This window comes from Haliotis rufescens, unplaced genomic scaffold (genome assembly GCF_023055435.1).
Source record: "Haliotis rufescens isolate VD_foot unplaced genomic scaffold, xgHalRufe1.0.p SCAF_71, whole genome shotgun sequence".
NCBI classification, from domain to species: Eukaryota; Metazoa; Mollusca; class Gastropoda; order Lepetellida; family Haliotidae; genus Haliotis; species Haliotis rufescens.
In genome coordinates, this window is record NW_025964363.1 from 1,259,776 (window position 1) to 1,321,207 (window position 61,432).

Here is a 61,432-nt window from a genome sequence, read left to right on the forward strand (position 1 = left end):
ATACGTGCTCATGTCTATTGAAGATAAAATAAATCAGCCATTTTCGCTCATTTATGCATACCTTTGTATTTATCATGTCAGAAGTTCCAGACTTGTAAGAAATAAGGCTTGTTGTCCTCCATTTCCACATGTCTGACAGCTTCCATAACACTATTTCACGGTCACCCTTTGCATTGAACATTTCCAGTGATTCAGTAAGGTTCTGCGTAGCGAAATTCTGGGAATTATGCATATGTCGTACTTACGGATGTGCACTGTTTATAATCCATACGAGTGCAAACATATCATATTAACAACTAAAGAAAATAGTCTGTACTTTATTAATAATCGCATTGGCACAGATTGTTAAACATCATGCAATTGCATCGAACTGGCCGTCAGAAGTTCTTTGTCATTGTTGCGAAATCTGAAAAGATAGTAACCTAGATAAAGTATGTATGTAATCCACCATATTCCTGCTTTGTGTGTATCAAAGGGACATAACTGCTTAGGCAAGTTTTGTTGGACATAACAGGTGCGCGTTTGATGCTATTTCTGTCTCATAACGTCACTTCCGATTGCGTCGACGCACACACATCCGCCTGCTCGCTTCATAGCGAGTATATACGGTTGATATTCTGAAACTACCGACGAAAAGTTGATTTTTTTTAGTTCAAATTTGATCTATAGTGTCCAAGATGATGGGCGATAGTCATTCGAGGCCCCTACAACCAAGGAAGAACCCAATTTCAGACGATTATAGGATAACAGGCAGTGTTTTGGGGCTAGGGATTAACGGAAAAGTGGTCGAGTGTTTCTCACGGGCGACTGGGGAAAAGTTTGCGTTGAAGGTAGGAAATCGACTCTGAAAATTTATGTCATTACCCCCACGTGATGTGGTAGTCATATGTCTGTCGTTGAATGTGTTTTATATAATTGTGATGTTTTTGATGAATGATCATGAGAAAGTATTTCACACTTTATGACGGAGTCATGGATGACATTCAAGGGAGACCCCTCCCACTTCTTGTCCGTTTCCCTGTCATTTCCTTGCGACATTGTTCAACAGTGTGGCCTTCTTTACATATTGAACCGCCGTCATTGAACTTCACACCAGGCTGTGTATTCCTCAAAGAGAAACATCAATGGAATGTGATTAAAATCCAAACATGTGGTTTGTTTCAAAATAATGATGAATAGATATTTCATGATCAACAGAAACACTCCATTTCAGGGTTACCCAGTTTAATCAAATTCATCCTTGAGGAACACAGTTTTATTATAACATTATAACTATTTATGTGTTATTTTATGACGATTTGGTCATTTAAGATTCTGATTAAGGTAAGAGCAGGTGCCATGTTGTTGACATATAGATCTACATTTTGTTGACTGTCATTATAAATCTTTGTCTACCATGTCTGCAGTGTTCAGCATTAAGAGTGAGGACAAGTCGTTCCTAGTTCCTGGTCATTATAAATGTTTGTCTACCATGTCTGCAGTGTTCAGCATTAAGAGTGAGGACAAGTCGTTCCTCGTTCCTGGTCATTATAAATGTTTGTCTACCATGTCTGCAGTGTTCAGCATTAAGAGTGAGGACAAGTCGTTCCTCGTTCCTTGTCATTATAAATGTTTGTGTACCATGTCTGCAGTGTTCAGCATTAAGAGTGAGGACAAGTCGTTCCTCGTTCCTTGTCATTATAAATGTTTGTCTACCATGTCTGCAGTGCTCAGCATTAAGAGTGAGGACAAGTCGTTCCTCGTTCCTTGTCATTATAAATGTTTGTCTACCATGTCTGCAGTGTTCAGCATTAAGAGTGAGGACAAGTCGTTCCTCGTTCCTTGTCATTATAAATCTTTGTCTACCATGTCTGCAGTGTTCAGCATTAAGAGTGAGGACAAGTCGTTCCTCGTTCCTTGTCATTATAAATGTTTGTGTACCATGTCTGCAGTGTTCAGCATTAAGAGTGAGGACAAGTCGTTCCTCGTTCCTTGTCATTATAAATCTTTGTCTACCATGTCTGCAGTGTTCAGCATTAAGAGTGAGGACAAGTCGTTCCTCGTTCCTGGTCATTATAAATGTTTGTCTACCATGTCTGCAGTGTTCAGCATTAAGAGTGAGGACAAGTCGTTCCTCGTTCCTGGTCATTATAAATGTTTCTCTACCATGTCTGCAGTGTTCAGCATTAAGAGTGAGGACAAGTCGTTCCTCGTTCCTTGTCATTATAAATCTTTGTCTACCATGTCTGCAGTGTTCAGCATTAAGAGTGAGGACAAGTCGTTCCTCGTTCCTTGTCATTATAAATGTTTGTGTACCATGTCTGCAGTGCTCAGCATTAAGAGTGAGGACAAGTCGTTCCTCGTTCCTTGTCATTATAAATCTTTGTCTACCATGTCTGCAGTGCTTAGCATTAAGAGTGAGGACAAGTCGTTCCTTGTTCCTTGTCATTATAAATGTTTGTGTACCATGTCTGCAGTGCTCAGCATTAAGAGTGAGGGCAAGTCGTTCCTTGTCATTGGCATTAAGACTAATATTGAAACATAATGATTCCAATGAGACACAGACTATAACCATGATAACCGACGTCAAGGAACCTACCACCTGATAATATCAAACGTTGATCATCCTGTTTACCCAAATCATTTTCTGTAATGAAGATTAAATGAATAGCAAAATAAAACCCTTAAACCGTGTAACATACTACAATGAAGTTATTAATATCCATAAAGTTTTTGTGTTCGTGAACAACCACCTCCCTAAATGATAGCCAAAGACTGCTTTTCAACCATCACATGATTTGTAAGTTCTGATTTTCATGCCTGGATTAGTTTGACAAAACAAAAAAATATTTGTTTGTTTCACTCTGCACTATTCTATATATCTGATGAAAGTCTGTAAATAATCGAATCTGGACCAGACAATCCAGTGATTGACATCATGAGCATCGATCTATGCAATTGGGATACAATGACATGCATCAACCAAGTCAGCGAGCCTGACCACCGATCCTGTTAGTCACCTCTTAAAACAAGTATAGTCGCCTTTTACGGCAAGAATGGGTTGCTATAGAACTATTCTGTGCCAGGATATTCATGGGTCACTGGATCAATGAAGCTGAAACATCACATACTTGTTCAAGACCCCAATATTTGTTAAAGAGTTTTGAATCCTGTTTTCAATATGGCCGCCACAGCAGCCATTTTAGAAAATCTCATAATGGCCGTTTTTAGACTTTTTTGTTTTAAAATCTTGAATTTTGACCTGAATACTGAAACTTATGGTCATTCCTCAGCCGTTTTCATTCAAATGTAAACAGCAAACCGCACATTTTCAACATGATCGGGGGACTTGTGCTCCAAAGTCAAAGGCCACCTTCAATGCGAGTCGAACTGGGCCAGGCACTGTAAGAAGAGTGGACAAGACACCCTCACCACGCCATGCCACGCTGTATAAATCAACATTTGACTATTCATGGGGGCAGGACCTATAATTGATCAAATGCTCATCTCTCTAGGTTGTTTGCACGTGTACAATGCACCACTAACATGTTCCATTGATTGCACTTGCAGTGACTGTCGGACATGGGACCCATAAGTGTTGCCAGCCCATCTTCAAAGTTACCAGCCCGCATTCAGACATTATAAATGTTGAAAAATCACAGCAAATAAGAGACAAATTGGGACTCAACTCCAAAAAGTACTAGAATCTGTACATGTGCGCGTGAATTAAATTAGAAAAATGCAAGTGGTCTTTGCTCGCATTTATAAAATAAAACATTTTGGTTAGCAGAAATACCAACTTCGACATACGCTGAAAACAAACAACTATGTATTCAACATCACTGTTTATTGAGCAGCACTTGTAACAAGTATATAAACAATGACATTCAAGCACTCATTACATCCTGTGAATTGTCAGCGCTGGGGCCAAGACAAGAGCTCTACTCACTTATGTTATCATGATTGTGAATATATACTAGTACCATTTAGTCACGTTATTTATACCCCAAAATTGGAGGCAAAAGATTTAACTTGAGTTGGTTCAGTTTTATTGTATTTCCTGTGAACTTCCTTAATGCCAGTTAACAGAATAAACACAAAAAGTATATGTTGTTCTTAGGAAATCACTATGTTTGTTCTCAAATCAGAAAGGTTTTTTTATTTGTTTTCCTGCTTGTTCGTCAGCTGATTGGCCAATTAAGTTTCTAAGTATCATACGCACAGACCCTTTTTGTCTTGTATTAAACCAAAGAATGTATGGAGTTATATTTAGTGGTATTATGCAGTTGTCACATTGCCTGTCCCATCACAAATTTAATTATAATAATCTTAATTAATGGATGACAAATTCCTGTTACTATGGTTACATGTGAATTGAATGTGTGTACATGCTTCAGTGTTTGCTGTACCATCATGCTATGAATTTTGTTTGAAAACTCAATTATTAAACTATCATTGTTATGTTGGACATTCCCACATGTCTCATTAGCTTTAAGTTAGTGAACAAGGTTGATTGAGCAAGTCATTTGGCAATATGTCGTATTATATGAATCTCTATGTGCAGTTTATCGTATATGGGCTGATGATGGTGTTAGCATACATGAATATACATGAACAGCAATGCGGAAATCTGATACAATCACTGCATATATCTAGGAAGGCGTTAGACATATGAACTGGTAGTGTGTGTGTACACCAGACGAGAGAGACAATGTTGTTTTTTTAAAAAGGGACTGGAATATCAAACAGCTGATGTATACTGGGAGTATATCTTATGAAAACAAAGCAGAGCCTGGAGAATTAATAACTCAATTTGAATGTCGTGTCATAAAAAACATTAATAGGTATCTATTAGGGCTGTTTATGGGCAAAAAGTTGGTTTTGCAATATGCTGCGATACAGGTATTGTATTGCGATATATTAGGAGCTGAAGTTTTTTAACCTGATTGTATGTTTCTCAGCACGGTTAGTCGCCACCATTTTGTAGTCATAGATACATGGAAGATCACAATTCAAGAGAAAAACACTTCCGCGTTTCCATCCTTTTGTCAATCAGTTTCGAGGGACACATTATTTGTGAATTAATTTCTGTAGATTTTAGGGTAAGACAATACAAATACATGCATTAACAAAAATTGTTATGTTATTTCTACCCAATATACCGGAACATAGAAACAGTATTGCAATATGTGTCGTTTGAAAAGGGAAGTGCAGTTTATTATATACTTAAGTGTGAAAGACTGAGTTTGAGAAAAGTGAGATTTTCATTGCAGTTAACATAACAAATGATATTTCACTTCAGTGAACATAACACTTTCATGGAACTATTGTCATACAAGAGTGACCTCCCCTCAAATTGCCTCCCTTTATGGAAAGTGTCTGGCCCTCTCACAAACTGTTGACTTCCTTTTCACGTTTGTTCCACATTGACAAGGCAAAATAATGATAGATGGTCATTTACCGAGTTAATATTGCTTCATGGCATTTGTTATTCCCTTGAAAATGTTCCATTATTAACTGTAAATTTCTCATTGAACTTGGTTTCGCAAAGCGCCATTTTTGTTATTTGACCAGCGTGTATTATTTTGCTTCCAACAATGGTCTCGAAGTTTTCAAGAATATTTTTGGTTAAAGTTAATTTTGTATATCATATCTTTATGTATGATACATAATTTTTGCGACCCTAAATGTTTTATGTTACTATTGTTCATATTTTTTTTATGATTTTGCAAACACGAAACTACATTTTTAGTTGCAAATACAAAGGGTGATGAACTGTCCCTGTGTGTTGGGTAGGGAGAATTTATGTTTCAAGGTTTTACATTTGTAATGAAATAATTTAATTTCCCGGTAGACAACTACACAAAAAGTATATAATTAAGAGGATATTCCATGTGTCTCGTGAAATATCATGTTTCTTTCATCTCGTGAAAAATATCTCCTTTCTCCCCGTCACTCAATGAAAGGAACATGATATTTTACTCGACACATAAAATATCCTCTATATGCCGGTTATACTGTGCAGAGTGTGATTAAAATCTAAACATGCTGCTGTGGTTTGTTTAAAAATAATGATTAATAGATGTTTCATGATGAACAGTAAAACACCATTTCAGTTCGGACATCGGACATCGGACATCGGACCAAAGTGTCTGGTTTATGCAGGGGCTGAACTTGAAGCTACATTGTCTATAACAATATATACTCACCCCCAAAAGAAACGTGAACCATAGAAAATACATAGAGAAGTATGTATGTTAAGAAGGGATGTTTCCAATGTGTACCACTTAATGACAAAACTAACAATCAGTCAAATGTTACCACAGAGTGTTTTTATTATTATCATGATATGCTGCACATGATTTCCGAAGTTTACACGCTAATCCTGCACAAGAGAAATGGTGCATCTCGAGTCATGGATCTATGACATCACATGTGATGTGTTTGTTCATCGAAACAATCTAACATCTCTTGAATATGAGTAATTATTCATATGTTAACCAACATGTATGGTACCGTATTCGACGTAATAAGTACCCAGGGTGCTCTCAAAATTAGAAATAAGGGGCTCTTATTAGAATATTATTTTGGTGAAAAAAACAGTTGAAAGATAAATTTTGTTGTTTATGCTGACAGCCTGAAATGTTTATATACGACAGATATATTTTTCCAGAATTTAATTGCCCATAATTAAGGGTGCATATAACACACGAGTGCATATTATATATTCAATTGTTCACAAGCCAATATATTATCAAATATCACCGTGGGCGCTTATTAAAACAGGGCGCTATTTATTACATCGAATACGGTATTGGCGTTTTTATTGTCAGTGAGTCTATAAAGTTGATCGAGTTACATTTTGATACAAATGTTGTCTGCTGCAGACATGATGGGTTTTCTGTATGCATGTGTCGTCTGTGGCTAAGTGGTCTTCATTCCAATTGCCAAAACAATACGGCCATTCGGGCCACGAGTGAGACAGGTGTGAAATACTGGGAACCTATTCCTATTTTTGACCAATCTCATTAAAATCACGTCTTAGTTCTCGCTACTGCTGAACAAAGATCTGAGGCCATCCCATTATTGGTTACGTCAGAACGACCCTTCATCCTACCAATCAGAGTGTCTCTTACCAGATCAGGAAAGTGACAGTCGCAATGTGTTTTCTAATCACTGCAGGCTTTATCATGTTTATGACTGACTCCATACAATCTAGGCCATCTATTAGCCATTCCAGAATGTTGTTTTGTTCACTTTTCATATCTTAATCGTGCATTTTCAAAATGTTTTAAAGCGTAGTCGCCACTTTGAAACTAGTGCCGTAAAGCACAAGAAAGCTACCTTCTGATTGGCTAATATTGACTTCTGTCAGTCATTCCCTTGGTCAGTCAAAGTTGGGGAAAGGGCCCAATGATGTTGCACACTGCTGGCTGAGGATACAGTGGTGGAGTTGACTGCTGACAATTGTGTTTCTGCTCCACAGGTGCTGCGAGATGTTCCTAAAGCGCGGAGAGAGGTCGACCTTCACTTTCGAGCCTGTCATGGCTGCTGTCACATAGTTCGTATTATCGATGTTTACGAAAACAACTACTCAGGGCAGAGATGTCTACTGGTTGTTATGGACTGGTAAGTAGTCTCTTGTAGAGTTGTGTCCCTTAGTCTTGACAGGATCATGTACTATCCCAGATATTTCAGAATAATGATACTTCCGCGATGAGAGCTGATCATTTATTGATCAGTGCCAGATGTGGCATTGAAGGTCCAGTGAAGCAACTGATAATGTGCCTGTTGACATGTGAGTGTTAATAATTAATTTGCCCTTATTTGTGATTACTGCGTTACAACCTGTGACACACAGTGTTAACGTTTACTAGTAATTGCCAGTTTTCTGCCGGTAAAATTAGGCTTTGACTGGTAATTCATGTGACTGCCAGTCCCTGTGGACCGGCAAATAAAGTACCTTAAAAATCTTTGTTGAACTAAACATCAGCGATATTCACATAAGTATATTTTTCGAATGAAGTCAGCTTGTCTGTTACCATAAGGGCTTCCAATGTCTATTTTAAGTGCAAGGAAATAACATTTCGCCTTGTTTCGAGGTTAAGTATATATTTGTAGTGACTTAGTATCGAAATATTCGAGAGAAAAAAGGAGCAAATATTGTGGCTGAGCTTTGTGTGAATGACATGTAGATCTAACTAAGTTACTTCAGAGGTTACGGCATGGCACTGAACAAGATGTTGAAAGTTGAAAACCAGGTAATTTTTCAAGTGTTTTTATTTGTTGAAAGTTGGGCCTGACAAAAATTAGGGGGACTTGTTATTTCCGTCAGGACTGGCAGTTTCAATAGCCAGCAGGAACACTGGACACAGAGCTTTTCCTCTAACATTTGGCAGACTCTTGGAGAACTGACAGAAATAACATTCAAAGCATCCTCAATTATCCAGTAATATATGTCCCAGGGGTTACTCTAGGTATCCAAATGAAGTGCCCTGGGCAGGGACATTTAGTTTACAAACTACAACTAGTTGTATTTGAGATGGTGTGAAACAAGTCGAGACAAGTAGTGGTGATATACCATTAACAAAAGAGCAGTTTTTTACTAAGAATTTCTTAAATTACAAACTACAACTAGTTTAAGAAATTCTTAGTAAAAAACGGTGTTTGTCGTTGAGATATAATACACTGGGCATATCAGAATATTTCACTTTGGTTCAAGACTAGGTCACTATAAATAACCTTAACCTTAAGCAAAGTGACATATTATTTCCTTGCACTATTTCCTTGTTTGAAAAATATAATATATTTAAATATTGTCAATGTTTTGTTCAACAAAAAAGGTTTACAAAAGACTTATTTGCCGGTCCACAGGGACTCGCAATCACAAGAATTACCAATCCAAGCTAATTTTACCGATAAACGCGAACACTGATCTTCAGACTTAATTTTTAGTGGTCTACATGCAGATGAATACAGAGTTATCTCCCTATGCATTATTACTTTGTTCAACGCTCGAGGGGGGGCACGGGTGGCCCAGTCGTCTAAGGCGCCGCGATTCGCTGTGCAGAGTTGCGTCCCTTGGGCACGCCAGAAACCTATGATTGTGGGTTCGAATCCCGGTTCGCCCCAATTATGTTTCTCGGTTTGTCAGCACCATACCCGTGCTCTAGGGTTTCACCGAAGTGGTAAACGTCTAAAACCTGCACCACTTCGGGCTTTCCTCCCACATTAAGCTGACACGCCGCGATATGACTGGAATACTGTTAAAAGCGGCGTTAAACCCAACTCACTCACTCACTCACTCACTCAACGCTCGAGGTTCATAATTCTTGGATTGCTCATGTTCTGTATTGTGTGTGCATATATTCTTTGTATGAGAGTGTGAAGTAATTGTATTGATGTGCATTGGGGCAGTAAGTTTTGGGGCAACGCCAGGCTCGAAAAATAAAACTTGCCTGCTTGTATTGACGAGTGGCAGCATGTGCAGGGTGAGAAAGAAGTGAACAAACGTTCTTCCTCCTGGGCGAGTACGTATTTCAATCATATCATGTCATCTCCATGTCGCTTATATCATAAATAGACAACATACTTGACAACTGTCTGTTGAAGAAATAAATAGAAAGTGCATTTGCACAGCAGGTCTCGAAATGAGTTATAAAGGGAGATAATTATATTTAGTTTTGTTGTAAACGACTCGTTACTGACGCTCAAATGACAAAGCAAAAATGAATGATTATTTGAGGGAAATGGGTGATATAAATAAAGTTTTTGAATTGGGATGGTGGCGTTGATGAGAAAAACATGACTTGGTTACCAAATAGGCCGAAAAAAGGACATTTTGTCAAAGATCAGACTGTAAAAAAACAATGAACTGTGCAACACGCATGGTTTGAATGGGCGGAGAGGAACATACATGGCAATGACTATGAATTATTTTGTACTGTCTGTCATAAATATCCCCAACTCAAAGGTTAATTACAGAAAATGGAAATCAGCGAAAACGTAAAACTTTGTAAAATTTAAGAGGGCTAGTGAAAATGTTGCAGGACAGGTTGGGTTTAAAAAACTTTTTGAGCTGTGGTGACGGAAATAAGAGGGCTGGTGTATTACTCCTTAGGAGGACTGAGCCTATTGTGTCTGTGTCGTATTGTCAGGTGCTTCTAAGTTGTGGGACTAATGTACAGACGATTGTATCCTGTGTTGCGAGGTCATTTCTTCACATGATTGACAGGACGAAAGGTTTTTCCGTCTGATCAATCTCTGAACATTTGAGCCAGGGACCTATTTGGTTGGATGGAGGTATTTGCCCGATCGGAGGGATGTGCAGGGGTTAAACAATACCATTGCCCGTGCCAAGTAAGATGTCGGACGAGTAATATGCGTTTTCTAGCATGTCAGTGGACAGGTAGAGCACACTAAATGACCTGGCTTCAAGTTTCACAATAATATATAATCATGTGATCATGTTACAATATTTCATTGGCTAATATATTGCAAGTGTCACAGAATGGCAGTCAACCAATGGGATTAATGCACTTCGAAGTCAGGCAGGTCAACAATGAGAACCAGGCTTGTTTCATTGATAAATCGGAGTAACATTCCATACATGGCACATGCTTTTCGGAAATTGAATGATGAACAGTTGACTGCATTTCTTTGAATTTGTAATGCGAGGTTTGTCTAGTGCCGACTTTTGAAGCTTCGTTAGGACTAGCTTTGAAGAAATATTTTAATTGAATACACCAGTGACCGTTGAGGCTCAGTCACTCTCAATCGCGAAAACTTTGTTGACACATAACTACTTAAACTGCAACAAATATGACAAAGTTTGGCATTTATGATACATGTAGCCATGCTTTGGCAACTAAAGTTTGTTTCAAGGCGTCAGTAGCGATAATCTGACGCTGTTAATACCGATCACTTCACACATGATTTCGCGGAAATGAATGGAAACAAACATTGAATGAAATTTTGTTAATGCCGCACTCAGCAGTATTCCATCTATATGACAGCGGTCTGAAAATAATCGAATCTGGACCAGACAATCCAGTGACTGACATCATGAGCATCGATCCATGCAATTGGGATCGATGACATGCATCAACCAAGTCAGCAAGCCTGACCACCCGATCCTGTTAGTCGAATGAAATTTTGAATAAAATAAATAAAATATATTACAATCATAAATCCAGATATACAATGAACACATTTTTATAACCAGATACCAGGGTAGAATAATAATGGGATTAAATTGCGTACTTTATTTCAGATTAGTTGACTGGTATTTCCGGTGTTACATGCTCATGGTGATCACCTGATAATGTTTTTTGAGTTGAGGGGAAAAACATTGTGTCAGTGTTAAACTTGAGTTTATTAAATATGTAAGTAAATTTTGGAAGCCATGTGCTACAGTGCATTATAACCGAGTTAGCGCTACGTGGAGAGGCGCAATAGCGAGGAAACACAGTATCTCTGATTCTCTGTTCTGCAGATGTAACATTTTATCGAATTGATAAGCTTGATTTTGAGCAAGTACATTTTAAAATAGGGCAAGGAAGAATGTTGGTCATACTTGCCCAAGGTCAAGTAACATTTTTCATAAATTTTCAATGCCTGATGTGTTACTTGGATGGAGAGATTGAAAGACAGGGCCACACACGGGAGAGTCAACTATAGGCTCCAATACGCAGTATAGAGAAGGTTCTGCTGAAAAGTGTATTAAACATATTTTGTAATTAAATAACTGAAGTATGAACACTGCTTGTGTGATTACCAGAGCAATTTCACATTTGGGGTTGGATGACACGGATAAAAATAATAATACTAATTCTGCATTGTCTTCCCCCACTCGTTTCCGCATTCGTCCCCAAATCTTATGGAAAAGCCTTCCCCAAAAATAATAACATTTACATCATCCATTGTGGTAAAGTCTCCCCTCTTCCACCACCCTACCACCACCAGCACCCCACCAGTACCCTTCCACCACCCCACTCCACTCCACCCCACCCACACACACCCTGCTAGAGTACTACTGCTGCTTCATGACAATGCCTCTTCTCACACCTCTTGACTTGCAAAGGCTGCTGTGTGACAGTGTGGGTTCTAAGAGCTTCCTCACTCTCCATACTCCATACATACCAAGTGATTTCCACCTGTTTCCTAAACTTTCATGGAAAGCGCTATAACAACAATGATGACTTCAAAGCTGTCCATGAATGGGTTTTTCGGGATGATTTCAGAAAACGTCTTCCTGACTGGAATTGACAAGCTTCACTATCAATATGAGAAGTGTATTAAGAAGAAGGGAGATTTGTTGAAAAATAAAATTGAAAACACTTTCACAATTGCTGGTTTTGTTTGTTAGGCTCAGAATTTTTTGGCCAGCTCTCATAAGAATAACGTTAAAGTGATCCTTGTTTGTACCCTAATGGTAACGCCCAGAGGGAGGAAGCTGCCTGGGAAGTGAATAAACAGATTGCAACTTTGTTCTGACATTTATCTCCGGCTTCTTTCAGCATGGAGGGCGGAGAGCTCTTCACGAGGATCCAGGAGCGAGCAGACTCAGCATTCACAGAGAGAGGTAAGGGGGACAGATGTTCCTAGGATCTAGTTAACTCCTGGGGTGGAATAGGAAGGACCCACGACCTCCATCTTGTCGTGAGAGTTGACTCAAAGGAGGATTGTGAGGTTGCATTGTCACCTGGCTTCTGTGTGTCATTGTGCCCGGGAAAGATTGTCAGCCATTGATTTCCGGGGCTTATCCCTATTGTAAGGGTTTATTACATTGATAAGTAGGTGTGTACAAGAACAGCACTGATTGTGATGCCATTAACCATTGGTACTAGGCCTGGCCGGACTAAATAACGATCAATTATCGATAAATATTGGAGAAGTAACTTTGAGCAACTATGCAAAACGCTCCAAGACAGGACAACATATTTCACGTCACTGGTGGACATTTAAGATATAACAAAATCAGCAGTTGCTTTCCGTCCTCGGCAATGGTGAAAAACATGACATGAAGAAGAGTTGCCTCCCTTAGATGTGCCAGAATGTGCTGGTCAGGGGTTTATGTTACGATCCCCAGTGCTTATGGGTTGCAGTGGAGAACGTGCAGTCTTCATCACCTGAGCATCCCTCAGTCATTGACCTGACACGCCATCATGCTGGTGTTCAATGTTCAAATTCACTTTCGTAATTCCAGAACATTATTTCTAATCCAGGGGCGGTCAGGTAGCCTAGTGGTTAAAACGTATGATCGTCAAGCCTAAGACTCTGATTCAATTCCCCACATGGATACAATGTGTGAAGCCCATGCTTCTGATTAATGATGAATTTACTTGCTTGCAGAGGCTGCGTCGGTTATATGTGATATAGCCAAGGCCATTCAGCATCTTCATTCCATGAACATTGCACACCGAGACTTGAAGGTAAGGCGCACTGTTATGGCCGGCTGAACATTTTGTTTGAAATATTTAGCGTTGGTAAGTTGATATTAAGAAAATATCTCTGGGTAATCTGTGTTCATTTTTTATGGTAGAAAGTAGCTTTAACTTGTCGGTAATGATACATTGATTTGCAAGATGATGTGGAATGCTACAGTTAGGTCCTGTATAAGTTACTTGAAAAACTTAAAAGTGCCATTTGCTATCATTTGTTGTATATATTCATGAGGGACACCTGTGGCTCAGTCATTTAAGGCTCTGTAATTTGCTGTGTAGAGTTGCATCACTTAGGATCACCAGGATCCACTGATCCGTGATCATAAGTTTGAATTCCAGATCTGCCCTGAGGATGGTCGTTGGTTTGTCAGCACCATACCTGTTCCCATGGGTTTCATTGAATGTCAACTGAGACTCCACCGCTACAGCGCACATGCGGTGATGAAACTCACTCACTCACTCACTCACAGCCTAGTGGATAAACTGTTCGCTTGTCGTGCTGAAGACCCGGGTTTGATTACAGACATGGGTACAATGTGTGAAGCCAATTTCAGGTGTCCCCTGTCGTGATATTGCTGGAAAATTGCTAAAAGCGGTGTAAAACCTCGCTCACTCACTCCATTAGAGTCGAGCATCAGTTGAGCACCGGGATGTGAGTCATATCAAGTGTTACAATCTTTGTGTTTCAGCCGGAAAATTTGCTGTATTCAAAGCGTAGTGAAGTGGGAGTGCTTAAGTTGACAGATTTTGGTTTCGCGAAAGAAATCAGCATCTACAAGTCCTTACAAACTCCCTGCTATACACCCTATTATGTTGGTAAGTGGTATTTAGGCACACTGCTTTACACCCTATTATGTTGGTAAGTGGTATTTAGGCACACTGCTTTACACCCTATTATGTTGGTAAGTGGTATTTAGGCACACTGCTTTACACCCTATTATGTTGGTAAGTGGTATTTAAGCACACTGTTATACACCCTATTATGTAGGTAAGTGGTATTTAAGCACACTTCTTTACACCCTATTATGTTGGTAAGTGGCATTCAAGCACACTGCTATACACCCTATTATGTTGGTAAGTGGCATTCAAGCATACTGCTTTACACAATGTTATTTTGGATTTCAATTTTCTATGCTGATTATTATATACATACCCAAAGTTGGGGGTAAATATATATGATCTACTGGGGGTGAAACGATACCTTGGTGGTCCGGTGCATCGTGAGTTTTCATGTGATGATACAATGCACAATATGTTATCCCCCGCCCTAACGAACTTGGCGGGGATAATGAAATGGGTTCCGTCCGTCCGTCCGTCCGTCCGTCCGTCCGTCCGTCCGTGCGTCAGTGTGTGTGTGCGTGCGTCCTGAAATCATTTCCGGAGCATAATTCAGAAACCGTTAAATATTTCAATACTTTACTTTGCATGTCTATCAGACTCATGCTGAACTGGTTCCTTTTGCTATTTAGGAATTACAAAATTGTTTATTTTTTATGTTTCCATGGCAACAAGTTGGCCTTAGGTTCTATAAGGGTGGTGCTGATTTCCGGAGCGTAACTCAAAAACTGTTAAATACTTTCTTACAAAACTGCATGTCTACCATGAATTTTTATTTTTTATGTTTCCATGGCAACCAGTTGGACTTAGGTTCTATAGGGTAGATTTCGTTTCAGGAGCATAACTCAAAACCCATTCAATAGTTTCTAACAAAACTTTGCATATTTACCAGACACATATTGAACTGGTGCCTTTTGCTATTTAGGAATTTTAGAATTTTTTATTTTTTACGTTTCCATGGCAACAAGTTGGATTTAAGTTTTAATATAGGGTGGATTCACTTATGGAGTATAACAAATAAACTGTTAAATATTTCCTTGCCAAACATTGCATGTCTATATATAAAGCACATACTGAACTGGTGCCATTTGATATTAAGGAGTTTGTATCATTACCAGATGATAGACTTGCTAAAATATATTACTAACTATTCCCCAAATGACATCCAGCCCTACCCAGGGTTTTTGTCAGTCAGATATTGCAAAATGTGTTGTAATTAGCTTTTTTTTAAAAATAGCCACTACAGACATGTGTCTACAGCTAGCCTTTCCTTTGCTCAGAAATATATAGTTTCCACATGATTTGATGTAAATATGTGTATCGCCATACCTGTTGTATCGTTACCTATTTATTGTGATACGTACCGATCGTGACCTTGCTGTATCGTTTCACCCCTACAATCTACATCATTGAAGCTGACAAGCTGGGATAAAACTGCTGTATTTTGAGACCGTCCTCTGTGATTTGTAAATGCCTAAACTCATCTCCATTTGTGTTGTAGCACCGGAAGTCCTGGGGCCCGAGAAGTATGACAAGTCATGTGACATGTGGTCCCTGGGTGTTATCATGTATATATTGTAAGTGTTATACTCACTCTGGGAGGTGGCATGGTAGGGGTAGGGGTGGGTGGGATGGGGCTATGGCATGGGTGGTGTGATGTGGTGTGGTGTCATGGGTGGGTCAGTGTTAGGGTCACGGGTGTGGTGGGGTCGTGGCATGGCTGGGATGGGGTGGTGTCATGGTTGGAGAAGGGTTGGGTGGTGGCATGGTTGGAGTGGGGTCGTGGGGTGTTATGGTTGGGGTGTGGTGGTTTCATGGTTGGGGTGGGGTTGTGTCATGTTTGTGGTGGGGTGGGGTGGTGTCATGGTTGGGGTGGGGTTTTGTCATGTTTGTGGTGGGGTGGGTTGGTGTCACTGACTTGGTTGATGCTTGTTATTGTATAACAATTGCATGGTTCGATGCTCATGATGTCAATCACTGGATTGTCTGGTCCAGACTTGATTATTTACAGACCACTGTCATATAGCTGGAATATCGCTGGAGTGCGGCGATAGACAACATGGAACAAACTTAACAAACAGCAATCTGACAAACCATGATGAGACTGAAACACTGTCCACACTCAACATTAGGGGTGACTGGAAAAGTAGAGAAGTGTTGGTAGTATTATTATTGATGAATCATTTATGGTATTGCATGTAATATATTTCATCATTCCTTTCAGACTTTGTGGTTATCCTCCGTTCTACAGTAACCATGGTGCTGCCATCTCCCCGGGGATGAAGAAGCGGATCCGTAATGGACAGTACGAGTTCCCCAACCCCGAGTGGAGTCGGGTGTCCTCGGATGGTAGATAACTTTTCACTAAAATACAGTGCTTGCAATGTCTGTCTCAGCCCAATGGACTTCAAAATTAATCATGACAATTCAGGTGGAAGGTGGATATAGGAATGGGTGCTGTCCGTATGTCTGTCATGTATCGTTTCTGGAGCAGAGCTCAAAAACCACAAGAGATATCTTAACCAAACTTGGCGCATAGATAGGTCCAGTGGTGAACTGGTGCCTTTAGATAGTTTGGGATTTTTTAACATTTCATTTTTTGAGTTTCCATAGCAATGACTTTGACTAAGACTGAAAATGGCTGTAATGCTCGTTTCCGGAGCAGGTCTTGAAAACCGTACAATATTTCTTGCCTTGCACACAACCGAATATGTTATATTGGTGGGTGATATGAGTATTTCATGCTTGTGTCTATTTAACTCGCTGTTACCATTTGGAAGGTCCATAGCCTGAACAAAGGGCTCTGAGACTTCACCTGATTATCAATCATTTTGCTGATTGATGTTGAGGGAGATTTCAGTGTAAGAAGTAAGGATAACATATATGTATGAACAACCTCTTTTTTACAATTTGGAGCGACATTTCATTGTAGGTTCTAACACCATTATCAAGCAAGTGATGTTAGAACCTACACAGAAACATTGTTCCTAATTGTAATCAAGTTGTTCATCCTTATATCTTAGCCTTACCTAGTACTCCAACTTGTAAATGCCTCTCAAAGATGTTATTTCAGTGTTCGGTTGAAGAAAGGTCCGTTATTTGTAACATACAATATACTATTTTGAGTTTTATTTCAGTCAGGACTCGCAGTGTTAATTATTTTCATCCATTTTGAATTTGCATGCGTATGGGATGCAATATTACACAAACAGACAAAAACAAAAACTAGGATCCGTGTACTCATCAAGCAGTTATGGACATCACCCTTTGCGCTGACATCAAAAGAAAGATTAAGTTGGTTCCTACTGTATTCAAATACTGTACCAGCAAATGTCACGGACCTCAGTACCTCCTTCCTCAAAAGGGGCACGGGTGGCCCAGTCGTCTAAGGCGCTGTGATTGGCTGTGGATAGTTGCGTCCCTTGGGCATGCCAGAAACCTATAACTCTGGGTTCGAATCCCAGTTCGCCCTGATTATGTAAACTGTAAACAAACACTCACGCACAATGTGCTGCAGATTGTTGACATTTGATGCTAAAATCATGGGATATTTTCATAAAGGGTAATGGAACAAGTATGAAATATCCCAAACTATCAAAAGGCACCAGTTCACTACTGGACCTATCTTTGTGCCAGGTTTGGTTAAGATATCTCTCATGGTTTTTGAGTTCTACACCGACAACAAAACATGACGGACGGACGGATGGACAGCACCCATTCCTACATCCCCCTTCCACTTCGTGGCTGGGTATAATAACTTTGGTAATCTAACTCAAATATTTCCGTAGAAGAAGTAATGAAAGTGTGAGGTGTACAGAAAACGTTCCTCTTTTGAAATGTGTTATTGGTGCAGGGTACCTCTTACTACAGGTACATGTGTACATCTGGATGAAGGTTGTTTAACTCATAAGCCTATAATTGTTTTTCAGCAAAAGAGTTGATTAGAGGTTTACTTAGAACAGATCCAGATCACAGACTTTCGATATCAGAGGTGATGCAGAACAAATGGATTAAAGTAAGTGTTGCTGGTAAAAGTGTTTGTGTTGATATGATTGGTCCAACCTGTTCCCAGTCAGGTGCAAGCACTCATTACATGTACAAGAATCTTGAAACGTTTCGCTCTGACTCCAGTGTATGTCTGCAGGAAGGCCATTCTAGTGAAGGTTTATTTCCTGGATTGTTTTATGTTTGTTTAATCAGATTGATTCCAGATTGCAGACAAATAGAAAAACATGAACACACAATGCCAATTAGAAAGTGGTCAGATGTAACAAACGTTATCAAAAATATAACATTTGTTACAAAAGAAAAACAGTCCAATTTCCCCTTTTATTCTCTCTAAACTATTTACATGATAATTGAAATGAAATATAAATTTAAAATGACAAACATAACTATTTCTCTGAGGAAAACGTATTTGGCGTCTTGGCAGTCATCATATGTTTGTGAAAAAAAGTTGTTGGCTGTGTGTTCGACTCTGTGCATGGACTATGTAGGGCACTTAGCACAGTTGGGACCTGGTGGGTGGCAGTGATAGTAGAGAGAGCTCCGTGAATGGGTATCACTGTGAGGAGCTTGACAGCATGTCACTAGGCCATGAAGAGTTGTCTCCCTGGAATGCCACTTGGCACAGTTGGGAGCTGGTGGGTGGCAGTGATGGTAGAGAGAGCTCCGTGAATGGGGTATCACTGTGAGGAGCTTGACACTATGCCACTAGGCCATGAAGAGTTGTCTCCCTGGAATGCAAGCTGCATCTTGCAATACCAGGAAGTGTTGATTGCATTCAGGACTAAAGCTTGCACATTACTCAGTAATGATGTCAGTAGTTCATGGATGGTGAGGTTATTCTTTCTGTTTAACACTCATTTCATTGCAACAAATATGGACTCACTCTTTTCAACATGACACATGAAGAAAGTCTGTAAGTTCCTAGTTTGTGCCAATAGGTCTACAAGCCCAAATCTATCTTTTAGCATGCTGACTTTTGACTATTATTTGCTTATAAAAACATGTTGCTACACTGAGGGTTCCTAGATCCCACTTAGGGCAGTGGGGTAGCCTAGTTTTTTAAGCGTTCAGTTGTCGCGCCGAAAACTGGGTTCTATTCCCCACATGGGTACAATGTGTGAAGCCCAATTCTGGTGTCCCCCGCCATGATATTGCTGGAATTTTGCTAAAAGCGGCGTGGAACTATACTCACTCACTCACTCCTAGATCCCACTTAGGGCAGTGGGGTAGCCTAATTGTTAAAGCGTTCAGTCGTCACGCCGAAAACTGGGTTCGATTCCCCACATGGGTGCAATGTGTGAAGGCCATTTCTGGTGTCCCCCGCCATGATATTGCTGGAATTTTGCTAAAAGCGGCATAAAACAATACTCACTCCTAGATCCCATTGGCCCCCATGGATTTCCTGGTATTGTTCTTCCTGTTCTTTCCTACCGGTTTTATTCTGTTCAACTAGTTCAGTATCGCATTTTGTTTATCTTGTTACCTGTTAGTCCGTACACTGTTTGCCTGGAAATTCTGCCTTCCATATTATTATTGCTGGGAACAGTGATGTAACCATGGTAACAACAAAACTACATGACAATGTACACATACCGTTACTGCAGATAGTGTGTGTCTGTGCCAGGCAGGACACTGTGGTGATCAAGTGATGTAACCATGGTAACAACAAAACTACAAGACAATGTACACATACCGTTACTGCAGATAGTGTGTGTCTGTGCCAGGCAGGACACTGTGGTGATCAAGTGATGTAACCATGGTAACAACAAAACTACATGACAATGTACACATACCGTTACTGCAGATAGTGTGTGTCTGTGCCAGGCAGGACACTGTGGTGATCAAGTGATGTAACCATGGTAACAACAAAACTACATGACAATGTACACATACCGTTACTGCAGATAGTGTGTGTCTGTGCCAGGCAGGACACTGTGGTGATCAAGTGATGTAACCATGGTAACAACAAAACTACATGACAATGTACACATACCGTTACAGCAGATAGTGTGTGTCTGTGCCAGGCAGGACACTGTGGTGATCAAGTGATGTAACCATGGTAACAACAAAACTACATGACAATGTACACATACCATTACTGCAGATAGTGTGTGTCTGTGCCAGGCAGGACACTGTGGTGATCAAGTGATGTAACCATGGTAACAACAAAACTACATGACAATGTACACATACCATTACTGCAGATAGTGTGTGTCTGTGCCAGGCAGGACACTGTGGTGATCAAGTGATGTAACCATGGTAACAACAAAACTACATGACAATGTACACATACCATTACTGCAGATAGTGTGTGTCTGTGCCAGGCAGGACACTGTGGTGATCAAGTGATGTAACCATGGTAACAACAAAACTACATGACAATGTACACATACCATTACTGCAGATAGTGTGTGTCTGTGCCAGGCAGGACACTGTGGTGATCAAGTGATGTAACCATGGTAACAACAAAACTACATGACAATGTACACATACCATTACTGCAGATAGTGTGTGTCTGTGCCAGGCAGGACACTGTGGTGATCAAGTGATGTAACCATGGTAACAACAAAACTACATGACAATGTACACATACCATTACTGCAGATAGTGTGTGTCTGTTCCAGGCAGGACACTGTGGTGATCAAGTGATGTAACATGCAACATATAACATGTAAGATGTAACATGTGGTTCTCTGTTCCCAGAACTACTCAATGGTGCCTCCGACGCCCCTGATGTCGGCGCGGGTGTTGCGAGAGGAGGAAGATGTCTGGATGGACGTGCAGGTGGGTTGGACTGAATGGCTCACGATAATTCTACCATGACATTTTCCAATTCTGCATTCTGATTGGCGGACAGCAGTATGGAAGTTACATTAGATCATGATTTTGCTGATACTGATACGGTAATTTCTCCCCAATTACCTATGCTTGTCGTACGATGAGATTAAATCACTCTTGGCCTATTCTCGTTATCAGAAGGGGCGATCCGGTAGCCTTGTGGTTAAACTGTTCGCTTGTCACGCTGAAGACCCGGGTTTGATTCCCGACATGGGTACAATGTGTGAAGCCCATTTCAGGTGTCCCCTGCCGTGATATTGCTGGAATATTGCTAAAAGCGGTGTAAAACCTCACTCACTCACTCACTCACTCACTCACTCACTCTCATTACCAGGAAGAGATGACCAACGCTCTGGCGACAATGAGAGTGGACTATGACCACTGTGTCAACATCAAGAACCTCTCCGATTCCAACAACCCCATTTTGAAAAAACGGCGAACACAATCAACCAAGACCAAAGGGGCAGAGGCGTCATAGACTCATCTTCATCCGCCTGAATCATCCGATGACAGCCAGCAGGCCGAACCCCAAGAGAGATGTTCATTTGTTACACTACCCTTTAGGAATTATTGAGGAGATATATATTAAACAGTGTTAAAGGGCGGGTGGAGCCGGGGGCTGCTGGCAGATACTTGGTGGGGAACAACAGATAACATGGACCTCCTAGCAGGGCAGTTTGATGACTCACATTTAGAATCTATGCCAGATGAATGACACAGACCAATGACATATTTTGTTTTACAAATTTTCTAGACAGTGTTTGAAGATGCACACCCTCACAAAAAGGAAACAATTGTCTGACTCCTGGTCCCAGTTCAACAAAAGGATCTTAGCACTATGATTGTCGTAAGTCTATGTTTAAGCATGGGAGTTACGATCGCCTTAGCACTACGATAGCTTTGTTGAATGGACTCCTTGGTGTCGTTGTACAAAGCAACCTTAGCGCTACGACTGTCGTAAGTCTATTATAAGGTATGGGAGCTACGACCACCTTAGTGCTAAGATCTCTTTGTACAACGGCATCCTGGTCTGTAACAGAAAACAAGTATTCAGGATTTCGTTCATGATATTGTCAATATTGTCTTTTTGTTGGATGGTGTTTGTAAGAATTATCTTCGAAACATGAATGTGACGTGGTCGGGAATGTGGTTACAACCATCCCAGTCAGTCCTCCTGGGCCCAACCCCACAAAGCAGTGATTGTTGCGCTAAGGTGGTCGTAACTCCCATACTTTCACATAGACTTACGACAGTCGTAGCGGTACGATCACTTTGTGGAACGGGGCCCTGGTCTTCAGTCCCACATCAAAGTGCCGGCTGAGGAGTTGGTAAACAGTTATGAAGATAACGTTTTCTTGAACATGCTACACAATGTTTATTTATGCTTGTTATTGTTGTTCCGTTGGATGCTGCTCCTTGTGAAGTCAAGATGTTTGTTACAGTGAAATGCATTTGTTCTTTAAGGTATTTTCTGTCAGCTGAGACAAACAAACGACAGGAATGAGTTTAAGGAATTATAACATGTATTTACCATTTATGGAATTATCTTGTCTCTGGGATGAGGGCAGGGGAGAGAAGCCTGTTGTAAAGCGGCGATGAGGTTCCTTGCAAAGTTGCCTCCCTTGGACTTGCTTTTACTCAAATCGTTTTTCCACCAATTCTATGAAAAGCTTAAGACTTGCCTACACCGTGTCAAGCACTAGGTAGGTCCTTTTTTCTGTTTGGTGGGCTTTTCATTTTAAGCAGATTCCCTATATTGATCTGTTTGTACCCAATTGCCTTAATGAAGTTATGTGTAGTCGGTGTGACCTTTCTCCCTGAGGAACATCAGACATGGTCACCCACAGCTTGTACACACAGCTACGTTCTTCCATCACCCGTGAATACATACAGCCACTTTGCAGTGTAGCCGCTATTTTCTAACCAATGAATCAAGTGAGAGGGAAGCCACCGATTGACCAATGAGCACGACGATGATGATGATGATTATTATTATCATCATCATCATCATCATCATGATTATTATTATTTCTACTTTTATTACTAGATACTAGTATCTGCTCAACTGCGGTTTATTACATCACACTGACAACATGACAACTGACAACCCTGCGTATCATGTGCCATAGCTTTGCTGTCATCTGGTTCCAATATTGTCAGCATTGGTCTGCTCGGGTGTACATATAGCAAAGAGTAGGGCTGGTTTGACTTCCGTCAGTTGTACGCGGCAACTAGCTCCCTAAGACAAGACACACATCACCACTACAGAGCAGGGAATGTCTTCACCGGTGATGGAGGAACCTGGTTGGATGGAGCCTGTGAAGTGTTGTGGATGCGTGACAGAGCGATAATGAATGTGAGCATCTGACATCAACTAGAAGTAGGTTGAGATAAAGAATTTAAGTTATCAATGTTAAATAGGTAATTGTTCACGAATAATTTCTGAACTGATGAAAAGCTGTATGATTGACTGACTGGGTCTTTGAATGTGTCATTTTTCTCTGCTCCGAGTAGTGATGGAGCATGTCTGCTTGTAAAATGTCTGCCTATAAAAATATTGCTCTATTTTTACTCCCTTGTCTCCAGAAATGTCCTTGAAATTGTTTCATCTATTACTGGGGCAAAGTTTGATGTCTGGGTCCAGTGTCACAAAGAAATGCAAGTGTTACGTCATCAGTTTCCATTGATCCGAGGCAGTCGAATGGTCTCAGTGCTGCTGTTGCTTTGTGAAACTGGGTTGCCAAGGTAACTAGACAGTTGGTTCAAAGCATGTCACAGAATAGCTGAAGCTTTCTTATGGTCAAGACCTGGATAGTGAAATACACCTGACCATCAGTACAAACTGTGTTCAAGTATTTGTATTAAAAAATACCACAAACCAATATGTTACAATGGTCAAGGTCATTCACGAAAGTATTTGCATGGAAATATTAATAACTGGTTTAAAGTTGCTCTGTTTTGTAGACTGTTTATGATCCTCCGCCAAGTGTAGATTGGTGAAATGTCTTTTAGAGACCAGTTTTATGATTATGAAGATTTGTTATGTTCGTGTTTGGGTATATGTTTTTGTGAGTAATGTGCCTTGTGTGTTTGTTGAAGTGATTTTACTATCATTATCATCATTTTACCAAATTGAGCCAAACATTTCTCAAATTCTAAAAAATTCTGCATGAGGTTATCGTGATCCTTTGATGCATGATTCAAAGCGGAACTTGTATCCATAGATTTTAATTTAAAGAAATGGCAAATATGGGGTTCTGTGAATTTGTCAGCCTGTTTTAGGTTAAACAACATGGATTTAGTGCCACATACCTGTTATTACACTGTCTGTCACTACAGAAACATCAGTTCATTACATTTTAACTGAAATGTACCTTAAAAAGGAGTTTCATTTTAGTTCTCCCCATCACAGGGCTACAGAGAAATGACCAGTGATATTGTTTACAAGAATGCAATTAATGTTAGGTTTGGTGTAATTTGATTCGTGTACAGATTGTATGTTTGTGATTGATTTTTTTATGAGGCCTGTTATGGATGACTCACAGAGGCATCCATGGAGAGAACAGTACTCAGACTTACAAAAATGTCATTCAAACACAGTTATTTGTTTTTTTCAAGTTTTCCTTTAAAGGATTAATATAATCTTAATATGATTCACCTATTTCCTATCAGACGTCGCCTTATCTTTGTAAGCCGGACTTCATAAGCAAGACTGGAGTGTCAGTAAAACAAAGTAGCGGTCTGTGATTGTACAAAGACTTCTAGGAACTGTATTGTGTGTATGATTAACTGTAAATAGAGTGTGTCAACCCTACTCGGACTGTATCGTCTATCGGTGGTATTTATAAATACCCATCATGCTATCAAGATTCATGTAATAAATTAAACACAGGCAGGGTGCTGCTGGTAGTGCTTAGAATTGTATGTGTTGTGTTGTCCTGCTTTGAAACATTCAATTTATGACAAAAAGTAGGAGTTAGAGACAGGTTAGGATTCATCAAGCAGGAATCTGTGTAAACTGCGAGGAATTAACCCAGTTAAATACTTAATAGCCTGTGATATCTCCTAAGAGCAGTGTAAGGTCAGTGGTAAACTCTATGTTGCGGTTAATGTGTCTGCATATCAACACAAATGTCTCTCCAGTGTATTTCTGTATTCAGAGTATTTCCTGGACAGACTGACAGTTTACTTGCTGCAGAAGGACAGTCTCCAGGGTCTGTTATTACTTTGTTATCTGAATCTTGTGTCAGCTGTCTGTATCATGAGTAGTGTTGGTATTCTGTGACCCACCAGGAGAAAAGGGACCGTATGGGTGCTGGGATACAATTGTGCTGTAACGTCATAAAAAAGTTTCACCTTAACTTACTTCAGTGAAGATCGCCAGTGTGTGGACTGTACAGAAATATCTTATTCTTTTCTCTTCATTTCGTAATGTAATAAAAACATTATTTCGAAACCTTACAGCATACAGGTCTAGTTTCAATTTAGGCGGTCGGGTAGCCTTGTGGTTAAAGGGTTCACTCGTCACGCCGAAGACCCGGGTTCGATTCCCGACATGGGTACAATGTGTGAAGCCCATGTCTGGTGTTTCCTGCCGTGATATTGCTGGAATATTGCTAAAAGCGGTGTAAAACCATACTCACTCACTCACTCTAGTTTCAATTCATCAGACAATATGTCTAAAACCTGCAATTATTACATAAACAGTTGTACGTCAGAGAATGAGTCCAAGTGTTTGATGTCATGTATCTCTATAATAAATATGAATTGAAGCTTTGAATTGTATTTTTGTGTTCCTGTGTAGTTTTAAATACTAATGAAAAGTCAAAATGTGTTTTTTCACCCATAAGGTCCATTTCTCCTGATTGTTACATTCTTTCAACTATAAGAGGTACATTGCTGTGCTATATATACAGAGGTTTATAGATACATACTGTCAGAGTTACGGTCTGTCTTTAAAAATGAAAAATATACTGTTTAACTATGTAACTCAGTCTATAATACATTGAAAATATACAGTCATGTTAAACATTGGTACTGACCTACTCATCACAATACTGGGATGTAGTGGTCCTGTATGTAGGGTTTATGAAAAGAGCCCCGATGTATCGATATCTAGAATCACAAACAACTGTAGCCTAAACTCAGAGCAGCCCATATCTGTACTATAGATAATAAAACATGACTGTGTTTATGTATGTTGTTTGTCATTTGTTAGTTGAGTCTGGTGTTCTGGACTGTCAACTTTGGCTCATCATCTGGGTTGGTTTTAAATCCTTGTTCCTCCTACCTCAAATTCCATATTCCCCAGATTATTGACCCTCGCCATGAAGTGGAAGGGGGATATAGGAATGGGTGCTGTCCGTCCTATCCATCACATTTCGTTTCCGGAGCACATAGATAGGTCAAGTGGTGAACTGGTGCCTTTTGATAGCTTGGGATTTTTTAAGAATTTATTTTTCGACTTTCCATGACAACAACTTTGACTTAGACTAAAAATGGAGTAGTATTGGTAGGGGATATGAGCATTTCATGCTTGTTTTATATATTTGTCCCTTGAGACGACTGAGCCTCCAGTATGGCATGATTTCAGTGTAATAGTTTTATATAATTTAAAGTTAAACCGACTCTGTTGTGTTGTGGATTGACCGTCTGCCCAAAGAGCGGAAGGTTGGTGGTTGGATCAAAAGAGTCACATCAAAAGACATCTTCCGCCTCCCACTCAGCATTAAGGGAATAAAACATGGACTGGTCGGCTCAGTGTGAGTATGAAGTGTCAGAGTGGGGCATCCTTGTTGAAATTGCTGCATGGTATCTGAGTTGGTGGGCACAAAAATATAGTCAAAATTCGGAACTTGTTCAAACAAATCTTCACACACGTGCATGCATTGACAGTGAGACAGTGAGTGAGAAAGTGATTTCGGATCAACTCAACTATTTGGGGTGGAGATGGAGGAGGAGGGGGTGGGGGGTATGGAATTGGGGTTGTATTGAAAAAAACAAATTGTTCCTGGTAATCTGGGAAAAAATAATTATGCTTCAGACTTGGGGGGAAAAAAGTAATTGCCTGCCACAAACCAGGCTCATGGTTTAAAAATGATATCTGGTTTTGTAGCTGTGGCAGAAAAATATGTAACCTCGATACAATATCCCAGCCCCTTCCCCCAGAATATAAACTGGTCCGTGCCTTTGGTAACATTCATTTAAATAAAACCGTGAAAGGCAAAGGACTTTCAGAGAGTTTGTTTTAACAACATCCTTGTAGATCTTTTACTATTTGATATTAATGAGCATGGCAAGAACAAATCCCAGATCTGATGCCAGACACATCCTCATGAAGCCAGGTGAATGATTAACTAGAAAGGACTTGACGACTGACAGCAGACCATGCCATATGCTCTCATGGGCCTCAGATCCCTTGGATCTGGGTTCTCACTTGGATCTGGGTTATCACTTGGGTCTGGGTTCCCTTGGGCCTCGATTCTCACTTGGGTCTGGGTTCTCCCTTGGGTCTGGGTTCTCCCTTGGGTCTGGATTCCCATTGGTCGGTTCTCCCTTAGGTCTGGGTTCTCCCTTGGGTCTGGGTTCTCCCTTGGGTCTGGGTTCTCCCTTAGGTCTTGGTTTTCCCTTGGGTCTGGATTCCCATTGGTCTGGGTTCTCCCATGGGTCTGGGTTCTCCCTTGGGTCTGGGTTCTTACATGGGTCATTGGTTCTCCCTTGGGTCTGGATTCCCATTGGTCTGGGTTCTCCCTTGGGTCTGGATTCCCATTGGTCTGGGTTCTCCCTTGGGTCTGGGTTCTCACATGGGTCTGGATTCCCATTGGTATGGGTTCTCCCTTGGGTCTGGGTTCTCACATGGGTCTTTGGTTCTCCCTTGGGTCTGGGTTCCCAGCCCATTCCTGCTGCCTCAGCCGTGATATTGCTGGGATATTGATAAAAGCGGCTCAATTGTGTAGATCGATGCTCATGATCTCAATCACTGTATTGTCTGGTCCAGATGCGATTATTTATAGACAGCCGCCATATAGCTTGAGTGAGTGAGTATGGTTTTACGCCGCTTTTTGCAATATCAAGTCAGGGGACACAAGAAATGGGCTTCACACATTGTACCCTTTGAGGAATCAAACCCGGGTCTTCGGCATGACGAGCGGACGCTTTAACCACTAGGCTACCCCACCGCCCCTCGTATAGCTTGAACATTGATGAGTGTGGTGTTAAACAACAAACAAAAGCGTCTTAAAACAATACTCATCTGGGTCCTGGTGAGCTAACAACGAACGAGGATAATATATTATTCCTTATGTTATTATGGAAGACAAAGAGAATATGCTTGTGTACTTGAATCCATAAGTTAGGAATGTTCTGTCTTGAATTGGTGTGTATATAGGGTCATCTCGAATTGAAAATACATGTTTAGGTCCTTGCTTAGTAAACGTCTCAAGACATGTCAAGATATTGTAGGGGTAGCCTTGGGGTTAAAGCGTTCTTTCGTCATGCCTAAGACCCGGGCTCGATTCCCCACCATCTTCCCGAGGCATCCACTAGCCCTTTAATCAAGGTCTTGCCTCGGAAAGATGACCCCCCCCTCCCCCCCCCTCCCCCCATGTGTACAATATGTTATGTGAAGCCCATTTCTAGTGTTCCCCAATAATGATGGAATATTGCTAAAAGCGGCGTAAAACCATACTCATTTCATGTATATTTACCATGTTTCTATTTACACAACCCTGATAACGTCAAATGAAGAGTGCGATAATATCTGACTACCATAGTGAAGGTCATTCTGTTACGTTGTGTACCTGTCTGCCATGTGTCGGTTGTATGTTGTTTAACGCCGCACTCAAAAGTGTTCCAGCTATATGACGGCGGTCTGTAAATAATCGAGTCTGGACCAGTCAATTCAGTGATTGACATCATGAACATCTACTCGGGATACGATGACATGCATCAACCAAGTCAGCGAGCCTGACTACCCGATCCCGTTAGTCGCCTCTTGCGACAAGCAAGAGGCGCTGAAGACCAAGTCTAACCCGGAGCTTCACGGGTATGCCATAATTATGTCGGCTAACATTGGAGTGAATACGGTCTCCAATATCACGGAGGGGGAATCCAGAAATGGGCTTCATACATTGAACAAATGTGGGGAATCAACCCCGGGCCTTAGACAAGGCGAACAATTTAATCACAAGTCGTCCACATCATTAATTAAGGTGAATGTCTGTGACATTCGTGACCAACTCGTGTTATTCCGGGACAAGCAGGTTACGGAAAGGGGCGAGTGGTGACGAATGTGTCTGTGACAGCTCTCACGACTATGACGTCATATCGTCATGTGACGTCATAACAATAGTAAACACAACAATGGTTTCAAGAGCGGCAGATGCAGGGCACAATCGGCATTCAGATAAGCAATGTGAATGGTAGGTAGCAGTGTTCTTTATCATGTTTAGAGTGATGGATGATATTAGTGGAGACTCTCTATTCGATTTTTTTGACGATGTTCCAAGAGTCAAAAGCCACGCCACAGAGAAAGCTCAGACAATTGGACCATTTACGTCTCCTCCGTTAGAAGCTAACGGGACATTGAGCAGTCCGAAAAAAACCGTCGCGGTGGAAAATGAAGGACAAAATCGGACAGACCGACACAAGCTAGACCGTCAGAACCAAGATATTTACTCCGACGATCTGCCTGTTGCCGACTCACTGCCCTCCCAAGGTTTGGAGGTCGGCGAGGCTTCTGTGGAGTATGAGGACGAATTTGAATCTACACCAGAAACAAGCGTGAGTAACCCCAATGAGTTCGGTAGAGCGGACACTCGAGTTGAAGACGGCAGCACAACTGACAGCAGCGCTGTAGGGAGCTACAACTGCCGCCAACCGACCCAAATGTCACCAGGTCAGCGGAAGCATAATGTTTCCAGAACTATCTGGAGCAGAGATAAATGTATCCGGGGATGCTATCGGGTTACTAAGGCTGTGGGCTGCAAAGAAAAGCATTCATCTGAGCGCGGAACCACCGATCGAAGACTGCCGGGATCTAGGTACCGTTTGTCAGGGAAGAATCACAGTAAGGAAATTAACAAAACGTTTGATGGGAAGAAGACAGTACATTTGACATCGAACAGATTAAGGAAAAGGGGAGGCGATCAGCAAAGCTCACCTTCCGGACCCAACACGCGGCTCGGACGTGTGAAGGATGTGGTAGACAGTGGGGTATCTTTGGACATATCTTCTGAGGTTATTGCAGGTAACTATGACGACAGATACTTGAATAATTTCTCGGAATATTCGGTTAAAATGGCTTCCAAGAATAAACTGTCGCTGCCCAAAGTGGAAAAATCTGGCCGTGTACAGCTGACGAGACCAGACCGGACGACTGGGCACCGAGGTAGAGGTTACCGTGGGAACAAGACCTCGCCAAAAGAGAACCGAACTCACGTGTCAATGGCAAGCAAGTACATAGGAAGATCGGATCGAGACCCCAACAAACAACAGAGCAGGAAACCCGCCGTCCCGATCCCCCTGAAGTCGGATGCCATATACTGTAATGGCGAGCTGTCCGTGAATGTCAGCGGTGACAGACGCGGCAACCCGGACAGGAACAAGTTTAATGTGACTATAACAGTAATTCACAAGCACACCAAGTCGCGAGCGATGCCCTACCTCAGTCGACAGACTCGACCGCCACGGAAGTTGCCGCCATGTCCGCCAACAGACTGGGACATTGTCCAACACAGAGCGACATTCCCAGGCTTCAACACGGCAACAGACCCGGAAGTCAATAGGAGGTACCTGCAGCAGTTTGGCCTGTAGTGGGATGCTGAGCTGGGTTCACCTCTGGGGGATGCCTTTGTTGTCTTCTCTTTGGAATACTTGACAGTATTCATGAGTTTCACCTTTTCGCGAACTCCTGGTGTTAATCTGTGATAGTGATTCGTATACACACTGGCGGAAACGTGCAGTGGATAATATTATGCCTCTATTTCATTTGTTGTGTATATGTATTGTACTTATAAAGCCGTATTACCCAAAATATCTCGTGATATCATTGTATTATAACATATTAACGGTTTAAGATTCCACTACACGTCCGTGCTTGTGAATGCTGAAGATGATAACTTTGTTGTTTAACGCCGCACTCAGCAATTTTCCAGCTTTATGACGGTGGTCGATGAATAATCGAGTCTGGACCAGACAATCCAGTGATTGACACCATGAGCATCGATCCATGCAATTGGGATACGATGACAAGCATCAACTAAGTCAGCAAGCCTGACCACCGGAGCGCTTCTCCGACAAGCACAGTCGCCTGTACGGCAGGCATGGGTTGCTGAAGACCTCTATTCTCCCAGGATCTTCACGTGTAGATCAAGATAATTCTTCATGTATAGTTTGGGAATTCCCTGCAGACACACACTCGAGGTACACATTGGTCGTGTGGTGGACATCTGTGAATAACTTTCCTGGAAACAGGTTCCTGGAAGTTTTACCATTGATATTATTTACAGTATAATGATGTGCCGAACTTCACGTTGAATGGCACAAATGATTAACATTAATTCCTTAGTACAAACAATTGGCGATAAAACTGATCTCTTACTTGTTTGTCTATTTCTTGAACGCCGCACTCAGCAATATTCCGGCTATATGACGGCGGTCAGGAAATAATCGAGTCTGGACCACACAATCCAGTGATTGACACCATGAGCATCGATCCATGCAATTGGGATACGATGTATCAACCCAGTCAGCGAGCCTGACCACCCCATCCCTTTAGTCGCCGCTTACGACAAGCAACGGTTGCTGAGTACCTACTCTAGCCCAGAGTTTCACTGGGTGACAATATGGAGAGTGCGGCAAGGTTCAAGCTCGGAATATATGTATTGATTTTTATCATACGAAGGTAATTAATAATTGAATTCTCAAGGGAGTTTTGAAGTCTTGTTTGCCCTGGTGGTATTGTAACGTGCTTGTGTACGGATACAATGTACATGTGTGTTACAGCCGAAGTGAGTGGGTTATATCAGGGCTTGTCAGCTTGGTGTAGAAGGCTGAAGTGATGCAAATCTTTGACGTTTACCCACCAAGGTTTCTGTCACGCTTGAAGGACGCAGCTCGGCGAATATAGACCCGTGCTTCCCCATCTGCTTGTGTATGGAGGCCATGGCTGAGCACTGTAGTTGGTTGGTTTGTTGTTTAACGCCGCGCTCAGCAGTATTCCAGCTATATGACGGCGGTCTGTAAATAATCGAGTCTGGACCAGACAATCCAGTGATTAATATCATGAGCATCGATCCACGCAATTGGGATCGATGAAATGCATTAACCATGTCAGCGAGCCTGAACCCCCTGCAGTTATGGTAGTCACACCCACCACCCAAGCGTTTTTTTAAAAGAGGTTGCATTGGGGAATAGAAGTTCATATGTAGAAGTTCAGTAGTCGTGATTAGTGGAGTGGGTTCGTGAGCCAATGAGGTGTCAGTTTTCTAATACGATTCGGCTGCAGTTCGAGTTGGAAATGTCTGTTTGAACAAAAGTGAGTCTGCCCAGAAAGCATGTACTCCTTCAGTGGAACTGCCTGTCAGGTGTAGATGACATGACAATTAAAAAAGATGTATGCAATATCAACAACAGTACGCCCTTTATTACTTTCCATTCGGAACTGATCGTTTATATTCATTTTCGAGATTCAGAAATCAGATATGCTGTTCTGAATGCTTCTCAAGAATGTAGAAGACTGGACGCTGAGTTCTCAGATATTCACGCAGAGAGGTCAAAACTGATGCGATAACACTTCATCACCCCGAAGGATATTTGGTATCATAGGGAGTAAAGGTTGTGAGTGTAATGAGGTTGTCAATGATTGCGGACGTTCGCCAATTAAATGTACAAATGTATTGTTTGTTTTGTTTCCCGCCGTCAACGTCTCTGACGGCTCACAGTGCAGATTGACTCAGTGGCAGGTCAGATCCACTTCCGGGCTAAGTGCAACATCCATGGCTCTGATTGTATTCTGTCATTAAGGTGGATGAGTCACATGCAGTTCACGTGATGACGCAAACGGATGAATGGCAACGTACGACGCGCCAATGACGAGCACAGAAACTGTAACACCGAGTACAAAGTCTGCTTCCATCGTTACCGAACACATCACATGGAAGGTCCGTTCAAATAAATCCGACCTTTACCACGCAAGCATGTGCAAACATCTTAAGAGAGGTATATTAATTCTCTGATCTGGCAAAACTTAAGTTTGCCGCGTCAGGATCCGCTGATTTCATTATACCATTTACAGTGAGTGAGTGAGTATGGTTTTACGACGCTTTTAGCAATATTCCAGCAATATCACGGCGGGGAGCACTAGAAATTGGTTTCACACAATATACCCATGTCGGGTCTTCGGCGTGACGAGCGAACGCTCTTATCCACTAGGCTACCCGACCGCCCCTAGACCATTTACAGTGTATCCCAACATCAGGGGTCACATGGTTGAAAGTGTACCCCAACATCAGGGGTCACGTGGTTGAAAGTGTACCCCAACATCAGGGGTCACGTGGTTGACGGTGTACCCCAACATCAGGGGTCACGTGGTTGACGGTGTACCCCAACATCAGGGGTCACGTGGTTGACAGTGTACCCCAACATCAGGGGTCACGTGGTTGACGGTGTACCCCAACATCAGGGGTCACGTGGTTGACGGTGTACCCCAACATTAGGGGTCACGTGGTTGACAGTGTACCTAAACGCCAGGGCTCACGTGGTTGACAGTGTACCCCAACATTAGGGGTCACCTGGTTGACAGTGTACCTAAACGTCAGGGGTCACGTGGTTGACTGTGTACCCCAACATTAGGGGTCACGTGGTTGACAGTGTACCACAGCATCGGGTGTCGGTGATCATGTCATCGATCATTGATGTGTGACTTGATCTTTTTTTCACTGTGATAAAGTGGTACAGTAATATTCTTCATTACGGCGATCATAACACAAGTCACCGCCGTGTGTAAATCCATTATGACTCGCTTACTTAGTTTTTCGTGGAAATGACATCAAACAGGTTCAGTTTTCCGCCATGATGTCATCCACCCACATAGGTTATTTTTTAAATTCTTTGACGAAAAACATTATTGCCAGAGGAAGAAATGATGCGTTCTTGGAAACTCTTTCCCATCTGGTCACAGGTCGCCACTGGTCATGTACGCTGATATCAGCTGGGAATAGTTGTGTTTCTTCGGCGCGCCAGGATCCAACGAGTGTGTTCGAATCCCTCTAACTATCAACCTTCGTTTGGCAACTCCATGTGTTCGTGGTTTAGGCCAAAATAGTAAAACGTCCGTCGCCTGCGTCACGTGACTGCATGAGATAACCGACATACTGTTGAAGACGGCAACTCACCGAGGAAGCTGTTTGTTCTCGGCCGTTATCAGTCATATCTTCATGTTATCTGACCTCAACTTCTTATATTGGAGAACTCTATATCGTCCGCGTTTCCCATATTATTAAAGTCAGCAGATTGTTCAAGGGTCAAGGGTCATGAAGGTCCAGGGATTGTTGGCTATGACACCTTACCTTGTGAAGCAGCATGGGTAAATTTGGACAGAACAATCTGAAGACTATTGCAACCCCTCTACTTTAACATAGACAATAGTTGTCGCGTAAAGACCACTTTGTGCCAGGGTGTTGCTCTTGATCATGGAGACCACCTCCGTGGTCTGGTGGTAGAGCGTCCGCCCGGAGAGCGGAAGGTCGGGGGTTCGATCCCCGATCGCATCACACCAAGGGACGTTACAAGATGGTTCTTGTTGTTACCCTGTCCGGTGCCCGGCATTAAGGGGCTAAACAATGACTGACTCGGCTCGGGATCAGTATACTGTGTCAGAGTGGGGTATTCACCCCCCCCCCCCCCCCCCCCCCCCCCCCCCACACACACACACACACACATGCCGCAATATAAGTGCACCTCACCTCACCTCACCTTGATCATGGAACACAACAGCACTCACAAAACAAACTAAAATATCATCTTCTGGATAATATTTGTTGTGTATTCAAATTCTCAGCATTTATTGACCACATAATTTTACAAAATATATCTGTGCTTATATGAGTATACAGAAGGTGACTGAATGTCAGTTTTGAATTACGTCTAATGGCGTATGGACTTCGAACTTGTGACAAACGTTGATGTCTTGAGAAAACTCGTGTTACTGAATCCCTGCTGTCAGCCTCCTCACCCATCATGCCATCAATATACACAATACTGTTGAATCATTCTGCTACGTTATGCAATACTGTTGAATGATTCAGCTACGTTATGCAATACTGTTGAATCACTCTGCTGAAATATACAATACTATTGGATCATTCTGGTGCGCTTTGCAACACCGATGAAACACTCTGCTAAAACATACACTAAAGTTGAATCGCTCTGCTAAAACATACACTATAGTTGAATCACTCTGCTAAAATATGCAATATAGTTGAATCACTCTGCTAAAATATGCAATACAGCTGAATTCCTCTGCTAAAATATGCAATACTGTTGAATCACTCATCACTCTGTTAACATATGCAATACTGATCAATCCCTTTGCTAAAATATGCAATACTGTTGAATCACTCTGCTAAAATATGCAATAATGTTGAATCACTCGTAGTCCCGTAGTGCTTGTCGTAAGAGGAGACTAACGGGATCGGGTGGTCAGACTCGCTGACTTGGTTGTAGCCAAAATTGCGTAGATCGATGCTCATGATGTCAATCACTGGATTGTCTGGTCCAGACGTCATTATTTACAGACCGCCGTCATGTAGCTGGAATATTCTGGGTGCGGCGTCAAACAACAAACAAACAAAAATCCGTCGCCATGAACAGAGACGGAAGGGAAAGCTTGACGGCAAATTAGTGTTAGCGGTCCCCAGAGAGTAATGTCATGAGAGTTACATACCCTTTGTTTACGAAGTCACATGACTACAATCACATGCTTCAAAATGGCGGACGCCAGAGGTTGTTTCGTAACGCTGTTCCTGCTTTGTGTTTGTGCAAATGCACAATACCAGCCGAATTGGGCTTCGATAGATTCCCGGCCTCTACCAGCTTGGTATGATGAAGCCAAACTGGGAATATTCATTCACTGGGGAGTTTTCTCCGTGCCCAGCTTCTCCTCGGAATGGTTCTGGTGGAACTGGAAGGGCGGCCAGAGCACCCCGGGTGTCAGGTTCTTCATGCAGCAGAACTATCGACCTGGTTTCACGTATGCTGATTTCGCTGCATTGTTCACAGCGGAATTCTTCAACGCCGAGGACTGGGCTGACACATTTGCTGCATCAGGCGCACAGTAAGCGAGAGACACTGATTATATCTACTACTCAAAAGAAGTTATAAGCTGATAGGAAGTCTAAGGAGCACCCGATTCTTTCATGTTCCTATAGTCAGTCAAGACCTGACAGATGAACTAGAGTAATCTAAAAGATTCGAATGGTCCGTGACTTCTTTTGACAAATATTGAATCAGTTCTGTGAGTTTCGTATTCCCGTAGTTTTGTTGCTCTCATCGTGTTGTTTCCGATTTCTTATGTAGTATTCATTAGTGGTGGGATGATACACTGATGCATCGGTGGATCACGATTTTTTTTCTCCTCGATACAAGTATCAATCACAGTCAAACACTAGGCAAAAAGTATCGATTCTTACCTTAAGTGTTTTGAATAAGTGTTACACCAAACACTAATTACCAGTGAAAATGAGTAGTGAAAACGTAAATATTTTCATCCATTGTGCCATACTTGACACTGCAAACTGTTAATCATCAGTGTACCAGGTATTTGACAATCCTGTCTATGAAAAAGATGGCTTACGCACCACAGATAAGTGCACATGCAAGTATCGCGATACATATCGGATCGTGAGCAAGGTATCATGATACGTATCAGACCACACAGTTGGTGTATTGTCCCAGCCCTAGTGTTAATTACCTTAAATCAGGACACTAATGCATCATCAACTAAATGCACACCTGGCCTAAAAATGAGTTATGAAATTAGTGCTAGCACCCTTGCCTTTGAACTATAATAACTAATCCATAGAATTTCATGATATATTCGTTCTACGCCACATGTCACTATTATGACATCATATCGCTCATTGTGACACAAAAGGTATGACATCACAGTATATGGGAAAAGCACCCAATGTTAAGCTCACTTTTGTCCTCAAGACTCAAAATACATACTCTTTGTAGAGTTCTATCGTGTTTTCTGCATGAAATGTATTGCCACACATTTGAATATTGTAGTGACCGCATCTTTACATTTTGTAACCTGTATTTGTACATGTTCTAAATATAATTTTTTAATGTTAAGCTTATATATATATATGGCTTTTCCATTGGACGAGAGGTGATGTTCATAGGTGTATGGCACAATTTGTTTTTCATACGTTTTTCACAAGACTGTATTCTTGTAATTACGTAAACACTGAACCCCTTTCAAATTTCTGGGTAAAACCCTGGGAAAAATCCCAAGCACGAATACATACAGAAGCGTTGTCTTTTATCATTAAGGCCCTTTAATCTTGAACTCAGCATTTTAGCATACATAGAGAAACGTAGTATTGACTTGATCCATGTCTTGACTGACAGTGACAGTCGATAGCAATCTATGATTTACCTTAGTATCTATTTGACACATCTTTATCGTCACCTTTCAATGATCGACCAACTGATTTATGATGACTAACACATGTAACCGCCACAGGTTCATTAACAACTTCGGAAATCTCTCCCATCACGTTTATCGTGTTGGACATTTTGATGCCTTGAACCTGATGTAAATGTATTTTGATGTGCTGTCATTGTGACTGACTTACTGAGGTAGTTCTTAACAGACCTGTCTCATCCATTGATGATATTATTTCAATACATTTCTTGTAAACAAACTACAACTGATGTTCCTGTAAAACAAGTTGAGCATACATTCACGTCACCTCTCTATTTGAGGAACTATTTTATCCCATGATAGAGCTGTTTTTTTATGGCTGTCAGTGTAAACATGAAGTTAGACATACTAAATACAATTGTGTATAGATCTAGACCTTCAAACTTCAAGGTAAAATATATTAATATGAAAAATTATAAGAATTGACTTTGTGTGAGCCCATTGAATTATGATCCTTCATCATGGTAAGTTGTTTTTATGCAAATGAATTGTGAGAATTAACGATTTCATTTCAGGTACATAGTATTTACAAGCAAGCATCATGAAGGTTTCTGTAATTGGCCTTCAAAGGCATCATTTAACTGGAACTCTATGGATGTCGGACCCAAGAGGGATATTGTTGGTACGTATGAATTTGGACTGTGATATCATTGTGATTATAACATTAAACAAGTTTGAGGCCTTGTGTAGATGTGTTGGTTGTTAATGGTTGGTTGGATGAAGACAACCAACCAAGAAATCAATGATCATGATAATAATATTCTTGTGATTATTAGAAAGAAAAGGTCATAGTTGTTGACATGTCAAGTAAGAAATGGAATACACTTCACAAACAAATAAACGCAAACATTATCTGATTATGTAGACATTTAGTTTTTCCTGGATCAACAATACATTAAGCATTTTGAGAATTGGTATCTGTATTGACAGAGTGACCTGGGCTGCTGAGCTGGTAAAATAAGTTGAACTGGAATAAAACAAGAGAAATTAATAATAATCAAGCCTCATTTGATTGAGTACAGGGGGCGGTCGGGTAGCCTAGTGGTTAAAGCGTTCACTCGTCACCGGGGTTCAATTCCCGACATGGGTACATTGTGTGAAGCCCATTTCAGGTGTCCCCTGCCGTGATATTGCTGGAATATTGCTAAAAGCGGCATAAAACCATACTCACTCACTCACTGATTGAGTGCAGCAGTCTATTCCTGAGAGTCTGAAAACTCAAATGATTCACCTCATTGGTTGGCAGTGTAGTGAGTTTCAGAGTTTGAGGATGAAAGGCAACAGCTCTTTGCCCTAATCCTAATGTAGAGATATGGAGGGGTCTGTAGATTAAGATATAATAACATAAAGCTCATGGGGAACATAGGACCATGTCAATCACTGAGTACTGATGTAATGATGGCCTTAGAAACTGGTTTCTGGAGGTTTTATTGAGTGGCACAGGGGTAGAATAGGTCTTCAGCAACTTATGCTTGCCGTAAACGGCGACTATGCTTGTCATAAGAGGCGAGAAACAGGATCGGGTGGTCAGGCTCGCTGACTTCTTGATGCATGTCATCCTATCCCAATTGCATGGATTGATGTTCAGTCACTGGATTGTCTGGCCCAGGGTTGATTATTTACAGTCTGCTGTCACATATTTTGAATATTGCTGAGTGCGGCGTTAAACAACAAACAAACTTATTTGGTAAAATAAAACACTGATACATGTGTATTCAGGGGAACTTGCAACAGCCATCAGAAACAAGACGAAGCTGCACTTCGGCCTGTACCACTCCATGTTTGAGTGGTTTCACCCCCTGTACCTCAGCGACAAGGCGAACAACTTCACCACCCAGGACTTTGTGAAGGTGAGTTTCACCAGTGGCATGTGTTTTACTCAGCTTACAGAAATAACACACTGCATAAAGACGTGAACATTACTTGATAGGATTGGGGACTATTTGCAACAAATCTGCTATCATCATGATCATCCGAGATGCTTTGTTTCCCCATAGTATTAAAAGAGTTATTTCCCTTTACCAGCGATCTGTGTTTAACTGAAGTGTTCCTGTCCTCGTGAAACTTTGCTAATAACCCTTCTTAGTGGACAAGATAACTTATGGGTCTTCGTGTAATGCCTGCTAACATTGAAACTTCCAGCCTCCCAAGACCTTGAATGAAGGTTGTATGAAACTAACAGTGAGCCTATTGAAGGCCGGGAGGCCGAAAGCTTGACTTTGGTTATTTATGTAATTATTTGAATTCCTCTATGGGAATGAACACATAAGCTGATCTAACATCCCTTGCTCTTATATACTGAACATGTCAATATCATTATTACACGGAAGATAGCATTTTCCCTTCATAAGGAACAACTGAACTAGCCATGGTCTCCAGGCTTTGAATGTTTGTGAGAGGTCAGGGTCATCCGAAGTCAAAACAGAGCAGTCGTCATAGTAACTTTATACAAACATCTGTATGTTTTTCATAATATATTTCATATTAAGAAAACACTAAAAAAGTATGAGAATCTGTACTTTACTAAGAAAGTGTTATCCCAAATGTAACATTTGTTACAAGGAAACACTTAATTATTAATTTGAAGATGTGTTCATTTGGATTTCAGTTCAATAACATCTCGTAGGTTTTCCACAAAATAATTTTTTTAGTTCATCCTCATCCTCAAACTTTTCTGTTCCTGTTTAATGGAGAGTTTCTGTGTCTGCGGAACTCTGGGAAGTTGGTGTAACAGTTGTAGGAACCTGGTTCAGTTAATGTTACTCAATAATGAATGGATTATTACATTGTTTGTTCGCCATGTTGATTTAGAGTATGGTCCGGCGTGACCATCATCAATAAGTGTAGCAGGGCGTGGAGTCATCCCACAGATGACATCCTTACCTTGTCAGCTTGCTGACAGGGTTAACCTCTTTGGTCATGTGGACAAGGCGTCCGACCTCTGATCAGAAGGTCCGTGGTTCGAATCCCATCACGGGACTCGGAAATTTTATGGCCGCTACATTGGCGCCCAACGTGGGGCTGAGCACGTTCATATTAAATTTGAGCAAAATAAGCCTCAGTACCCTACTATGCTGCCCGGGACGTGCCTTCTGTTGACGGGGGAGTATGTAGCAGGGCGTGGAGTCATCCCACAGATGACATCCTTACCTTGTCAGCTTGCTGACGGGGTTAACCTCTTTGGTCATGTGGACAAGGCGTCCGACCTCTGATCAGAAGGTCCGTGGTTCGAATCCCATCACGGGACTCGGAAATTTTATGGCCGCTACATAAGCACGAAGCATGACCATCGACCATAGTTCCATCCTGGTTAAGCACAGACTTGTCAGAGTGGAATAGGTTCATGGTTCATGTTTGCCATGTGTTTGCCTTGAATTTAAATAAAAAATGTATAAAAACTTACATGCCTCAATTCTTTTTAAAATAGGTATGAAAATGAAATAATTTATTATGGGCTCAGCAATGGTTGCCTGCTTTAAGATCTGGGTTAGAATTGGTCTATAGCAATCCATCCTTGTCGTAAGAGGATCTGGTGGTCAGACTCACAGACTTGGTTTGTTTCGTCTCATCATGTCCTAATTGTGTATATCTCAGCTCTCAGGATTGTTTTGACCAGGCCTGATTTTTACAGTCCACTGTCATATTGGGGGAATCGTGCTGAGTGCAGCGTTAACAACAAACAAACAAACAAACAGTTTAAGGTGGGAGCTGTAATGATGTGAGTGTGTAACAACAGGACAAGACAATGCCGGAGCTGTATGAGCTGATCAACACGTACCAGCCCGATGTCATCTGGTCGGACGGAGACTGGGAGGCTCCTGATGTCTACTGGAACTCCACCCAGTTCCTAGCCTGGCTTTACAACGAGAGGTGAGAAGGGAAGCCCGCTAAAACTTCTCAAATGGATATAATCTCATTTTACTCTGATTCAGTACTTATCGGCCAAGATCTGACAAACCCTCATCTATTTAGATACGTCAGGTGACCCCAGGTCAAACCGGGACTGCCCAATCAAACTGGAGATTTCATGGGCTTTTGTTTTTTCAAATTGTAACAGCTTTATCGGTAGATTTACTAATTTAAGGGGATGGCGACATGGAACCAATACCAAAAAAAGTTACTTTTCATTGATTGAAATACATGACTGAAACATATCCATAGCATAGTACAGCCATTTTAATCTCCATTTGGAACTATCTGCATATGTTCTTTTTCAGTTCACAGAAACAAGATATGTTGCTCTGAATACTGGTTCACTTGTATTGAAAATCTTGAAGATGTAATCATGCTCGTGTGGTTGACTGTGACAGATATCTCCCCTCCCCTTCTCCCCACCTCGTTAGACTCGTTAGTCCAGCCAAAATGTAACTCCATAATGCCAGCCTAGTTTGGCAAGGGTGGAAACTGGACTTTTATAGTCAGTTATCTCCCTTGCCTCAGGAAGATGTGATTACTCTGTGTTTAGACGTTTCACGTTGTCCTGCAAGAGAAGGTATACTAATACATGTATGATACACATGATACATGCAATGTGATTTCTGTATCATCAAACTCTACTTGTGAGCTGTGAGACAAGTACAGCTATGTTCTTTCTTTACTTTCAGTCCAGTAAAAGACACCGTTGTCACAAACGACAGATGGGGAAAAGGTATCGCGTGTCATCATGGGGGCTTCCTCACCTGCAGTGACAGGTATAATCCAGGTAAGAACAGGTACATGAATAGTTGCCCACTGCCTTGTACTATGAATTTATGCATACTGATATAGAGGGTTGTAGGAAATCATTGAACTATCGATGCATTACCCTCTGTGATATCTAAGACAAAATTGTTATGGATGAGCAACTTCTTTAATACAATTGGGTGACGTTTAGGTGTAGATTCTAACACCGTTATCAAGCAAATGATATCTATATGAATCTACACCGAAACGTCACCCAATTGTATTAAAGAAGTTGCTCATCCATAACAATTTTGTCTTAGTTACCATTCCAACTTCTAAATGCCTATCAAAGAAACTCTGTGATATGTTTAGATACACATTTACAGCTATCTGATCAGGCATACACTGAAGTTGACTGAAGCTCTATCTTTACCATGTGTACATCAGCAACTTGTAGTATAACCATGGACTTTTATTGTTGTTAAAACAATATCATGTGACAAACCCGTGTGTACCCGGGTCCTCCTCCGGACCCATCCAACGCGAGTACCCGAGTCCTCGTCCCAACCCTAGATCCTACAAACATAACACGATGGCTCCACTGTCAACATGGTCGGTGTTATGATGTCAGGTGGTTTGTTAAGTATAAGACAAGCTGGATGAGAACCTGACTTACTAACCTATCACTGTATTACCCTATACTGCACCAGGTTCCTGACTATTTCGGGTAAACCTAGCAACCATCTTCCAAACCTAGGTTTTGAAATGGGTCACTTTTGAATTTTCTTTGAGGTTTTACATTTCAATTGTAATACAAAGGTTTCATAATTAACGTTTTATACACTTTTCTCTGGATATGAACACAATCGTGTTTGATGATTGGTTAAAAGTCATTTTTATTACAAGAAAATTCCATCACATGAATCGAACCTGTAACTTCACATGTCGCGTTAAGTTTTGTTCCATTATACATGTTATAAGGTATGTTGATGTTTTCTTATTTTTTCTGGTATTTCTTGCATTTTGGACGTTTCACAAGTTGGATTAAATACGGCTCCTCGGTTTTGGTTGAAAATGTAAAACCTTGAGTTTCGTGGAAAGCCCTCAGAGCCTACACCCCTGGGGGCTTTGTCTTGCTCACGGTTTCAGATTTTCAACCACAACGGAGGTGGTGTGTTTCATCCTATACATATACACTGTATTGCAGCTGAACAATCTCACAATATGTTCTCTCATGCAGGTGTCCTCCAAAAGAGAAAATTTGAAAATGCCATGACGGTTGATAAATATTCATGGGGATATCGACGTAATGCAAGAATTACAGACTTCCTGAGCATGGAGGAACTCCTGGGTACTTTCATCCAGACTGTCAGGTAGGACGTGTGATAGAGTTGTTGTTGTCTTCAAGTGTGCCTCATCAATGTTTAGTGCGCCATCATTTCCATTTGTGTGTAGCATTTGGGGTTATACAGGGTTAGAACTAAACCGTGACATCTTGCATTTTCCATTTGTCATATTTGTCTCTGGTATGATATATAGTATAACTTTATGTTATCACAGGCTCTATATTATCGAGGGCTCTATATTATCACGGCTCTATATTATCGAGGGCTTTCTATTCTCACGGCTCTATATTATCGAGGGCTCTCTATTATCACGGCTCTATATTATCGAGGGCTCTCTATTATCACGGCTCTATATTATCGAGGGCTCTATATTATTGAGGGCTCTCTATTATCACAGCTCTATATTATCGAGGGCTCTCTATTATCACGGCTCTATATTATCGAGGGCTCTATATTATCGCAGGCTCTATATTATTGCAGGCTCTATATTATCACGTCTCTATATTGTCGTGGGCTCTATATTATCACGGCTCTATATTATCACGGCTCTATATTGTCGTGGGCTCTATATTATCACGGCTCTATATTATCACGGCTCTATATTATCGAGGGCTCTATATTATTGCAGGCTCTATATTATCACGGCTCTATATTGTCGTGGGCTCTATATTATCACAGGCTCTATATTATCACGGATCTATATTGTCGTGGGCTCTATATTATTGAGGGCTCTTTATTGTAAAATCTTGTAATCCACACCCCTGTCGACTGTTTACTTGTGCAAATCTAAACACGATATTACATTGCTTGATTGTCACAGCTTCTTGTAAGTATACACTTTAACCTTTTTATGATAGTTTCTGGAATGTGTTTGAAGTGGAATTACCCATACCTTTTGAAACTGGTTAGAAAAGAACCCATTTATTCAGACAAAGTCCCTTGACCCAACCTAGGTATGCATAATCCAAAACAGTTTTGAATTGGTGTAAAGGATCTGAGTTTCATGAGATTGAAGGATTGTCATCATCAGTGTTTGAAATAATTTTAAAACTCAACAAGACAGTCAGGCAGGTGACTCATGAGCGTTGCCGGCCCATCTCCATCATTACCTACCAACATTGACATTATATATGTTGAAAAATCACAAAAACTAAGAGACAAGTTGCATCTTGATTCATTTGAAGATATGCAAACAATTACTTGTGAATCTACAAGGAGTTGTAATAGAACTGAATACACAAGTAGTCTTAACATTATCTGCCAGACTGTTGGGCAGGTGGAGGAAAGTTTCATACAGCCCGACAGAACAGTTACCAGCCACGGCCAGCGGGCAGGCAGTTATTTCGGACACTGGTCATCATGGCCTGATATTGTTTTGACAGATATGTTTTATTTCTGCACAGCTGTGGAGGAAACATGCTGATGAATGTTGGACCCACCAAAGACGGCCTCATCATCCCGCTATTCCAGGAACGTCTCCTGAATATGGGCGAGTGGCTGAATGTCAACGGTGATGCCATCTACAGTACACGCCCCTGGACATTCCAGAACGACTCCCTCACTAACAATACATGGTAAGTAAAGTTTCTCGGCCAACGCCGGCTGGAATAGTGTTTACTTGTGCCAACATTGTCTTGAATAGTGTTTCCATGCCAACATAGACTGAAATAGTTTTTCCATGCCAATGTAGACTAGAATAGTGTTTCCATGCCAATGTAGACTAGAATAGTGTTTCCATGCCAATGTAGACTAGAATAGTGTTTCCATGCCAACCTAAGACTGAAATATTGTTTTATGCCAACATAGACTGAAATAGTGTTTCCATGCCAATGTAGACTAGAATAGTGTTTCCATGCCAATGTAGACTAGAATAGTGTTTCCATGCCAATGTAGACTAGAATAGTGTTTCCATGCCAATGTAGACTAGAATAGTGTTTCCATGCCAACCTAAGACTGAAATATTGTTTTATGCCAACATAGACTGAAATAGTGTTTCCATGCCAATGTAGACTAGAATAGTGTTTCCATACCAATGTAGATTAGATATTGTGTTTCCATGCCAATGTAGACTAGAATAGTGTTTCCATGCAAATATAGACTAGTTTAGTGTTTCCATGTTAACTTAGGCGAGAATAGTGTTTCCATCCCAACTTAGGCGAGAATAATGTTTCCATGCCAATGTAGGCTGCAATAGTATTTCCATACCAATGTAGGCTAGAATAGGTTTCCATGCCAACGTAGGCGAGAAAAGTGTTTCAATGCCAACGTAGGCTAGAATGTTTCCATGTGAACTTAGGCTAGAATACTGTTTCCATGCGAACTTAGGCTAGAACAGGTTTTCATGCCAATGTAGGCTTGAAAAGTGTTGCCATGCCAACATAGGCTAGAATAGTGTTTCCATGCCAATGAAGACTAGAAAAGTGTTCCCATGCTAACATAGGCTTAAATAATGTTTCCATGCCACCGTAGGATGGATTTGTGTTTCCATGCCAATGTAGGCTAAAATAGTGTCTTCATGCCAATGAAGACTAGAATAGTGTGTGTGATTATTTTCACAGTGACACATACTTAACATGGTAACTTGAAACATTTACAACCAATGGAGGCTTCTGGCCAGGTCCCCATGCTTGTCATAAGTCTGTACCAAAACTAATGAGTTGATATAGTTTATCTACTCAGTCCGCTGTAGTTTAGCTGTACTGAGGCAGTCTGAAGTGTAGAAGGGGATTTGTATGTAGCAAGCAGGGCTTGCTCCTTTTGAAAGTTACTGGCCCTTCTCCAAACTAACTCAACTAAATCCTGGGGGCTGCGAAATAATTTAATATACATGGAGGCAACTAATGGGATCGGGTGGTCAGACTCGCTGACTCGGTTGATGCATGTCATTGTATCCCAGTATGTGGATCGATGCTCATGATGTCAATCACTGGATCGTCTGGTCCAGACTCGACTCCTTACAGACTGACGTTATATAGCTGGAATATTGTTAAGTGGTGTTAAACAACAAGCAAACAAACAAAGTTGAGCCGCCTCTTTCAACAAGCCTAGGCTGCTGGGGACCACTCCTACCCATGCATCATGTGCCGTGTTGCAGGTACACCTCAAAAGTTAGGATTAGGGCTTGGGTTAGGGGCAGAATGGAATAAGTAGGCAGGGTTAGGTTAGGGTTAGGGCTGGAATGTGTACACCATCATGGGTAAGGTTAGGGTTAGGGGCGGAATGTGTACGCCATCATGGGTTGGGCTAGGGTTAGGGGCGGAATGTGTACACCATCATGGGTTAGGTTAGGGTTAGGGGCGGAATGTGTACGCCATCATGGGTTGGGCTAGGGTTAGGGGCGGAATGTGTACACCATCATGGGTTAGGTTAGGGTTAGGGGCGGAATGTGTACGCCATCATGGGTTGGGCTAGGGTTAGGGGCGGAATGTGTACACCATCATGGGTTGGGCTAGGGTTAGGGTTAGGGGCGGAATGTGTACACCATCATGGGTTGGGCTAGGGTTAGGGTTAGGGGCGGAATGTGTACGCCATCATGGGTTGGGCTAGGGTTAGGGGCGGAATGTGTACACCATCATGGGTTGGGCTAGGGTTAGGGTTAGGGGCGGAATGTGTACGCCATCATGGGTTGGGTTAGGGTTAGGGGCGGAATGTGTACACCATCATGGGTTGGGCTAGGGTTAGGGTTAGGGGCGGAATGTGTACACCATCATGGGTTGGGCTAGGGTTAGGGTTAGGGGCGGAATGTGTACGCCATCATGGGTTGGGCTAGGGTTAGGGGCGGAATGTGTACACCATCATGGGTTGGGCTAGGGTTAGGGTTAGGGGCGGAATGTGTACACCATCATGGGTTGGGCTAGGGTTAGGGGCGGAATGTGTACACCATCATGGGTTGGGCTAGGGTTAGGGTTAGGGGCGGAATGTGTACACCATCATGGGTTGGGCTAGGGTTAGGGGCGGAATGTGTACACCATCATGGGTTGGGCTAGGGTTAGGGTTAGGGGCGGAATGTGTACACCATCATGGGTTGGGCTAGGGTTAGGGTTAGGGGCGGAATGTGTACACCATCATGGGTTGGGCTAGGGTTAGGGTTAGGGGCGGAATGTGTACACCATCATGGGTTGGGTTAGGGTTAGGGGCGGAATGTGTACACCATCATGGGTTGGGCTAGGGTTAGGGGCGGAATGTGTACACCATCATGGGTTGGGCTAGGGTTAGGGGCGGAATGTGTACACCATCATGGGTTGGGCTAGGGTTAGGGTTAGGGGCGGAATGTGTACACCATCATGGGTTGGGCTAGGGTTAGGGGCGGAATGTGTACACCATCATGGGTTGGGCTAGGGTTAGGGTTAGGGGCGGAATGTGTACACCATCATGGGTTGGGCTAGGGTTAGGGTTAGGGGCGGAATGTGTACACCATCATGGGTTGGGCTAGGGTTAGGGTTAGGGGCGGAATGTGTACACCATCATGGGTTGGGTTAGGGTTAGGGGCGGAATGTGTACACCATCATGGGTTGGGCTAGGGTTAGGGGCGGAATGTGTACACCATCATGGGTTGGGCTAGGGTTAGGGGCGGAATGTGTACACCATCATGGGTTGGGCTAGGGTTAGGGTTAGGGGCGGAATGTGTACACCATCATGGGTTGGGCTAGGGTTAGGGGCGGAATGTGTACACCATCATGGGTTGGGCTAGGGTTAGGGTTAGGGGCGGAATGTGTACACCATCATGGGTTGGGCTAGGGTTAGGGTTAGGGGCGGAATGTGTACACCATCATGGGTTGGGCTAGGGTTAGGGTTAGGGGCGGAATGTGTACACCATCATGGGTTGGGTTAGGGTTAGGGGCGGAATGTGTACACCATCATGGGTTGGGCTAGGGTTAGGGGCGGAATGTGTACACCATCATGGGTTGGGCTAGGGTTAGGGGCGGAATGTGTACACCATCATGGGTTGGGCTAGGGTTAGGGGCGGAATGTGTACACCATCATGGGTTGGGCTAGGGTTAGGGGCGGAATGTGTACACCATCATGGGTTGGGCGAGGGCTAGGGTTAGGGGCGGAATGTGTACACCATCATGAGTTGGGTTAGAGTTAAGGTTAGGGGCGGAATGTGTACACCATCATGGGTTGGGCTAGGGTTAGGGGCGGAATGTGTACGCCATCATGGGTTGGGCTAGGGTTAGGGGTGGAATGTGTACGCCATCATGGGTTGGGTTAGGGTTAGGGGCGGAATGTGTACGCCATCATGGGTTGGGCTAGGGTTAGGGGCGTAATGTGTACGCCATCATGGGTTGGGTTAGGGTTAGGGGCGGAATGTGTACGCCATCATGGGTTGGGCTAGGGTTAGGGGCGGAATGTGTACGCCATCATGGGTTGGGTTAGGGTTAGGGGCGGAATGTGTACGCCATCATGGGTTGGGCTAGGGTTAGGGGCGTAATGTGTATGCCATCATGGGTTGGGTTAGGGTTAGGGGCGGAATGTGTACGCCATCATGGGTTGGGCTAGGGTTAGGGGCGGAATGTGTACACCATCATGGGTTGGGCTAGGGTTAGGGGCGGAATGTGTACGCCATCATGGGTTGGGCTAGGGTTAGGGGCGGAATGTGTACACCATCATGGGTTGGGTTAGGGTTAGGGTTAGGGGCGGAATGTGTACACCATCATGGGTTGGGCTAGGGTTAGGGTTAGGGGCGGAATGTGTACACCATCATGGGTTGCGTGAGGGTTAGGGTTAGGGGCGGAATGTGTACGCCATCATGGGTTGGGTTAGGGTTAGGGGCGGAATGTGTACGCCATCATGGGTTGGGCTAGGGTTAGGGGCGGAATGTGTACACCATCATGGGTTGGGTTAGGGTTAGGGTTAGGGGCGGAATGTGTACACCATCATGGGTTAGGTTAGGGTTAGGGTTAGGGGCGGAATGTGTACACCATCATGGGTTGGGTTAGGGTTAGGGGCGGAATGTGTACACCATCATGGGTTGGGCTAGCGTTAGGGGCGGAATGTGTTTCGCCATCATCGGTTGGGCTAGGGTTAGGGGCGGAATGTGTACGCCATCATGGGTTGGGTTAGGGTTAGGGGCGGAATGTGTACACCATCATGGGTTGGGTTAGGGTTAGGGTTAGGGGCGGAATGTGTACACCATCATGGGTTGGGTTAGGGTTAGGGTTAGGGGCGGAATGTGTACGCCATCATGGGTTAGGTTAGGGTTAGGGGCGGAATGTGTACGCCATCATGGGTTAGGTTAGGGTTAGGGTTAGGGGCGGAATGTGTACGCCATTCATGGGTTAGGTTAGGGTTAGGGTTAGGGGCGGAATGTGTACGCCATCATGGGTTAGGTTAGGGTTAGGGTTAGGGGCGGAATGTGTACGCCATCATCCTACCCGTGCATCATGTGCCGTGTTTTGTTGCAGGTACACCTCGAAAGTAACACCCAGCGGGCGGAATGTGTACGCCATCATCCTTGATTGGCCCAAAGGGGATACACTGAGCCTTGGACGACCTTTGACCACCGTGGCAACGACAGTGAGCATGCTGGGATATCCAGGAAACTTCAACTGGAAGGAGAGAAGCACTGGAGGCATGGACATTGAGATTCCAGCCATCCCCATCAACAAGATGCCCTGCAAATATGCCTGGGTGTTCCAGTTGACTGGCATTGGGAACTGACCAACTGCGACGTAGTAGTTAGATTTGAGGCTTGTTACAATAACTTTCGTGTTTCTCATGCCACCCACTCTTAATATGTGACCACCAGGAGAAAGGGGACCTTAGGGGTTCTTGGATGCAACAGTGCTGTGATGGCATAAAGATGTTTGACAGCAACTTACTTCAGTGAAGATAGATTGTGTGATGTCATGTATCTCTGAAATACATATGAATTGATGCTTGTGAATTGTATTTTTATCTACCGAAATACTGTAGTTTTTAAATATGAAAAGTCAAAATGTGATTTTTCACCCATAAGGTACCGTATCTCATGGTTGCTCACATTTTTTTATTTTAAGAACATCTGAAATTTGTTTTTGCACTGGATTTTGACATTTTACAGGTCATGCCGGTGTGAGCTCCGGGCCATGTCCTCCCTCCCTAATAAGTCAGTGTGGACGCAAGTCATGAGAAACACAAATATTTGTTTAACTGGCCTAAGCAGCAATGTGATCCTTCAGTATGTTTATATATATATATATATATATATATTAATATATATATATACACTCACAAGGTAGAACTCATAAATTCGTTGATGATTTTCCAATCAGAGTCCCACAGGGCCACAGATCTCAAACTATATCCAAACTGGATAGATTGAAAAAAAATATTTGAATTTGTGTGAAACTTAACAGCTGGCGTGTGTGCGTGTGTGTGGTATTATTATTATTATTACTATTATTATTATCATTGCATAAGGTTTGGCACCTGGAACTCAATACCTGGTGATGGTGCCATGAGGTACTCATGCTGTCTTTTGATACAAGGAAGTGCTTTTAAATAATAGTTCCAACGTGCAATACTCCTGATGGGGAACTGCCGCTTGAAGCCTGAGTACACAGTGTGTATTGAAGTCTAAGGTCGTAACTAAAGTCACTGTTTATCTGTCTGATTGTGGACAGCATTTGGGGCATCAGGGTAGCCTATGTGTCAGTCAGCATCTTGGTCCAACACAACTGAAAAGGGAAATATAAAGAACAAACATCATGATCACTTTTAAAGAATATATCAAAATATTATTTTTATGATATCTTTTGAATTTAAATTTATTTATTTTTTATTATTAAGACATGACGTGCAGAAGAATTTTGAAGGAATTTATAAGAAACTTCCTGTCCACTATCTAAAACTAATTTCTGGTCTGGTACCAGTAGGCATGATGTATTGAGTCTGGCCATGGTAATTCTGTAGAGGGACGTACAATTACTTCAGATATGTCAGTTCCATGTACATGTCTTGACATATTGTGGACTCATTGTACATATGTCATTGTACGTGCAGTGCATTTGTGAATCTTGTGTCTTACTCTTGCTTTCCTCACAGTCTGTACTATAACATGTTTGTCCTGTCTGTACTGTAACATGTTTATCCTGTCTGTACTGTAACATATTCATCATGTCTGTACTATAACATGTTTATCATGTCTGTACTATATAACATGTTTATCATGTCTGTACTATATAACATGTTTATCATGTATGTACTATATAACATGTTTATCATGTCTGTACTATATAACATGTTTATCATGTATGTACTATATAACATGTTTATATTGTCTGTTCTATATAACATGTTTATCATGTCTGTACTATATAACATGTTTATCATGGTGATGCACATTGTTTATCTTCAAGCTTGATTATGATCATGAATAAAATGTAACAATTATTTTCATAACAAATAAATGAACAAGACTTTGACATGAATTCAGTCTTTCAAATAAACATTTTGACATATTGTCTCCTGATGTCTATTCTCTGTGATTCACGAGCAAGGTTGCTACAGACGTGACTGCATTTTGGTTTTTTGTGGGTATTCAAGTACCTCATATATTATCACAGAGTTATGATGCCGATCCATTCTGAATGACGGGTGCCCAGCATTTCGTGGCCAACTCGTGTTATTCCGGGACAAGCCGAATAGCGACTTGTGCCCCTCTCATGGCCATTTTTGTGACCGGGTTCCGTCTTAGCGCAAACGGGCATACCTAAAACGCCAACACGTTACGTCATGGTTCACATGTCATCGCACTCCGGCGCAGTGGTGACTCAGCACAACACCACTGCCACTGGCTAATTTGCATATCTAGTGACCGGACTTCGCTCTTGTTTGAAAACAAACGCACTTTTTCAGAGATCAGTAGTGAATGGACTAATGCAAGTATTTGGGAACGCTTTACATATTGTTTTGCATAATTATATAGATATGCTACTACAACTGCGACAGTGAGTTGCATGGCAATGTAGCAGTTTCGTGCATGTCTTTTTAGATTGAACAAACACATCACCACTTTAAATCTTTATTTGTTTGTTTGTTTGTTTGTTGTTTAACGCCGCACTCAGCAATATCAGCTATATGACGGGGTCTGTCAATACTCGCGTCTGGACCAGACAATCCAGTGATTGATATTCTGAGCATCGATCCACGCAATTTGGATCAATGACATGCATCAACCAAGTCAGCGAGCCTGACCACCCGTTCCCGACAAGCATAACGACACGCATAGTCGCCTTTTATAGCAAGCATGGGTTGCTGAAGATCTATTCTACCCCGAATCTTCACAGGTCCACTTTAAACAGCTCCAGTTTATTAATCTCTGGGTAACCTTGGACTATAAATATCTAGCAATCCCAACATATTATTTTACCCACATAGTTAAACATGTAGTTAATCTACGAATTTCCAACCAGTCGCTCCAGTACGTAAATAAAAAAATATGATCTTCTTAAGGTGGCCCTTACATTTGTGTGAAATCACATTGTTATATTTCATGGCCACAGATTACACTGGGCACACAGAATCATACCATCTTTTTATAATTCAAAACCACAACACAATAAATAACATTTGAAACCGGTTGCTTGGAAAATATTCCCCATAACCAAACATTGTGTCATACTTGCCCGAGCCAAATCGGTGACAAATTTCGCTACATTTGTTGAAGTTAAAAGTAAAAACTTCAAAGAAATAGGTACCTGAAACATATTTTGTCACTAACACGAATTTCAAGATGCGACAGAACAACGAAAACTCTGCAAATTGTTATTTATTATTATGTCACATGCTAATGATAACCGGGTATGTCAGTAGATATTTAGAATTCACAGGCTGGATTGTAGCCGTGACTGCCTATGCCTCTCTACTCGTAAGTCTCTCCCTCCTTCATGCTGTAGATGTACATGTAAACGTACGTGTAATACAGCTGACTGACTGGCCAACTGGCGCTCCCTCTTGTTTGGAGCCCGTGTTCCCGTCTTGCACATGGAGAGTGTCTTGTCACTCTGAATCTTTATACACAGATCTAAATCTGTTACAGGCGGTCTCCCTGGTCTCAGTTATTTCTAGTCTGTAAATCAGTGGAAGGGAATTGGCTGTTTGATTGTTATGGAACGATATCAGATCATCGATATACCTGAAACTTCTTGGCCAAATTACTTTGTTTTGACTTTGCCAATCAGGGCATTTGCATAAAGAAACAGATCCGCAAGAAGAGGAGCACGATTGTTGCCCATTCTATTTAACATGGCTCAAGGTTCTCCTGCAAATCTCCTTGATGTTTCAAGAAGGAACATCAATCAGCGGATTCTGAAACGATTATTGTGTGCACCTCTAGTGCCTAATATAGTTTAACTGATAATCAACAGCACAGGAGACAGTTTACGTTTGCAAGAATCTTTTTATTGAAATCATTTCATAAAGATGTTGATCGGGCGCTTTATTCCGCATCATCCTCAAATGCATCAGCAAACTCTTCTGCAAGTTGTTTTTGCAACAGTGGGTCTGAAAGGAAACAATTGACAGTATAAAATAATACACGTGTGCCAACTATGTTTGTCGTCCTTCAAATCAATAATCAGGGTCTGGGGTGGCCCAGTGGTTCAAAGATCCAGGATCAGCTGGTCTCGGTATCCGATTCTTCCTGATTATGATCCTCGGTCTGTCATCACTGTATCACTTCCTCAGGGCTTTAACGAAGTTATACACGTTAAAGACATTCAAGTCTTTGTGTTTTTTCCAAGAGCGTAATAAAGCTGAAATGCTGTTAAAATGGCCTCATACCTCAACTTAAATCATTCGCTCGAATCAGAACATTTCATGTCTGTGTTTGATATTTTCTACAAATACCACTACTATTCTACTGTCCCTTGGAGATTCTGGGTTAGAATTGATCTTCAGCAACCCATGCTTGTCTGAAGAGGCGACAGACGGGATCGGGTGGTCAGGCTCGCTGACTTGGTTGATGCATGTCATCGTATCCCAATTACTTGGATCGATGCTCATGATGTCAATCATTGGATTTTCGGGTCCAGATACAAACAAACTATTCTACTTGTTATGTTATATTACCTGAATCTATGGTCATGAAGTCATGGATGCTCCTCGAGAACTCTTCCACACTCACGTTCGAATCACCTGAAATTGTTGAAGTTGTCAGTCAGACTTTATTCGTCAAGCGAGAGGAATATACATTTTCACAATAAATGACAGGAACACTTAAGTAATGCCAGTGTTTGTGAAACATCAAAATCGCGTGTATAAAGGTGTACATTGTCATTAAATGAATTGTAAGTGTGTTTTACCATTTTCATCAGCAAGTGAAAGAAGATCCTCGGCTGCCCGTCTTTCCATCAGTTCCTCAGCTTCTGATTGGTCAATATTGCCATCCTTGTTCTTATCAAGCTCGTCAGTGTTTCGTTTGCCTAGGGCAGCTGCAAACAACAATGTACATTTGTCAACAGAATGTCCTTCCAGCATCAAATGTCATATTGTAATGTTCATAAACACACACTTAGTGTCTTTTTAGTTCCACTTTGTACACATTGATCTAACATGATAACTTATTATTTAAATATTTGATTTTTCGTAAGAAGATCCGCTGATAGTGAATTTTTAAAAAGTGGTAACGTCTACGACAGACGTTCATTTGGACTTCTACAACTGAAATAACATTCCAAGCTGCTCTAACACAAGTAATTTACTCAATCATTTGTGTTAACACGCCGTAACTAGGACAGAAGGCATCACACTTACTGCTGACTTATTGGACATATGACATTTTCGAAATCTAAATATTGTATTAGGTGTGTTATTCTCAAAGCGTCAGGTATATTTCGAGATATATTTGACATTTTTACACCATTCCTCTGTTGACAATATTTAGGGTTAGGGTTAGAGTTAGGCTAAATGCACATTGATGTCCCATCAGCTGTATTAAATACAATCTTTAATATGTTGCACATTCGTAACTTGCCATCCAACTCTGTCGCACGGGTGAGAGAAAATCTCTAAGTCTCCAACTGTAATCTTGTATAGGGCAAGCAATGTCTATTTCTTGTTTTACGGATATTGTGTGAAAACTCAGGGTGGACAGGTTGGAATGAAAGAAAGTAAAGAAGGAACAGTATGGGTGGTCTTCAATTGCTTCTTCGTTCTAGCAACGCAAGTTCCTTTTGGCGGAAAATGTCAATAACACTCTTCATTTTTTTCCAGTTGCCGTTTTAATTATGGTGGACGAAATCCGTAAACCCATTTTTTTCTAAAGTTACCCTAAACGTAATTGTACATCTAACCCGTTTGGGAGAGTTTATTCCTGTTCTTACCGACTGCTGGGTTGATGATGTGTCTGTATCTCCTGTAAACCCGGAACACCCGAATTGCGCCGTTAATTATTCGCCTGCCCCTGATCCGGATCCAACTCCTTCTTCTTCTCCCCCAGGCGTCCGACTCCGGGAGCACCACCAGGGCCACGAGCAGGAGGACAAGGAACAGACGCATCCTGATGAACTGATACTATCTGCGTGACATTAAGATAATTCTGGCTGTTACCAATGCAATCACCAGCGGAACAAAATACTGGCAATCGTTTTTTTCTCTTGTATTTTAAAAGATAATACAGCATATTATATCAAACCTTTTAACAAAATATTCCTCGCCTTCAATTTACTTTGAATTTCTCATGAAACTTGTGATTAATGAGCACTTGAAACATCCATAAAAAAGAAAATAAAGCAACAAAACACTTTCCATATTCATAAGGAATCTCTGACAAAAACAGAGTTGGTTGTAAGATTCCGACTATATCATAAGCATGTGTTTATATACCAGGTGAGTGTATCCAGCCCCACCAGCAAGTCAATTGTTCACCAATAAAACACGGGAACAAATGGTAAAAGTCAAAATAAAGAATTGCATCAGTTTTGTCTCTGATACTGATTCGTCAAACTCCAGAGATTAAGTATACTCGATTATGTGATAAAACAGATTCCATTGGACTTAAAAGGCAAAATAGTGGTAATAATTACATGAATGCATAACTGAAAGTCACTGTTGACACCTGGGTCCACTTGCACAAAGCGATCTTAGTGCTAAGACTATTGTAAGCCTATGTTAAAGTATGGGAGTTACGATCATCTTAGCGCTAAGATCGCTTTGTGCAAGCGGGCCCTGGTGTTGGCGAAAAGTGTAAACATGTTCTGCTCTAGCGGAGCCACCCGTCATTCATACAATTTGCATAAGAAAGTAAGCAGTTGTTGCCTGTCGCCACACAGCAGTATTGTTGCCATGCGACGGGAGCTTATGAACAAACACGACAGTCAAGTGATAGGCCAGAACATCGAGTGACGCGATGTCACATTTACTGATTTGCTTAAAGAAAAATTATATATTAATTTAGAATTTCTTCGGCTGTGTTCAAGTACAGAGATTTTCCATTATTAGAAATAAAACATTTAAAGGTTACTTACCCGAATCAGACAGATGAAGCAGCTGCTTTAGCTTGGATAAATGCGCTGCTTATATTTATTTAGATTTACAATGAAGACTTGTTAAAAGCAACAGGAAAACACACTCCAAAACATCAAGATAACATCTCAGTAGAACGCCTTGTGATTGGTGGATTCGTTGTGCATCTCTAGCATCGTGACTTGTAACAGTTGGGAGAGATGGATGTCAGTGCCATATTTTGATGTAATGCGATAAGCATGATAGGATTTTGCGCTGTCTAATGGAACTAATGATATTTTCACACGTTCACAACGAGATGACTAGATTCCTGGGGTGAAGTGGCAGATCCTACTAATGGTGATGGCCCTCTGTCACACCAGCAATGTCTGATGGCAACAGTAGTTCATACCCTTACTATCGAATAAATACGTTATTAAAGAAAAGGAGAAGACAGTCGGAAGAATCTTAATATTTCCAAAATTGAAAGAAATATTTGTTTCTAGTAATAGTTGTATGATTTTTGGGGAACACATTACATCCGATAGCAACGTATGACTACCATTATCACTACTATGGATACTTGAACAGAAGGAAACAGTTGTTCTTGGTTGGGTTGGCATAGCTCGTCCAAATACACTCGATTAATGTGGAAGTGCTCGCCCAAACACACCCGTTGCGCATGTTCTTTTTTTGGGGGTAAATCTCGTGCGTGTCATGCTGATGTGACGGACCACTACGTTGAACGGGGTAACATGTGAAAGTTGACATTTATTCGTTGTGGGATGAAGACGTCCTCTGAGCTCCAGTCAGGAGATTGCCTTTGCTAATACTAGAATTAACTTCCATTATCCACTTTATAACAGAAAGTGGTCAATTATTCACTTTTGATGAATATATAGAAACATTTCATTTTGGGGCGATTTGGTTAGTGTGGCAATGACGGTTTGTGTTTCTGTCTTTAGTTTAATTAAAATGTTCGACATGATATTTTTGACTTGTTGTTTACTTAACGGGGGATAACGTGCCTCATTCCCGATACTAATACCTCAAACACTACTACTACAACAACTACTACTACTACTACTACTACTAGTATTCCACTACAACAACTACTACTACCACTACTACTGGCTGTTTTTCTGGGCAGCTTGGGGCCAGTATCATGTGAAATATGTAAACATCAACATGGTATCTCATGGTGAGTGGGATGCAACTATAAAACAAACACACGTTTTCTGGTTTAGTTTGTTTGGGACGATTGTCTGATTTGAGCTATTTCCGATTTTCAATTTTAGTTTTGTTCAAGCATCTGTGATTAAGTATGCCCTGAAATCTTAAATCTGCAAAGTTGCTAACTTCACTTGACCTTTAAGGGAATAAAGGAAGGACTGGTTGGCAGATATGGTTGGCATGATACTGTGTCTGAGCGTGGTAAACACAGACACACACAGACACACACAGACACACACAGACACACACACAGACACAGAGACACACACAGAGACACACACAGAGACACACACAGAGACACACACAGAGACAGACACAGAGACAGACACAGAGACAGACACAGAGACAGACACAGAGACAGACACAGAGACAGACACAGAGACAGACAGAGACAGACACAGAGACAGACACAGAGACAGACACAGAGACAGACACAGAGACAGACACAGAGACAGACACAGAGACAGACACAGAGACAGACACAGAGACAGACACAGACACAGACACACACAGACACAGACACACACAGACACAGACACACACAGACACAGACACACACAGACACACACACACACACACAAATGGATCGCTACTCATTATGTCAATGTCATATAGCTGGGAAATTGCTGAGTACGGCGTTTAACTTGAAGAGACAAACAATCCAAACCAGAAACCGTGTTTGTTTTATAGTTGCATCCCACTCACCATGAGATACCATGTTGATATTTACATATTTCACATGATACTGGCCCTAAGCTGCCCAGAAAAAACAGCGAACAGTAGCAGCAGCAGCAGCAGCAGCAGCAGCAGCAGCAGCAGCAGTTGTAGTAGTAGTAGTAGTAGTAGTAGTAGTGTTAGTAGTAGTGTTAGTAGTAGTGAGTAGAAGTAGTGAGTAGAAGTAGTGAGTAGTAGTAGTGAGTAGTAGTGAGTAGTAGTAGTAGTAGTAATGAGTAGTAGTAGTAGTAGTGAGTAGTAGTAGAAGTGAGTGAGTAGTAGTAGTGAGTGAGTAGTAGTAGTGAGTGAGTAGTAGTAGTGAGTGAGTAGTAGTAGTAGTAGTGAGTAGTAGTAGTGAGTAGTAGTAGTGAGTAGTAGTAGTGAGTAGTAGTAGTAGTAGTAATGAGTAGTAGTAGTAGTAGTGAGTAGTAGTAGTGAGTAGTAGTAGTAGTAGTAATGAGTAGTAGTAGTAGAAGTGAGTGAGTAGTAGAAGTGAGTTAGTAGTAGTAGTGAGTGAGTAGTAGTAGTGGTAGTAGTAGTGAGTAGTAGTGAGTAGTAGTGGTAGTAGTGAGGAGTAGTGGTAGTAGTGAGGTGTAGTGGTAGTAGTGGTAGCAGTGAGGAGTAGTGGTAGTATTGATAGTAGTGAGGAGTAGTGGTAGTAGTAAGGTGTAGTGGTAGCAGTGAGGAGTAGTGAGGAGTAGTGGTAGTAGTGAGGAGTAGTGGTAGTAGTGAGGAGTAGTGAGGAGTAGTGGTAGTAGTGAGGAGAAGTGGTAGTAGTGAGGAGTAGTGGTAGTAGTGAGGAGTAGTGGTAGTAGTGGTAGTAGTGAGGAGTAGTGGTAGTAGTGAGGAGTAGTGGTAGTAGTGAGGGGTGGTGAGTGGTGGTGGGTCGTGGTTGTATGGAGTAGTAGTGGTAGTGAGGAGTAGTAGTGGTAGTGAGGAGTACTTGTGGTAGTGAGGAGTGGTAGTTAGTAGTGAGTAGTGGTAGTGAGGAGTAGTAGTGGTAGTGAGGAGTATTTGTGGTAGTGAGGAGTAGTAGTGGTAGTGAGGAGTGGTAGTGAAGAGTACTTGTGGTAGTGAGGAGTAGTAGTGGTAGTGAGGAGTAGTTCGTGAGGAGTAGTAGTGGTAGTGAGGAGTACTTGTGATAGTGAGGAGTAGTAGTGGTAGTGAGGAGTAGTAGTGGTAGTGAGGAGTACTTGTGGTAGTGAGTAGTAGTAGTAGTAGTGGTAGTGAGGAGTAGTTGTAGTAGTGGTAGTGAGGAGTAGTAGTAGTAGTGGTAGTGAGTAGTAGTAGTAGTGAGTAGTAGTAGTGAGTAGTAGTAGTAGTGAGTAGTAGTGAGTAGTAGTAGTAATGAGTAGTAGCAATAGTGAGTAGTAGTAATAGTGAGTAGTAGTAGTAGTGAGTAGTAGTAGTAGTGAGTAGTAGTGAGTAGTGGGTAGTAGTAGTTGGTAGTAGTAGTGGGTAGTAGTAGTGGGTAGTAGTAGTTGGTAGTAGTTAGTAGTTAGTAGTAGTTAATAGTAGTAGTAGTTAGTAGTAGTTAGTACTTAGTTAGTAGGTAGTAGTAGTTAGTAGGTAGTTAGTAGGTAGTAGTAGTTAGTAGGTAGTAGTAGTTCGTAGGTAGTAGTTAGTAGTAGTAGTAGTTTGTAGTAGTAGTTAGTAGTAGTAGTTAGTAGTAGTAGTTAGTAGTAGTAGTTAGTAGTAGTTAGTAGTAGTAGTTGGTAGCAGTAAGTAGTTAGTAGTAGTAGTTAGTAGTAGTAGTTAGTAGTGGTTAGTAGTAGTGCTTAGTAGTTAGTAGTAGTAGTTAGTAGTAGTAGTTAGTAGTAGTTTGTAGTAGTAGTTAGTAGTAGTTAGTAGTAGTAGTTAGTAGTAGTGGTTAGTAGCAGTAGTAAGTAGTAGTTAGTAGCAGTAGTTAGAAGTAGTTGGTAGTAGTTGGTAGTAGTTAGTAGTAGTAGTTAGTAGTAGTAAGTAGTAGTAGTAGTTAGTAGTAGTTAGTAGTAGTTAGTAGTAGTAGTTAGTAGTAGTAGTTAGTAGTAGTTAGTAGTAGTAGTTAGTAGTAGTTAGTAGTAGTGTTTGAGGTATTAGTTTCTGTAGTAGTGGTTGTCATACTTTGCTATCGGATGTAATGTGTCCCCTTTTTATCATACAACTATGACTAGAAACTAATATTTCTTTCAATTTTGGAAATATTAAGATTCTTCCGACTGTCTCATTCTTTTCTTTAATAATGTATTTATTCG

The 61,432-nt window shown here is 41.6% G+C and overlaps 4 protein-coding genes across 4 annotated transcripts; 2 read left to right on the forward strand and 2 right to left on the reverse strand.

Moving 5' to 3' along the window:
• The first annotated feature begins 557 nt into the window (after positions 1-557).
• On the forward strand, positions 558-26,301 carry LOC124122593 (MAP kinase-activated protein kinase 2-like). The gene is made up of 10 exons (XM_046485666.2): positions 558-830; positions 7,466-7,608; positions 12,498-12,562; positions 13,333-13,412; positions 14,114-14,240; positions 15,763-15,838; positions 16,486-16,610; positions 18,191-18,276; positions 20,973-21,053; positions 21,442-26,301. The coding sequence occupies exons 1-10, from the start codon at positions 678-680 to the stop codon at positions 21,583-21,585; spliced, it is 1,080 nt and encodes a 359-aa protein (XP_046341622.1). The 5' UTR covers positions 558-677; the 3' UTR covers positions 21,586-26,301.
• A 1,256-nt stretch (positions 26,302-27,557) lies between these two features.
• LOC124122580 (keratinocyte proline-rich protein-like) lies at positions 27,558-28,004 on the reverse strand. The gene has a single exon (XM_046485653.2). It carries the CDS (start codon positions 28,002-28,004, stop codon positions 27,558-27,560), a length of 447 nt encoding a protein of 148 aa, XP_046341609.2.
• An 8,076-nt stretch (positions 28,005-36,080) lies between these two features.
• On the forward strand, positions 36,081-52,272 carry LOC124122573 (alpha-L-fucosidase-like). The gene is made up of 8 exons (XM_046485634.2): positions 36,081-36,441; positions 38,334-38,440; positions 39,538-39,668; positions 41,555-41,688; positions 42,423-42,520; positions 43,721-43,853; positions 45,230-45,400; positions 50,231-52,272. Exons 1-8 carry the CDS (start codon positions 36,095-36,097, stop codon positions 50,484-50,486), a joined length of 1,377 nt encoding a protein of 458 aa, XP_046341590.2. The 5' UTR covers positions 36,081-36,094; the 3' UTR covers positions 50,487-52,272.
• A 1,915-nt stretch (positions 52,273-54,187) lies between these two features.
• On the reverse strand, positions 54,188-57,401 carry LOC124122587. Its single transcript, XM_046485661.2, has 5 exons — positions 57,275-57,401; positions 56,132-56,325; positions 55,112-55,240; positions 54,879-54,944; positions 54,188-54,311 (listed from the first exon to the last, which is right to left on the reverse strand). Exons 2-5 carry the CDS (start codon positions 56,304-56,306, stop codon positions 54,247-54,249), a joined length of 435 nt encoding a protein of 144 aa, XP_046341617.2. The 5' UTR covers positions 56,307-56,325; positions 57,275-57,401; the 3' UTR covers positions 54,188-54,246.
• Between the last annotated feature and the right edge of the window lie 4,031 nt (positions 57,402-61,432).

Excerpts from the sequence above, each read along its gene's own strand:
- LOC124122593 (XM_046485666.2), top strand. The coding sequence starts at position 678 with ATGATGGGCGATAGTCATTCGAGGCCCCTACAACCAAGGAAGAACCCA. Across the intron at positions 831-7,465 it reads GGGAAAAGTTTGCGTTGAAG|GTGCTGCGAGATGTTCCTAA; the intron begins GTAGGAAATCGA and ends TCTGCTCCACAG. Across the intron at positions 14,241-15,762 it reads CTATACACCCTATTATGTTG|CACCGGAAGTCCTGGGGCCC; the intron begins GTAAGTGGTATT and ends TTTGTGTTGTAG.
- LOC124122580 (XM_046485653.2), bottom strand. The coding sequence starts at position 28,004 with ATGGGCTGGGAACCCAGACCCAAGGGAGAACCAAAGACCCATGTGAGA.
- LOC124122573 (XM_046485634.2), top strand. The coding sequence starts at position 36,095 with ATGGCGGACGCCAGAGGTTGTTTCGTAACGCTGTTCCTGCTTTGTGTT. Across the intron at positions 36,442-38,333 it reads TTTGCTGCATCAGGCGCACA|GTACATAGTATTTACAAGCA; the intron begins GTAAGCGAGAGA and ends ATTTCATTTCAG. Across the intron at positions 43,854-45,229 it reads ACTTTCATCCAGACTGTCAG|CTGTGGAGGAAACATGCTGA; the intron begins GTAGGACGTGTG and ends ATTTCTGCACAG.
- LOC124122587 (XM_046485661.2), bottom strand. The coding sequence starts at position 56,306 with ATGCGTCTGTTCCTTGTCCTCCTGCTCGTGGCCCTGGTGGTGCTCCCG. Across the intron at positions 55,241-56,131 it reads CATCATCAACCCAGCAGTCG|CTGCCCTAGGCAAACGAAAC; the intron begins GTAAGAACAGGA and ends TGTTGTTTGCAG. Across the intron at positions 54,312-54,878 it reads CTTCATGACCATAGATTCAG|ACCCACTGTTGCAAAAACAA; the intron begins GTAATATAACAT and ends GTTTCCTTTCAG.